This window comes from Typha angustifolia, chromosome 5, assembly GCF_048772165.1.
Source record: "Typha angustifolia cultivar Huaian chromosome 5, ASM4877216v1, whole genome shotgun sequence".
Lineage (NCBI taxonomy): Eukaryota > Viridiplantae > Streptophyta > Magnoliopsida > Poales > Typhaceae > Typha > Typha angustifolia.
Genome location: NC_133243.1, coordinates 3,842,305 through 3,911,651, shown reverse-complemented (window position 1 = coordinate 3,911,651; position 69,347 = coordinate 3,842,305). Strand labels below are relative to the sequence as shown.

At 35.1% G+C, this 69,347-nt stretch overlaps 2 protein-coding genes across 2 annotated transcripts; both read right to left on the bottom strand.

Annotated features, from left to right (window-relative positions):
* Positions 1–9,234: 9,234 nt before the first annotated feature.
* LOC140760198 (uncharacterized) lies at positions 9,235–49,654 on the bottom strand. The gene is made up of 15 exons (XM_073097049.1): positions 49,449–49,654; positions 49,004–49,174; positions 48,589–48,667; positions 48,393–48,500; positions 45,760–45,844; positions 44,610–44,664; positions 42,148–42,552; positions 39,799–39,858; positions 28,892–28,990; positions 28,712–28,822; positions 26,993–27,064; positions 26,773–26,889; positions 24,875–25,024; positions 11,628–11,728; positions 9,235–9,885 (listed from the first exon to the last, which is right to left on the bottom strand). Exons 1-15 carry the CDS (start codon positions 49,509–49,511, stop codon positions 9,558–9,560), a joined length of 2,004 nt encoding a protein of 667 aa, XP_072953150.1. The 5' UTR covers positions 49,512–49,654; the 3' UTR covers positions 9,235–9,557.
* Positions 14,835–18,196, bottom strand: LOC140760332 (uncharacterized). The gene has a single exon (XM_073097254.1). The coding sequence runs from the start codon at positions 17,638–17,640 to the stop codon at positions 15,055–15,057; it is 2,586 nt and encodes an 861-aa protein (XP_072953355.1). The 5' UTR covers positions 17,641–18,196; the 3' UTR covers positions 14,835–15,054.
* Positions 49,655–69,347: the final 19,693 nt, after the last annotated feature.

Genomic DNA, 69,347 nt, shown 5'->3' with positions numbered 1-69,347 from the left:
GAGCATGATCGGTAGTTTTTTGTACTTAACGGCTAGTAGACCTGACATAGCATTTAGTGTCAATGTGTGTGCTAGGTTTCAGTCTGAACCCAAGGAGTCACATTTGTTTGCTGTGAAACGTATCATAAAATATGTTAGTGGGACAGTTGATTTAGGTATCTGGTTTACTTATGACTCAGGTGCTATCATATCGGCATACACGGATTCTGATTAGGCAGGTTCATGTGATGATAGAAAAAGTACTTCAGGTGGATGTTTTTATGTTGGAAACAATCTGGTTGCTTGGCACAGTAAGAAACAAAACTCGATATCTTTATCTACTACGGAGGCTGAGTACATTGCAGTAGGAAGTTGTTGTTCTCAGTTACTATGGATGAAACAGATGGTCAAGGATTATGGCATTGAACAAGATACTATGGTGCTTTATTGTGACAACATGAGTGCTATTAATATATCAAAAAATTCTGTTCAACACTCGCATACAAAACATATTGATATCCGACATTATTTTATACGCGAGTTAGTTGAAGACAAAACAATAGCACTAGAACATGTTGAGACGGAGAAACAGTTGGGTGACTTGTTTACAAAACCTTTGGATTTACAGAGATTTGAGTATCTTTGTACTTCTTTAGGGATTTGTGCTTTGGACTGATTTTATTGGGATTTGTGTTCTTTTTAGTTTGTGAGTTTCTTTTGTTTCGTTTTTTTTTTAAGGTTTTCATTTACTCTGAAATTTTCTTTGGTTTTAGTTTCAGATTTATCGAGAGTTTTTGTCATAAAAAAAATTTGATGCACTCCTAGATTCAATAATATACTCTTGACATAAAAATATGATTTTTCTCTTGATTATGAGTTATTATAGTCAATTTTGTCATCTTGTAGTATATTGTTTCAATTTTGATTTTGTCACTCCCTCGACTTCTATAATAATAAATTTTTAATGCCTCATAACGTATGTGTATTCTTGTGTGAGCATGATATCATGAATATTTTTTTTAAATAGCTCTCTATTAACTTTGATTTGCACAGTTTGACCTCATGCTTAGTTATCAAATATATTTTTATAAAAGATCAATGAAAAGGGCTACAATGAGTTAGTGTGAAAGCCGTCTTGTTTCGAGTCCAGTTTGACTCAGTACATTAGTTGCAAATTTAAAAAAAAAAAGATATATATGAATTTCTTCTTGCACATCGTTTGATTTGTACTACAAGAAAAGGGTTACCTACTCATGTGTGAACGCCATCATTGCACATATATGTTTCAATAAAAAAAAAATACAGGAAAAATTCCTGCTGTGTTATGGAGAATAAGTCGAAAAGTGCAAAATTTCTATACTAAGTCGGTTTGACTACTGTGTTGCATCATTGTTTATATAGGAAAGTTTGTTTAAGAAGATTGGTTCATGTTATCTATACTCATCTTGCATATGCATATCGTTATGATCAATCAAGATTAATGTAATTTTGAGTGATGCATTCGAATTGATTATAATATGCTTTTGATGATTTGATTGATCTTGTATGACTTATTTCATTTGATTGTCATATTCTATGTCTTGAATATATTTTGGAATTCTAGAAGTGCATCTCCAAAAAGATTTTTAACTTGTTTTTAGTTTAAAAAAAAAGGGCGTTCGAACACGCGGACTGGTGCGTTCGAACGCACGCGTGGGTTCTTTAAATATTGCGTCCGAACCCAAGGGTTTCATCTTCCATTCTCCAAACCCTAAAAACCCTTCTTTTTCCCCTTCTCAAATCTTCAAGATCTTGGTGTTTTTCATCGAATTTTTCACTTCAAATCCTTTTTGGCGGTAGATCTCCTCCGGATCTAGTGTCTTTCAACCAAAATTTTGAGTTTCTCCCCACATTTGCAAGGTATGATCATCCATTATTTTCTTAGTTTTTTTTTTTTCAATAAACATGCTTGATCTTGAGTGATTTGTGCGTTCTCAACTTTTGATCACGTTAATGTTAAACTCTTGATGGTTCTTGTGAGATTGAATGTGATATCTTAGCGTTTTTCAAGTGTAAGATGTTTTTCCTTTTGGGGCTTCATGGTTTCTACCATTTTTTTTTGGATTTCTTGCTATTTTTTGGTTGCTTTCGGCAATGTATTGAATATTGAAACGTGTTTTCTTTTCAAGAATGCCTAAGAAAACAACGGTGACCAAGAAACCAAGGCCGCCTTCCTCGCCATCCTCGGCTCCCAAGTTTTCTTCAACAACGGCTGCGGGTCGTTACAAGCATAATTTTGGCACCCGTCTTGTTATCTGTGAAAGACCCGTGGTTATATCTGATTTTTCTGAGTTGGGGATTGAACAGATCTTTACTGAACGAGGATGGTTATCAGTGTGTCGGATGAGCGGGACTGCTTATGTGGAAGTTGTTCGAGAATTCTTTAGTAATGCCACGATTTTCGATCACTGTATACGTTCTACTGTTCGTGGTGTATCTATATACCTGGATTCCAATATTATTCGTGCTGAACTGAGTCTGCCTGATGGTGAGTTTCAGTATCCGATGTCTGCTCCACTCCCTGATATAAATGACTATGCCGGTACAGTCCTAATCAAAGGGGAACGTTGGAAAGGTAACATGATGCCGCATGCAAGGCTGACATCCGTGGCTCGCATGCTTCACCTCTTTTGTTTGTACAATGTCACCCCCAAGACTCGACATTCCAGCATTAGTCTGGATCGTGCGTTCCTTCTTCATGCCATGTTATCGGGAGTCTCTATTGACTTAGCTACAGTGATCTATGATTCGATTCTCTCAGCTGCACAGAAAGAAGCACCTCGTGAGGGATTACCTTTTGGCATTTTTCTTACCAATTTGTGCACTCAGAGTGGGGTGCGAGTAGATTCTTCGGAACCTTCTCTTACTTCGCAGAAACCATTGGATCGGATTACTCTGAAGCGGAGTCAAGCTCACGACCAGACGTCTCCTCTCAAACCATCCTCTTCCGCCGCTGGTCGGTTATCGCATCTCGACAGTTCTGATGATAGCTCTACCGATGACTCATCTCCCACTGAGGGGGAGTTACCACAGTACTCGGACCGGTTCGATCAACTTAGTACTCAAGTGCAGGATCTCCATTCCGCGGTGAATGATCTACGTACTGAGCAAGTCCGTCTGGGAACTGTACTTGATTCCGTGTTGACGATTCTTCATCGTCAGTTTCCTCCGAGTTCCTAGTCTTTGGCATTTGTGCCAAAAAGGGGGAGAGTGTCTCAGTGTTTAGGTGTCTAGGTGTGTAGGGGGAGTATGGGCATAGGGGGAGTTTAGTGGAGTTTACTTGATGGTTGAACTTTGCTTTGTCTTAGTGTCGTTGGCATTTGAACTTACCTTGAAGTAATTGTGATAACGTGTGTTTAATCTTTGTCTGTTAAATTTTTGCTCTTGTGATAACTTGTGTTTTGATTTTTTTTATTTCAAGTTATTTTCACTTGATCTTGGATTGGTATATGTTTCCTTGCAGGGATTAATGTGCAAAATATTCTAGACTTGTTGATTGCTCAGTCTAAAGTCATTGTAATATCTTGTAACCTAGGTGTTTTGTCACAAATTGCCAAAGGGGGAGATTGTTAGGTTTTTTATTTGTTGGCAATTTTGTACAAAATATTCTAAGTGTATTTTTTCATATATATGAGCTTTACACAAGTCTAGAATATCACTGGTGTGAAAAATTGCAAGATCATTGGAGAAAAGCCGTCGCGTTCTCATCGCGTTCACAAACGCGTTCGAACGCGAAATCTGCGTTCACACAGACAGAGAGCCGCGTTCACAAGCGCGTTCGAACGCGGGCACTGTGTTCACACAGACAGAGAGCCGCGTTCACAAGCGCGTTCGAACGCGGGCACTGCGTTCACACAGACAGAGAGCCGCGTTCACAAACGCGTTCGAACGCGGGTACTACGTTCACACAGACCGAGAGCAGCGTTCACAAACGCGTTCGAACGCAACCTGAAGAATTCAAGCTGTCGCGTTCGAATGCACTTGGGCCCGTTCGAACGCACCTGAGATTAAGTTAGGCCGTTCGAACGCACTCGGGCCGCGTTCGAACGCACCTATGAAGTTTGCAATTTATTGGATTTTCGTGAGTACGATTATGACTTGGATTTGGCTCTATCTTGGAGATCATATATAAGGATAGTGTTGCCCTAACCTAGGGTGTTGAAGAAGATTATTCAAGGAGACTTTTTGGAGGCTACATCGGTTCTTCAACAAACAAGGCCCTTCGTATCTACAAATCTTAATCTTTCGTCTTAAGGGCTATCTAGACGAAAGATCAATCTCGAGGGCTACTGAGATTGGACTTGAATCACAAGAAGTAGTGAATCGTGGGTTCTAACGATCAAGACTGAGAGGAACAAAGTCGTTTGGATCGACGGGTTGTTTTGTGAGTCAGTCTTGTAACTGCTACTATCATAGTGATTGGTTTTGATCCGAGTTTGGATCCGTGGTTTTTTTCCCGTTTGGGTTTTCCACGTTAAAATCTTGGCGTTCATCTCTACTTTCGTTTTTAATATTTTTCCGACTTTTACTTAAGCGAACGAGAAATATCATTGCCTAGAGGTTAGATACATACGTGTGTCTAGGGGTTTTTCAAAAATATTAAAAAGACCAGTCTCTTTAAGTTGAGGTTCTAATAAGATGACAAAACTAATAAGTAAAGGAAAATGTTCAAAATATTTAGCATATTTAGTTTCCATTTTTTGTAAAACATTATGTAAAGACCAATCATTTTTAAAAGCAATAAAAAGTTGAATAATATTAACAAGTTGCATACCAGCGATCATTTTTAAAAAAATCTTATTTTTTATGCATTTTCTCATTCTAAATCAGTAGGATTTTCTGGTTCATTATTAATATATAAAGAAACATAAGAAGTTATAGCTTTTGGATATTCAGATACTAATTCTCACATTTCATAAGTAGAGTTTTATCTATGTTGTACATCTAATTGAAATTTTTTAGCTTTCGATCCACACTTTTTACACATATTTGTAAATATTCTAGCTTTTTTATCATTAAAAATAATATGATGTATAATTTTTCTAATTTTATGAATTATCTCAGCAATTTCTTTTAGATTACTTTGTACAATTAAATTTATAATACGACATATGCATTTATTATGTAATAATTCACCATTACAAAGTAAAAGAAGAAAACATCGAAGATTAGAAATTGTGAAATTATTATTAGAAGCATTATCAAGAGTGAGAGAGAAAATCTTATTTTGGATATTATAACTTGTTAACTATTGAATAATAGTACGAGAAAGATATTCACCAGTATGACTCTCGTCAAGCTTTCAAAAAAAAAATATTCCTTTATATATTTTTCAATTATCATCAATAAAATGTGCGGTTATACACATAACAGACCAACGTTGGCATGAAGTCCAAATATCAGTAGTAAAAGAAATTCTAAATTTCAATTTTTCAAAATTTGAAATTGTTTTTTCTATTTCTTTAGCAAAATATTTTAAAATATTTTTTCTAATTGTGTGATGAGATATTATTTTAAAAGCCAGATTAAACCCTCTTTGTAAACAACTTCTAAGTTTCAGATCATCAGTAAAAGGTTTATTTCTACGAATAATATATTTAACTATTTCTTTATTAGCATTTTCATAATTCCATTGAAAATTACGAAGATTTTCAAAAGCACTTTGATTAAGCAATATTTGATCGATATTAAGTTGACTTTTTTTATTCTTTTCTTCAATATGCCTCATTAGGTGAGTAGTGCCATTCTTAATTTATGCAAAAAAATTATGATTACATTCGAAGACATTTAGCTCTACAATCTATAATATTACCTCGGCCATTTTTTGTTTCAATCCATTTGAAATACTTCCAAACCTCGGACTTTAATCTCTTAGAACTGCCTGATGACGAAGCTGAAGCGAGAGTTTCTAAATCAGGTTGAAGTTGAGATACGGGTGTAAGATTAATTGAATCTTTGCCCTCTGGTTGTGATTTAATATGATCATCAAAGGAATTCATATTGGAAAGAATTTACTTGTTGAAAAACTAAAAACCCTTGAAACCTTTAATTTAAAAAGAACTTAAGAGATTAGAGAATTTGAGAATGTGTGATGAACTTAAAAGATTTATCATCTATTTATAAACATGAGAAAAGTTCAAATTACCAAAATACTTATATAAACTAGTCGTTTATTTTTGTTAAAAGTGAAACGCTAAAAAAAATGGAGGTCCTATTTTGCTAATTTTCAAAAAAAATGTTAGCTATTTTTAAAAATTTTTTACCGTTAGCTTATTTTTAAAAAAATATTTCTGTTCCTCCCTTTGCTAGAATTTTTTTAAACAATATAGAGAGTATTGTACAAGCTGTGCTGATCATCGATGTGATAGGTATACTAAAAAAATGTAAAACGGCATAGAGTACAAAATTCTCGTTAATTTTCACTATAGTAGAACGGGCAGACTGAACAGGTAGGCCAAATAGAAGGGCTAAATGGGCTAGCCAAACGAGCGGGTTGAATGGGCGGGACAAATAGGCGGGCTTTCAAGCCAGGCCGGGCGGGCAAAGGGCTGGGCTGTGCCGTTCATTTGTAGTTCGGGCTCGGGTTGAGCTGGTCATAGGCGAGCTAGGCCGTTTAATCAAGTCTACTCTTAGAGCTAAAGTTAGTAGATCTAGATTTTTGTGAAGACTGTCAGCAAAATGAGCTTCATAAGGAAGTGGCAAGCACCACAATCATGAAAGTTAGAGTTGGTCTATACAGATGCTTTTGGACCAACTAGGGTATGCTCACTTGTTATTTCTTCCTTTTTGTTACTTTCATTAGTGATGCTACTAGAAAATTATGGGTTTATTTTTTGAAAAATAAATCTGACATATTTGATGTCTCTAAGAAGTAGAAAAACTTTGGTTGAGAATAAAATAGGTATAAAGCTAAAGTATTTGAGATTGAACAATGGCAGAGAGTACTGCAGTAATGAATTGAAGAATACTGTGCTACCAAAAGAATCAAATGAGAGAGGACTATTCTAGGGACACCATACTAAAATGATGTAGCTGAGCATATAAGTACACCGTAATAGAGCGTGCCAGGAGCATAAGGCTGCATGCTAGTTTGCCGAAGCAGTTTTCAGTAGATACAATGACTATCGATGTGTGCATAATCAACAGAGGACTCTCAATCCTAGTGGATGGAGCATTATTGGAAGAGATATGGACTGGTAATGAGGTAAATCCATTATACCTTAGAACTTTGGGTTGTATATCATATATTCATATTAATTTTGAGAATAGGAATAAGCTGGATATCAAGTTTAAAAATACTTCTTCATTGGGTATCGGCAACATGACTTTGTGTATCGCTTTTGGGATAAAGAAAAAAGAAAACCATGAGAAGAAAAAAGTATAATATTTAATGAAAGTGTGATGTACAAAGATAAATCTAAAAAAGAATAAGACAACAAAGAATATGTAGAGTTTGAGGAGATAACTGAATAAGGTAGAATAATAACCAAAACTTGAAAAACTCATTGCTCCTAGGAGAGCTACCAGAACTGTCAAACCTCCTAGTCAGTATTCTCCTTCTCTATATTATTTATTATTAACTAGCATTGGTGAGCCAAACTATTCTGAAGAAGCTTTGCAGGTTGATTGTAACACATATTAGAATGTAGTTATAATGGAGGGAAGGACTCATTGATGGCAAATCAGATGTGATTTGGTACATCTACTTGTAGGACAGAAGGCTCTTCACAACAAACGGGTTTATAGGTTGAACAACGAATATGATGGCACTAAGAGGTATAAGCCAAATTGGTGATAAAAAGATTACGAACAAACGATCTAGTTTAGGACAATAATGTGTGGAATTGACACATGCGCTTGGACGAGTGAGTTTGTAGTGACTTATAAAAAAGAGTTAGACTTTTGAAACTGATGGATAATTGAAAAAGAAATTGAGCAGAAGAATCAATTAAGAGTAGTAGATTAGACTCGGAGTAATTGATATTAGGTTCATTGTTAAGGAGGAAATTGTTGAGTATCACATATGAGAGTTTAGTACTATATTAGAAAGAGAAGAAAAAGTGAAAGATTTTCATATATACTCTTAGGCCTTCATCTAATAACTTAAGTTTTTAGACTGAGTTGAGTTCTAAGATTTGCATCAAACCCTATTTCAGGACTCCCCTATCTCCCAACCTGGTCCGCATAAAAGCGAGGAGAGTTGACAGTCAGTGTATATGAAACAGCTTGAGGGCACACGTCTATTAATAATGATCTTGATATCACAAGAGCTTCCTTGACTGAGGAGGTGTCAAGGATGGGCACATCGGGGTAGGTACAAATGTAGATACCAAGACCACCCACATGACTTTCATGCCAAGAGGCATCAACCTAGCAGAGGGGGGAGATAGAGCTTGAGGTGTCTCTGTGGGGGAAGAGGGTGGCAAGTTAGCAAGGATTGCAAGCCCTCACTCAAAAGTGATATTAGAGGTGTCCGGTGGGAAAAGTTTTGCAAGGATTCGAAGCTCTCGCTCAAAGTGATATTTGTAGCATCTCTAACATTCTCTCCATGGGTTCGGCAGCAATTTGTATTCCCCCCAGATGATAGGAAAAGCTTGGTCGAGTTGGTCAGAGGAGAGAGAGAGAGAGAGAGAGAGAGAGAGAGAGAGAGAGAGAGAGCTGAAGGAGCTAATTCAATCTCACCGGGCTGGGAGGAAGCTGGCAACATTTGATTCGCAGGAGGACTAGCAAACTAAACTGCACGAGCAAGGGGGCAGTTTAGAAGCAATGTCACAAAGTAAAAAGTTCAAAATATCACTTTGAATTTTAGCCAAACCACAGAGAGTGCAACCAAGTAAACTCTGTTCATGCTTGGCTTGAAATTAGTTTCGAACTTAACTCAAAGCAACAAGTTTGAATTAATAACATTCAATTGGAGAAAGTACTTTAAGATTTTAACCAAACCATCGTAAAGTTCCCACTTCTCTAATAATAATAATAAGGAAAAAGAAAGAAGATAACATCAATGTGATAGTTCTCAAATAGTTAAAAACTCATCAATAAGTTTTCACTCGTCTCAAATAATAATAATAATAATAATAATAATAATAAGATAACACAATATAATGCGACGGAAGACTTGAGACAGCCTTTATAAACTTGCAAGATCCATCGGAAACAGGTTTAATGAGATAGGATTGGCCTTTTAAACTGACAAAATCACATTAAAAAGACATCTAGCTAAAGGTTCTGCTTAAAAGGTAAACCTGTATGCAGATCACAAGATACAACCGTACACAAATCATTCTTATACATATGACGGGACTAATCAACAGAACAAGGGAGTGTGCTATGCACAGATCATTCTGAGAGCTATTAATGAACAATTGCAGGCATCTCTCTCTGGGTTCAACATGGGAGTAAGCACACGTCTATATACATTGAAGAAGGTCGATATCACTGCACTGAAAATCTGAGTAACAGGAAAACCATTTTTATTTACATATATCATTAAGGAAATTTAAATGATTCCATCAAAAGTGAATATGCAGGTGATTGCATCACAACACTTCGTCTTCTTGTTGATAGAGCCCTGAGTCGGTCTCGATGGGAAGGGATGGTGGTGTCCCAGGTGGAATTAAAGCAGCACCGTTCTCTCCTGCACAGATGCACAAAGCCTCGGCGTCTCTTATGGAGCGATCAAGATCTATGTGGCCGCTAAGTTCATTGATGAACTTCAGGAGGGTGTCAAAGTCCATCTGCTCACCCATGATTCGCTTGCGGTATCTTTTCAAGATTGCAACACACATGTACAAGTGGAAGTGCTCTGATAGATAATGTGTCCATAATACTTCCCACAACCGCATTATCTGCTCATATTCAAACTCCCTGAATAACACAGGAGACAGCAAATTCAATCAGGTGTGATATACACACGCAAGAAACAAAGTATAGGCACAGTTAAGACTATAATTTAAGACAAAGACCCTATAGAAAAATTTAGGGATGAGATTAACAACTAGTACCAGAAATGTGTCACATACTTACTATAAACTTAGATAGACCGGAATCCTTGGACAATCGGGCTTTTACTTTGCAACATTAGTGGTAAATACAACATATTCCTCTAACCGAGACTGCTGAACATCATTACATCTGATTGCCCTGACCATCTACCACTGGAGAACAATTCAACTTCTCCTTTTCTTTTTCTTTTTTCTATACATGTCTTAGAGTTCATATAAGTGTATAACAACATAAAACAACACTGAATTAGCAGAACCTATTTAAAAATTTTGGTGTACATAGATTTCTTTATCTACCAATCATACAACAACAATGACTTCAGCAGTACCTAACTTCACATTAATTAGGCTTTGACAAACTACTGTCCAAAATTGAAACCTAGAGAGTTCACAGTGGATGTGAATTCCTTGCATAAAGCAAGGTGCCTTCATTAAAGTGGAGCGATGGAAGAGCTTATGTAATTTGGAGCCACTTCTTTTCCCTAATTTAGAAACATATAGGTAATTTACAGTGTAGACCACTTTCCTACAAAATTCAAACCGTCCTCTATTCTTCAAGAACTAGCATATTAGCATGTTAGCTCAAAGAGCAGAACTGATATCAGCACCTGTCATCTCATTTACACATTGGACAAACCTTATATTAATTGGACAAGCACATAAATCACAACCCTAATTTAGGAAAGAGGTAAAGCATAGATTTTCAATGAAATGTTAAACTTCATGACTATACTCAGGACTTTCTTTTTACCATTATTCTGACAGAGCACATACATCCACGATATCTATTTATTCACTTATTGTGTTATGGATACTTCACCAAGTCCTTCAATAACAAGTCAGCATACTATAAAGGTCTACATTATTTCTGGTTAAGCAAATTCTGGTATCATTAAGAAAACTATTGTCAACTTCTTCTCTGTGGTTTAAAACATAACAAATCTGATGGACGCTGACAATGGTAGATTTATTTAATGAATGCATTTGATGGGTGTCAAAATAGTCAATTATTTAAAGAAATGAGGTGAGATTGAAATATCAGAGTTAAGATCACAGGATAACCAGACAGATTTAATTACAGCAGTTTTTAGTTATTAGCATAAAAGCGTCAATTTTAGAAAATTGTTCCAAAAAACGACTCCATTTTCTATTTGCATCACAAGTTGCCTTGTTGGTAACTTCTGTGACCTTATCAGGTACAGCTTAATATTTAATTATGTCCACTAAATTATTAGTTCTAAAATTCCCATCTGTAAGCCGAATGTAGAGAAGGTCAATGAAGAGAGTTGAAAGAGATGATAAACAGAAGAAAAAAGAACTATTGTAGTTGCAGTCTAGTCCAATAGATAATTCGAACAGAAAAATGACAACCAAAATAGAAGAATGGAAACTTACTTTTGCAAGAGAATTCAAAGAAAAAATATCAATAAAACAGAATGCCCCAGATACATTATCCATCTGGTAAGTATTAGACGGGGCTAAACACGAACTGGAGATAATACAAATAGTTTATCACAAACTACTCTTCAATGAAACAGAAAGGAACGCAAAAGAGATTAGTATATACTATGTCGCATGGCACTTTTTGAGCTGTATCAGGATTACCTTTTGAACTGTATCAGGATCCAGCGAAAACAAAAGAAGTAATTTAAACAATCAGCCTGCTTAAAGTAGTTATGCAGCGGACCATCAAGAAGCTCCACCAGCTGAAGAAATTAGAAAACAATAAAATAGTTGCTCAAAAAACAGACTGTGCTAGAATAAATCTTAAGAGAACTTCATGCATTGAGTTGTCGTATGAGAAAATTTTTGAATGAGGACAATTAGTTCATTCCAAATTGAGGGACTGAATTTACTAATGGACAAGTCAAAGGAAAATACAGCATAAATTACCCATCATGGATACAATATCCCACGGAATGAATTAAGAATTAGCTTAGTATAAGAGTATATACAAAAGAGGAACATTTCTTAAGGGCATAATGGAAAATGTTCCCTTGTAAAAGTTATCAACAATAATATTCAAATCCACCAAAACAATAAAAAAAAGTTAAAATTGTCAACAATGAGTCATATGCCAAGTAAGCAGGGTCATTTGCATTTTGTTTTTCAATTGACAATAATGGGCTTTTGGTGTGCACCACATATATAAATTATGTATACTCTATTATAGCAAAATATACATCGACTATAGAAAATATATGCACCTAGTTTTTAAAAGTCAAATTTTGCCAAATAATTGCAATTAAATTGCAAAAGCCCCAAAGTGAGCATGACAAACAGTTACCCTTTTCAGAAAACTAGCCTGCAAAAGTTTAACAGCCCTCTGGTCAGATAATGTCATGCAGTTGGAATAGTTACAATGCAATAATTTTTGATATGTAAGGGTCAGTTGGCATCAAGGATTCCATCTAAAGATACTATATTGACTGCCTCTATTGCAAGTCCATAACATCCCTTCTTGTTCATTATTTAGAACAAACCATATCTGAAGATGTCATACCCAACAATTTATCAATAGTCTAAAAGTCCATAAAACTAGTTGACACTGTGGACATCCTTCTATGGCATCCTTATTTAAAGCTATTAAAATGATGAATTGGTTAACAAGCATAATAGCAACTTATTCATAGACAAAAAAGAATGTATCAGAATCATGGACCATAGATGGCACAAATTTGACATATTTTCAATAAAAATTTAAGATATTTAGAAATGTTTGAGTCTTTAGCATGTCAATCTTTAGTTTTTGGTTTAAATATATATATATTAAAACCTACATTATAGTGTTTTAACTTTAGATTATTTATTATAAATAACTTATTCTATTAAAGAAAAAGTAATAGTCAAATATAAATATTATTCAACACATAATATGATTGAATATATTCACAATTCGAACGACAGTCGTGTCCGTTATCTTGACTGCTTGCTGACTCTATCCTTGCCACTACCACCTCAAATTTTCCACCACCTCTATGTTCCCAGCTAATAAATAAGAAAAATAAAAAAGAATACATGGAAGAGTTTGAGTGCATCCATAGTCGATGCGACCCACAATGGTCTGAATTTCAAAAATGTAGCGCCTTCCTCTCGGGTCCTCGTGGCGATATCCAAGCCAATGTCAATGCCTTAAGGCCAAGTATCATGGAGAAGATAGTGGAGGACACACTACTTATGGAAGAGAAGCACCGCAAGTTAAGGTTGCACTAGTGAGCACCGTGGATTGAAAGGAACACGCGCCAAGCCGACTGCCCGAGGGCAACCGACGAGAATATCACAACTGATTGGAGGACACTGATGATTGTAGTGTGACCGAGAGCTCCCCTAAAGCTCTCTAATGACATGAAGCATCTACTTAGACCCCTTGGACGGACTCTCACACTTGTTTTAGTGGAGGAGCGATGCTCCAAGGAGCAATACTTTCGTTGTGATGAGAAGTACAAGTCCAAATATCACCGCTCGTAACCAAGAGGCACCGTCTTGCTTTTCGATGGTCTCATGGATGAAGGAGATGATTTAGCTATTGTGGAATGTTTGAGGAAGAGTCAGGACAATTATTGGTAGGAGAGGTGAAGAAGGAGAAGAAAGAAGAGATGACAACCATAGCTTTGCTGATACGTTTCCATCAAGAATGTATCGAGAGTTCAATCAATATAGAGTTCAATTCTGGAAATTATGTATTGTTAGGCTAGGGCAAGCCGCAGAATATGAAATCAGTGGCTGCAAGAACAACAGATACAACCAGGATTCCTAACAGCACCATACTTAGGTTTACGGTCACAATTATCAGGTGCGGATAATTTCATAAATTTGTTTCAAAAGCGTCGTTCTCATAATGGAGACATTATCTCTACTATTGATTGGTGCAGCCCAAGCAGAAAGATCACAGCTTGACTAGTGAGAGCTCACCAAAAAGTGACGCATGTACATTTTGACCCTCTTTTCCTTTATCGCAGCCAGAATACAAGGCCAAAGTAGTCTCTTCAGTTATCTCTCTCCCTCTCTCCCTTCCGCCTCAATCCACCATATTTGTCGTGAAACCTGTTTTGAGTAATGATGTGCCAATGTTACACTTCGACCCTCTGTCTTTTATTCCTACACCACTTTTGACCTATTTCTTCCATCATCATCGAAGAATGAATGGCTTCATGTTACGATCCTTCCTCGGCTATAGGCTCTGATACCAGATTGTTACGATCCTTCCTCGGCTATAGGCTCTGATACCAGATTGATACGAACCCTCTTTTGGTGCTATGGCTCTGATTCAAGATTTATACGATCTTGCACGGAACTTTGAGATCAGATCCCGAAATATCCTGCCGTTGGATCGCTGTGAAATTTTGATATGTTGTAGGCCCGGAAAAGAGCTTTCCAACGGATCTAGTTTCAGGCGAATCGGAGATGGGGATCTCGAAATATCGTTCGTTTAGTGGACGAACGTCAGGATACTCTGTTTTGGATTCCGTGGATGAAGGCACGAAATCCTAGGTAATGGTGGATTGTGGAGGGCCGGTGTTGATGGGGTGGCACCGGTGTAAAAGTGATGGTGGAAGGGTTATGGATGATGGAAAGGTTAGGGATAGCGATGGATAAATTGGAAGAAGGGGGAGAAGAGGGCCACTCCTAAGGGACTAGGGTGATTGGCCTGTCGAGGGAGATTAGAAGCGGCGTCGCCGGGGAGATTGAGGGAACGGGAGCGAAGAAGATGAAGGAGGCAAGGCAAACTCAATTCTCAATAATCAATAATAATTTTGGTTGCCCTACACATACTTTTATAGGCTAACCAACAACTCAATCTTATCCTAAAACACAATCTTATCCTAAAACACAATCTTATCCTAAAACTCAATCTTATCCTAAAACTCAATCCAAACTCGAGACGACGTCGGTGAAGTCCGAATCGTATCAATCCACCACGCTTCCGCAACCTTGTCCTCAAGGTTTGAAATTTGGGAAGCGATCCATGATGTCTGCCTCTAGCTCCCATGTAGACTCGTCAGTAGGTTTGCCCAACCACTCAATCAGCACTTCAGTCCCCAATCAGCACTTCAGTCCCTAATCTGGATCCTTGGCGTCTTCTCCTACGACTTAGGACTCGAACCGGCTCATTGGAGCCATCTTCCTCCATTGGTTCGGGTAAGGTCGAACCCACTACATGGTTAGGCCCGATCTGGGCCTTCAATGCCGAGACATGGAAGACGGGATGTATCCTGGTTCCTTCAGGTAGGTCCAATCGGTAAGCTATTGGACCGATTCGTTGTAGCACTCGGTACGGACCATAGTACTTATATCCCAACTTTTGGTTCAAAATTGGCCTCAATGTGGATTGTCGATACGGTTGAGCTCGAACGAACACCAATTGATCCACCTCAAATTCTCGCTCACGTCTGCCTTTGTCATGCGTTTGCTTCATGCGGTTTTGTGCTGTGGCTAGGTGAGTCTTGAGCCGTCTCAATGTTTCATCTCGATCAGCAAGCTCCAAGTCAAGCTCAGTCCTATCCGTCGCCGCGAGTCTATCGTAGGCACGCAAGACAGGGGGAGTGCGCCCATAAACCGCCTCAAATGGGGTCATGCCAATGCTTGAGTGATGAGCGGTATTGTATGACCACTCAGCCCAGGGAAGAAATTTGACCCAATCCTTTGGTCGATCCGCCACAAAGCATCGCAAGTATTGCTCTAGTCCACGATTCACCACCTCGGTTTGGCCATCCGTCTCGGGGTGATAAGCTGAACTAAGATTGATTTGAGTCCCTTGCAATCTGAAGAACTCGGACCAAAACTCACTTATGAAGATGCGATCCCGGTCTGACACGATCGTCCTAGGCATCCCATGCAAGCGTGCCACTTCCCGAACAAAAATTTCAGCAACCCTTTTTGCTGAAAACGGGTGAGACAATGTTATGAAATGTGCGTACTTGCTCAGTCTATCCACCACAACAAACACCACCGATTGTCCTCGAACCTCCGGCAGCCCCTCAATGAAGTCCATGGAGATATCCTCCCAAATACGCTCTGGTATAGGTAGTGGTTGCAGCAGCCCGCTAGGCTTGAGTGCCTCCGATTTGACTCGTTGGCAGATTTGACATTCACGCACATACTTCTTCACGTCCGTCTTCATCCCAGTCCAAGTACAGTTTTGGGCCAGCCGCTTGTAAGTACGTAATACCCCTTCATGACCTGCTATAGGAGTATCATGGAAGTGTGCCATCAATAGCCTCCGTAGCTCTTCGTTTCGGGGTACCTTGATTCGCCCGTGCTCTAGTACTAACCCATTGCGCTCCTCGTGCTCGGGGTTGCTTGAGGGGTTCGCTCTCAACTCCTCCATGAGTCGGACCAGATCACTATCCTCTGCACTGGCTCTTCGTAGATCTGAAAAGAAAGGAAAAGTGGGTGCCGAGAAAGAAGCGAGCCCCCTTTCTTTTGGAAGTTCAAGCAGCGGTTTACTTCCATCCAACAACACTCTCTGATCATCTCTCCAAAAAGTCAATGTGAGGCTTGTAAAATCAAAGGTCACGGGCCCCAAGCTCCGAAGCCATTGGGTCCCTAAAACAATATCGGCACCTTGCAAGGCCAATGGATAAAGATCCAATGTGAAAGTTTGGCCTTGCACCTTCAATTCTGCACCTCCACAAATAGAATCTGCTCGCAAGGTGGTGCCATCTCCAATCGTCACATCGAACCCTTCCGTGGGTTCCGACTCGAGCCCAATCTTCCTAAGGAGCCTCATGTCAATGAAGTTGTGGGTGGACCCGGTGTCAATCAAGATTCTCACTGTGGTTTTCTTGATTACACCGTTCACCCGCAAGGTCTTTGGCGCGGCTGTCCCCGAATAGGCGTCGAGGGAGATTTCGGCCTTCGTGTCCTCCATGTGTTGTTGCTCCTCAACTTCTTCTCCTCGATGTCCAGCCACATCTGCACCTTCAGCTGCCATGGGTGGAAGATCGTGGCCTTCTCCTTTGAGTGGTAGCTTGGCAGGGAGCTGCAACGTCATCGCTGGTGATGAAGCTGTCGTGGTCGACTGTCGATTGACCGAGGAGAATGGTAGAAGATCGCTGGAGGCCATATGCGATTTCTTCTTAGTTGCCGACTCACTATGGTTGCAAAGGGAGCTAGTGAAAGGCGGCCCAAGTGTCGAAATTCGCGATTTCGGATCATCTCCTTCACCACTGATGAGGATTCCTGATGAGGGATATCCAGCGACCAGGTGTGGGGTAGCCAGCACTTCGCGGTTTGTCGACGAGGTCTCCGGTGCATGGGAAGATGTGGAGGTTCCGAGGGCTGCTACAATGGTTGCAGATCTCATTGTAGTTGGTGGCAGTTCGTTGCGGCTGACCATAGGTCGAGGTGTAGAATCTCGCTCTTGCTGGATAGCCGAACTTTCCCCTATTTTTGTGATGAACGGGGAGGCCGTGGAGGATGTTGGGTATGTTGTGGAGGGTTCCCCATGCTGTCTTGTGATTGCCTTTCTTGTTGAAAAAGGTTTCGTCCATGCCCGTATTTCCTGCATCATCTCCATCATTATTTGCTTGTTGATGGCAATCTGTTTGGAAATAGACCCCAACATGGATAGAACGCTAGGTTCTTCCGTATTCCTATTAGATCGAGTGATCGTCATTGGAAGCGCTTGTCCGAGGAACGGTGGCTCTGATACCAGCTTGTTACGATCCTTCCTCGGCTATAGGCTCTGATACCAGATTGTTACGATCCTTCCTCGGCTATAGGCTCTGATACCAGATTGATACGAACCCTCTTTTGGTGCTATGGCTCTGATTCAAGATTTATACGATCTTGCACGGAACTTTGAGATCAGATCCCGAAATATCCTGCCGTTGGATCGCTGTGAAATTTTGATATGTTGTAGGCCCGGAAAAGAGCTTTCCAACGGATCTAGTTTCAGGCGAATCGGAGATGGGGATCTCGAAATATCGTTCGTTTAGTGGACGAACGTCAGGATACTCTGTTTTGGATTCCGTGGATGAAGGCACGAAATCCTAGGTAATGGTGGATTGTGGAGGGCCGGTGTTGATGGGGTGGCACCGGTGTAAAAGTGATGGTGGAAGGGTTATGGATGATGGAAAGGTTAGGGATAGCGATGGATAAATTGGAAGAAGGGGGAGAAGAGGGCCACTCCTAAGGGACTAGGGTGATTGGCCTGTCGAGGGAGATTAGAAGCGGCGTCGCCGGGGAGATTGAGGGAACGGGAGCGAAGAAGATGAAGGAGGCAAGGCAAACTCAATTCTCAATAATCAATAATAATTTTGGTTGCCCTACACATACTTTTATAGGCTAACCAACAACTCAATCTTATCCTAAAACACAATCTTATCCTAAAACACAATCTTATCCTAAAACTCAATCTTATCCTAAAACTCAATCTTATCCTAAAACTCAATCCAAACTCGAGACGACGTCGGTGAAGTCCGAATCGTATCACTTCATGTCTTCAATGGTTGATTATAATATTTTATCTCGTAGATCCTCAAAGATCAAACAAATGAGATATCCTATATTCCTCTACTTGAGCAGTCTTTGAGTAAAAAAGAAGTCCAATTATTATTTAGTCAACTTTATTCATTTGCATTAATTGATTAATTTCCAATTGAATTATGTATTCATTATTGTATATATTTTGAATTCAATAAATTTATTAAAATTCATTGTAATCCGTGATGCACCCACATATGTGGCATGCAGTACCTCTAAGTCTGCTACTGCAAACACACTGACGTATTGGATGAACTAAGTGAAGCTTTAACATTATAGTAGGCGGATTGGTAAGGAAACCTAAGAAAATGTCTCAATCTTTCAGGTTTTAAAGTCATCATAGATCTCACATGCCAGCTCCTACACACTCTTGTCCCAGGGCCCTACTTTGCTGTTCTCTACGTTGCATGCAGAACATGAATTTGTCTCTATCTATTGAGTGGAAACATTAGACATGGGCTCAATCAGTGGGTGGGCTGCAGATGTACTTTGATTTTGGGGCTTGGGCCCAATCATTTGATTAATTTTGTGGGCAGTGGGCCAGCCTACGTATTGGGCTTTATTTTAGCCCAATTAGAGGATTACAAGGTTATTGTTAAATTCTAGAAATACTATTAAAGTGTGAAATTATTTATAGAAAAACGTGAAGATTATATATACTTGTATCTGGATTAGGGATTTGAGCTATCCCACATGGACCTTAGGTGAGTGAATTCACTCACGTATTTATCGTCTCATATTTTGTACTACGATTCCATTATATTATTTTCGTACAAAATTATAATTTATAAAATGTTAATCTTCGTACATTGCTATTCTTCATGCAAAATAGAAAATATATTGATCATGAATAGCTAGCAAAAAATTGGTTGAGTAGGTACGGACTTTGAGAACAATCTCTTAGGCTAGGATATTTTTTATGTATCTTCCTATGGTGACTTAAGTCTACCTTGAATTTTAGGAAATAAACCTATTTCTGATCAACCTATGATCTATTTAGGCAACTTTAGCAGGGTTAGAGAACAGTCTCAGGCTAGATTAAAAATATTCTTGAGGTGATCCTAGTCTTTGTTACTGAAAAAAAATAAGGTACGTTTATTATATAGTGACACCTCATAGGGACCTTAATCGGATCAAATATAAGGAAAAGACTCGAGCGCTATCTCGGTGTGAACTTTAGTTGATATGGATATATGGGCATAGTCCCAAAATAAAATACATGCTATTTAGTGAGATTGAGAAATTTCATATAATGAAATTGAGCATGCTATCAGCTTGTTAATTGCCTTATTATTAGTTGTGCTTTATTATTCTCATTATGAGCATGCTAGTTTTTGCTATTAATTGTTGAGTTTTAGTTTTTATATCATGTTGTATAAATTTTGAATTTACTAGCTTTTGGGTGGATTCATCCACTAAACTAATGTTGTTAGCTCATTAAACTTTTCGAATGCTGATCAACGCAACGAATGAACGTGGTGCACCGGGACTCATTTGCCTTAACTTAGAATTTTAGCCTTTCTACTTTCAATTATAGTAGTGGTTTTCATTTTAAATTTTATAAAACTATTTGTTGCCTTAGTTTTATTTAGAAAACTTTAGTTGTATAACTTGAATATCTTTGTTTCTTTAGGAGTTCTTGAATTGGAGTTATTAAATTAATTTTGAGTTCTTCATATTGTGCATGTTTTTATACCAATTTTGAACCAATTTGAAATGAATTTGATATATTAATTTTGAATTTTTAAAATTTAGGGGAATAATTGGGGAAAATCTAGTTTTCCCTTTGATTCTTATATTTAAAAAGTATTTTCCATAGATCTAGTATCAATATGCTAGATCTACGTCGAAAGACCTTTATAAATGATTGATCTAGCCAAATTGTGCTAGATCTATTATTTATACACCTCAAATAGTTTTTGAAGTGTAAAAAACTTAGAGAATGAAAGAAAAAGATACCTTTAAATAGGATTTGAAGAAGAAATCTTGAATTCTTCCTTAGTTCCTCCCTTTCTCCTCTCTTTTACCGTCTCTTACTTTCTCTCACTTCCACTTCTTTTCTTAGTAAAATGGCTGCCAAACAAAGAGCCTAAAGGTCTCTTTGACTAACCCTTAACAGATTATTCAATTCCGGGCATCATCTAACCCATGTCGACGAGCACAGATCGACACAAGGCCATAATGATTTGGCATGCACCTGTGCCGAATGTTGATACCTCATCAACAAAGGGGGTGCCGACAAGCATAGCCATCCCTGGTAAAAGTGTCATTGTTATTTACCATATTGGATATGATACGTGTCAGACTCCAAGGATATCATTGATTTTTCTTTTAAAGTATCCAATTTTTATAATGAAAGTAATATTATGAATATGGCTTGGATATGCTTAGGCTACTTTGTGAATCTGATTAGTGATTAGTTCCAAATACAACTGCCGTCTCTTTCTGGTTAGGTTTAGAAGGCTCTACTTTTTAAAAATAGACATATTTGCTATTTTAGGAGGCACAATTCATGAACTTGAATGAGGTCCAAACCAGTGATGGCCGTGCCAGTGGCACGTGCCGTGCCGTGCCATTATCGGCACGGCACGCCCCTTATAATATTTTTAATAAATTTTTTAGGATATTTAGAGATATTTTTGGGTCTTTGGTATGCCAATCTTTGATTTTTTTGTCTAAATATATGTATTAAAATTTAAAATCTACAATACAATGTTTTATCTTTAGACTATTTTTGTAAATAACCTATTTTATTAAAGATAAAACAACAGTTGAATATAAATATTATTCAACACATAATATGATTGAATACATTAATTAAAATTAATATTAGTGATTAAACACTCCATAATATAATTAAACACATAATAACATTTAATACATAATTGATAATAGTTCAATAATTAAAACTAATATCTAATTGAATGTAGAATGACGAGGAGGATCAAAGACTTCATTTGCTAGCATAAGAATAACATGGGAATGTTGCATTAAATACTGTCAATATTCTTCAAAACTTATCCACTGATAATATTGCTCGTTATAACGTCTCACAGTCTTCATAGAAATAAGACTTTTGTAATTCTTCGATGATATGATATGGATATTGAATATACACGGGAACGATTGGCACAAGCACACCATAAGCATATACAGATTGTGGATATGGAGTATAATAAGGATGTTGTGGCTCTGGTGGGTGTGATTGATATGATGGTAATGATAATAAACTCATATCATCCTGTGGGTGCACATCTCCTGATGTCCTGCTACCTATAGACTCAAATCCTTCCCTCATTTGACTATAATCATATTGAGCTTGAGATAGTCCCTTTTATTTCTTGTCTCTGATAAATTTAGCTTTGTGGTTGTCTAGGTTTAGTAAATGAATTGTCATTCTAATTTTAAAAAATGATAAATAAGTTGTCATTTCAAAAATGACAAATAATAAAAGTTAATTAATGGAAATAAGAAAAAGTTAAAAAAATGGGTTCTTCTATATGTCATATCATGTCTGTTAAGAAAATAAGTAAAGTTGATTTAATAAAAATTGATGAAAATAGAAAAATCTTAAAAAAAAAGTCTCTACATTGGCACATGATCGACACGAGGCTGTGTCGGACGGCATGTGGCTGTGCCAGACCAGCACGGATCGACACGGCACGGCTCGGCACGGGGGTGTGCTAGTGGCACACCCCGTGCCAAGTGCCGTGCCTCTACTGGCACAGCAGGTGCCGATTGGCACGCATGCCATGTCGATCCGTGCCGATCTAGCACGAGGGCATGCCGTGCTGATCCGTGCCGGTCTGGCACGGCCACGTGCCGGTAATGTGTCAATGTAGAGACTTTTGTTTTAAAATTTTTCTATTTCCATCAATCTTTATCAAATCAACTTTACTTATTTTCTTAACATGATATGACATGTAGAATTCATTTTTTAAACTTTTTCTTATTTTCATCAATTAACTTTTGTCATTTGTCATTTTTGAAATGACAACTTATTTGTCATTTTTAAAAATTGGAATGACAATTCATATGCTAGACCTAGACAACCACAAAGCTGAATTTATCAAAGACAAGAAAGGAAAGGGACCATCTCAAGCTCAATATGATTATAGTCAGATGAGAGAATGACTTGAGTCTATAGGTAGCAGGATATCAGAAGAGGTGCACCCACGTGATGATATAAGTTCATCATCATAACCATCATATCAATCACACCCACGAGAGCCACAACACCCTTATTATACTCTATATTCACAATCTGCATATGATTATGGCATGCCTGTACCTGTGCCGGTCGTTCCCGTGTATATTCAATATCCATATCATATCATCGAAGAATTACAAAATTCTTATTTCTATGAAGACTATGTGAGATGTTATAACGAGCAATATTATCAGTAGATAAGTTTTGAAGAATATCGACAGTATTTAACGCAACATTTCCATGTTATTCTTGTGCTAGCAAATGAACTTTTTGATCCTCGTCATTCTACGTTCAAGTAGATATTAGTTTTAATTATTGAACTATTATCAATTATTTATTGAATATTATTATGTGTTTAATTATATTATGGAGTATTCAATCATATTATGGAGTGTTTAATTATTAATATTAATGAATGTATTCAATCATATTATGCGTTGAATAATATTTATATTCAACTGTTGTTTTATCTTTAATAAAATAGGTTATTTACAAAAAATCAAAGATTGACATACCAAAGACCCAAAAACATTATAGGGGGCGTGCCGCTGGCACCGGGGGGGGGATGCTCGATGGTGGCACGGGCCATCACTGGTCCAAACCAAGGATTGTCATGTTGATACTCTATTGGCACACCCACTAACACGCCTCTAATATATTTTCATGATTTTTATATAAGTTTTTAGTTTGAATGTATGTATTAAAGCCTACATTAGTCATTTATCCTTAAATGACCTATTTTGTTAAAGATATAGCAATACTTAAGTGGAAACATGATTCAACACATAATATGATTGAATACATTCATTAATTGATAATAATTAAGTAATTACGAACCAAAACTAGAGTAAATAAGTAGTTGAGGTAATTTTCCTAATTTTTTTGAATTAAATGAATTTCCTATTTTATGAGTGAATTTTTGGGGATTTCTTTATTTTACTATGTTCAACTCCATGTTTTTTCTAATTGTAGAGTACATTCAATGTACATAAATGGCTATAGGATTTATCATTTGTACAACGTAAATTAGTTTTTAAAGTGTAAAGCAAAGGAAATACTTAAGAGAATAAAAGAAAATTTTACCTTTTGATGAGATTTGAAGAAGAAATCTTAAATCCCTCCTAGATCTCCTCTATTTCTCCTCTCTTTCTTTCTCTTACTTCTACTTTCTTATTGGGAAAGTGGTTGCCACAGAGTCCTCTTAGACTTGCTTTAATGGGTCTTGACTCTTGAGGAGCACCCACTGTGTGAAGCACAGTACTCTACTCTAGCTGGTCGGCACAGAATGGCATGGCCCGGCACACCTTAATCCAAACTCCAAATTAAGATTTCAAGCCACAATAGCTACTTCCATGATTTAGAGATCAAATTATTTTGTTTATCTTACATCTCAATATCTAATCGTATAGATAATATATTGAACCATTCTCTCATTAACAATTGGTATTTTAATGAATAAATTAGACCCATGTGATAAGTTCACATATATATACTATTGTATGTTACACCACAATATTTTCTTAATAAGATTCATGCTTAAGGGTACTATTTTATATATGTGGAAATGTGTATATTACATTAACATATACAAATATCAAATACACATATCCACTACATATATTCAGTGTATACTATCTTATTTTCCAAATCTACCATATAGCACATCTGTGCTCTGTGTGTGGCGATGCTTCACAGAAACAAACAGACTGAAGCATTCCATTATTAAATAGTAACCTAATTATCAGAATAACCTTTATTTGATATATGCACCCTGTTGAACTGCATCTTAATTAGTTGCCCTCAAAATATGTGCACTCTTACATCAGAAGGTTACATAAATATATTCCCCAGAATCTGCAGTAGTGGGAACCTTGTGCAATAAAACACCCTTTTTCTAATTAATGAACTAGGCAAACCAACTTGTTATTTGGATCCGAAAGAACTGATGCAATAAAAAGCCAGGCCATGTACACGTCGTGCCTACTTATCTGGATATGCATGAGCAAATTCTCTTTTGACAATTCATTGAGATAGATAAAAGAATGAGGGATAATCAACTAAAAGAAATAGGAAATGACTGGTGGTAGTATTACTATTTTTATACCCTGAATATCAGAAGAATAAGTGCCAGCATTGAAGAGCACAAAGAAGGTACCTTAGTTAATGCTAAAAGTTGAGAATGCATGCCACTTTGATCACGATTAAAGTTGGGTCCTAGACGTTCCATCAATTCAACAAAGCACCAGAATGACTCAGATTCATCTTCCATAACAAATAATATCGGTGATAAAAGATCACTCATACCCTGAAAAATTACATGTCCAAATGTTAGTACTATATCAATTACAATCAACATAACAAATAATATCAGTGATAAAAGATCACTCATACCGTGAAAACTACACGTGCTAGAATGTTAGCACTATATCAATTACAATCAAATATATTATTATTGAAAAATTATCAAGAATCTTAGATAAAAAAATATATCATGATTAACCATCTAACTACCACCACTTTCAATTTATCAAAATTCATAGAATAGGTGATGCAGGTTAGTTCCATAAAAGTGAAAGAAATAGGAATTTAACAAAAGAGAAATAAAATATGAAACAGATAATGAAAAAAGCACAAAAGACTAGTCAAAGAACTTCAAAGATGTAGGAACATCTCGATTCAGAAGAACATGCCATACAAATATGCATCACGAAGTTAGAGAATAACACACACACACACAGACATATACAGGTGTCTGTTAAATTCCAAAAGGAAGAAGGAACTCTGAGGTTAGGCCTAAAATCAAGGTCTCCCTACCTCTTCTATTGCATTTCCTCTACCAAAATATGTATAAAAATATAGTTGCAGTACAAACTTTACATGAATACATTGGGAAAAATTATTCTTTTCTAGTCACTTGCTGCATCTCAGGATCATAAAAAGCTTATTCCAAGGTGCATAGAGAAACTGATCTTAATTTTTCTTCACCTCAAGTGAGCTTTTATGAATCTGAAGGCTAATTAATGTAATGGCTACAGAAGTGTTTAGACTTTTCCAACGTTCTAACTTAAAGATTGTAGTCTAGCCACATATATGCATAACACACCATTAAGAAGCAAGAGAAAATGTATGTTTTGATATCCAAACTCCAAATTTTCAGATATGGATTCCTTAATTGACATCAAGACTTGCACCATGCAACATGGTGGCACATATTTAGGGTCGTAAAACAACCAATCCAATATCCGCTGTTAATTCCAACAACCAAGAAATGGTTTTGAGACCTTTTGGAATTCTTATATGTGACAAACCTATAGTATTGATACCTCTGCTACAATACAACTTAGAAGATCCCTAAAGCACCAACAACTATGACATTAGAATCGCTAGTTTGTATTAATATTTTTTTACCAATTTTAACTCCTAAATACTAGGAACAAGAGAACACTCACACAAAACCACATAAACCCTTATGTGAAACTAAAACCCTGATTTTAGCTTGTTCTTCATCACTCCTACTCAAATATTCTTATACAGTAATGTCAAAAAGGAAAATATAATAAGATGATTAATCTTTAAAAGGAAATAGATGATAGAAGTCTCGTCAGAAAAATCAAAGAAACAAGAGCTTCACCATTCTAGGGCCATGAAGTTATGCATCACATGCAAGATTGAAATAGCATACATAACTCCACAACCAGAAGAAAAGCAATACAAACCAAAAAACTATGCAGGTCCAGTTACCATCATATTGAATGGAGTGATCTAGCTAAATGAGAATGTAAAAAAAAAGGTATTCTAACGACACGCCTAGAATAGAGAAAGAAATTATGCTACTACGACAAATCGCATAATTAGAAAGCTTATATACAACTAATCACTAGATTTGTAAAGGTTGTTAGTCATTACTCAGCATTCAGCAAGGACCACAAAAGAAAAATTAAAAAGGAGACTTAGGAGGGAGAATATAAAATTTGAAGATTGTGCATATGATTCAGGAAACAGAACAGATCTCTTTTAGCTTATGCAGAATTACTCCAAGAAGTTTCCATATACCTGACAGTAACCAAGGTCAAAATTGTAGAATGAATAAGTCAAGAGTATGTCACGTAGAACTGCAACATTTGGATTATCATCTCCTTCATAATAGGAAAATGATCTGTCTGTTCTCACCTTGAAAAATGATCAACATAAACTAATAGGTCAATTATAAACTGGTGAAGCAAAATGCTTTAGAGTTCAAATTTCAAACAGAAATAAGCAACTACCTACTCACCACATCTTTGTCAATGAGACCTTTCCTCTCTCTAAACTTTGTAAATTTTTTAGCCTGTGTTACCGAGATACTCTGCACATGTACCAAAAGTACAAAGAAAATGAACAAGAAAAGTAAATAAATGTATTATTTGTAAAGAAACAAAAAAAATTAGCATCATTATTAATTTTGAAGCTTGCTTCAGAACCCAAGTAATATATCTTCTTATTGGTAAAATCTAATAAATATAAGATATAAGTGCCAAGCAAGAAACTATGCTGATGCAACAAAGTGAACACCCAAAAATGAACCATGAGATAAGCTCAGTAGTTTTAGTACTTATAGGCAACCTAATATATAAAGCAAGAAGAATCATGACACCTAATGCGAGGAATTAAATATGTTAAGCATATATTTGTTCCTGTAGGTTCCAGCACAAAAAATTGCATGATGTGCTACAGTAAATTATAGGAGATAGCTCAATTGTACATAATGGGAGATAGTTCTTAACTGTCAACAAACACAGGTGAAGAGAGCATACTCTTTGTTGCTGGCACAATTGAAGAAAGAGGAGCATCAAGATTTTTCAAAGCTTAAATGCCCAAACCATATTAAAAAGAAGAGGATGATACAATTTATGGCTGGTTTAGGTCAGCCCAGTTATATCAAAGACGAATCCAACCCAAAAATTAAGATTTACAACCTTAATAGTTAATACCAAGTCAGGCCACCCATATGGAGTTCTATCCAAGCCCAAAGGCCCTGTGAAATTCTATCCAAGCCCAAATAGGATCAAGTAATGTTGCTCTTCTTCCTAGAGTTCAAGGAGGAAAATGACTTACCAGTTACCATCTCTCTCTTCATACCTGTCTCTCCTCTTTGATCTCCCTATTTGTTATGTGCAGCTGAGACAACCTATGCTGGGCAGCATAACCCATGCCACTTGGCATGCACTATACTGGAATCTTGCATATATCCAGCAGATTATAAATCCTTGTTTGTTCCTTTGACCTTTTGTGAATTAACATGTTACAGAATTACAAACTTCTACAAAAATCTTTCATTCTTTTTTGCATTTTAAGGGACTGGGGTCTGGAGTTGCCATGGGTTATTTATTCTTCCATTGTATAATATTAGTACCAAGAATGTGAGTCACAAACCAATAAACTGATGATATTGCATAGTATTGATAGTCTGCAGTATCAAAAAATCAACCAGTATTTAATAATATCGTAGCATGACAAATAGGTAGTGATAATGTTTGCATTGAGAAGCCAAGTCAATTTGCAATAACTGGTTAGGAAACCACTTAGGCACTTACTATGCCAATAGAATAGGAAAGATCATTCTTTAGTAGATAAACCAATGTAAATCAATCACTGCAAATAAAATGTAATCCAACATGATCCATGCTTCATAATGACTAGGAATAATACTTTGCTAGAATTCATCTTTTTGACCCACCATGACAATGGGCAAGGGTCATAAAATGACACTCAAAAAATACAAGACAAGGTATAGCAGTTTCAGAAATATTAAGGTATAGCAATGTAAAGTGCAGCAACAAATCACCATCATATATATTGAAGAAAAAGAAGGCACGGATATTAATATTAGCTTAAAGACTTGAACCCATACAGATGCAAAAATGATTGGAAAGAAATTAATCAATTATAATGAGACAATTTTAATCTGACAAATTTTTCAGAAAGAAATATATAACGATATATGCCTTCAAACCTGCCACTGGGATTTGATGACTTCATACTCGGATTTTTTTGCTGCAGCAAGATACTCCCTCTCAGCATATGTTGAATCATACTCATGGAATCCCAACAGAAACTTCCATACCTTTAAGGGTACAATTGTAAATGGAAATTCAAGACAGCAACTTTCCAAAATTTATTATATGTCACAAACCTCTTTTCTCAGATTGTGATCAACTCCTCCATAGAATACTCTTTTTCTTAGTGCCTTTGAATCCGTGACTCGTCCTTCAGAATCTAGAAGAGCAGCCCACTGCCACAGGAGTTAAGACATACGTATGAGGGGCTTCTAAAGAGAGAAAAGATGAAACAAAAAATCAAGTGGAAAACTGGAGTTTACGTTATGAATGGAATTTAGCACAAGCTGAAATTTGAAATGAGAAAAAAAATAATAGATCAGAAGGCAACACACTATAATCAAATCAACATGACTTATCCATACATTGCAGTCAATTGCAATTTTCACCAATGTATTGAAAGGCGGCCAACGGGTGGGGGGCGGTCACTCCACCACTTAGCGCCAAGGCAGACACCAAGGCGGTTTAGTATTTCTAATATATAAAAAATAATTATATATAATATAAGATATATTAATATAGTATATATAAATTTTTTAATAGTGTAATATACAATCATAATAACAAAATATAATAATTTATATTTACATTACATATTTTATTAATACATTTCACATTAATAAAAATGGGTCCGGTGCATGCCAGCTAGTGGCCATTTAGTCAAAGTGGTGCGTGCTAGGCTGCCATGTAGCAAGGGAGAGAGAGAAGAGTGACATTTGTCTTCTTTTCTTCTTTCAATCTATCACTAATAACTTCAAGTATCAGACAGAAAGGAAGAGAGAAGGAAGACAATCACTTGCCATTAGGGGTGAAAACGGGTCGGATTAACTCCGACCTGACTCGCTATCCGACCCGACTCGGATCGGATTCGGATAAAAAATTTCTATTCGACTCGGATTCGGATTCGGATACGGATAGAATTTTTGAAAAAAATTCGGAGACGGATTCGGATACGGGTCGGATAAATTTTTCGGATTCGGATACGGATATCGGATATCCGTTTACCCGCATATTTTTTTAAATGATTTACAGTTTTTAGTTTGCTTATTTAAATAGTAAGTATTAATATTATTACTAATAATACATTATATATTATTTATAGAGATTAATTTCTCTAATTTTATATATTTGACATACAAAAAAATTATTTGTTGTAAAACTCTTAATAATTTTGTGTTAATTATATTTAAATAAAATATTATAATTATTTTAAATTTAATCAATATCCGTTTAAGATCCGATCTTTTATCTGAAAATTATCCGTATTCGTTTAGTTAGGATATGGTTTTAAATTTTGCTATCCGTCCAATATCCATATCCGAATCCATATCCGAACTAAAAATACGGATCCGGATATGGATTGAGCACTATCCGATCCGTATCCGATCCGTTTTCACCCCTACTTGCCATCGCTGGCCTCGAGGGTGAAAAGGAAAATATAAAGAAGAAAAAGAAGAGGAAAAGAGAAGAAAGCCTATTGCCGTTGCCGTTGCCGTTGCCACTACTGTTTTCTCTCACTGCCGTCGCTCAAGAAGGGAGACAGAGGAAGATGAGAGAAAAGGAAAAGGCAGGCCGCTATGACAACTAAGCGGGTTGCGTGAGCCATGAAAAGGAAAAGACGGGGCTGCCAAAAAACAAATGGCGGCCTGCGCACCACTAGCAGGCTACCTAGTTGCATGGCAAGGCGGTTGGGTCGCTGCCCCACCATGGCGGCCGCCTTGACCGCCTTTAAAAACATTGATTTTCATGACTCTTTCTTGTCTACATGACTTATCCATACATTGCAAGAAGTAACAAAGAGAAAGGAAGGAAGATAGAGAGAAGGTTTTATCTATAAATGTTGAATTATTTTATCTTTTATTTTAATCTTTGTTTACTTGTTTAGGTTTATATACACTGAAAATTAAAATAGCTTCAAAAGAGAAGTCACACGACAGATATCAAGTGGTAATATTGCGGCACTCTTAGGTTAAAAATGCGTCAAATGCAATTGGTGTGAAAAAGAAATGAGTGGTAGTGTCAGCCGTTTAAAATAACATTTGGCTGGAAAGCAAAAAAATAGCAGCTTGCACTCAAGTGGCGTAAAAATTAGAAAAAAGATATTAGCTAATCTAATAGATAAATGGAAGGATAAACAATATGTACAACAAAAAGAGTCAATTATTCGTGAAGAATTGATGCATAACCCTATAGATATTAACAATGATCACAATGAGCAGAGTGGGAAAGATGATGATGACAGACAAATGAGGTGGGCAATGAAATATGGCATAAATATGCATACAAAAGAAGAGATTAGTTTATATACAAGGAGAAAAAGAATATGGGGGTAACAGTTCAACTCTTAGGACTCCTAGTGTTACAGCAGAGTCCATAAATATTGAATTAATGGATATATATCTTCAACAAAGAATTGGTCGTATATAGACTATTATCAAGATAGCTCTTAAAGATTTATTCACTCGCCCCGACCCGCTCGAGATCTTCTCCCTCCTTGAGCTAGGGCATCCACATCATATTGGATGGGAGCGGCTCGACAACAAGGTCAACGGTGAGCGAATCGCTGCTAAGAGGGGTGTTGTGCAGCACCTCTCATTCCACTTGCTTGTACACTGTCAGCACACCCCATGGTGGTCGGCACGGGCATCGTTGGCTAATAGTCATTATTATCACATGATGGATGCTATACAATTAGTAAAACCTGATGTGAAATTCTCCTAGTTTAAATGATATTGCTACTAAATATCCTGAGTAAGAGGTAGATGAACTTCACACTTATATTAAAACATTTAAAAGGTATTATGATGAATTTGATCATACACTAATATGTGATTGATGGACTACACAAAATAAAAAAATATAATTAATTTCTTAGTGTACTTGAGCAGGGGAACAAAATTTTTGAAGTTTATAGATGCTACTGTAAAAGTGCAAATTACATTTGTTAGTTGATAAATGAGATAGTAGAAGAAATAGGCGAAAAAAGAGTAGTCCAAATAGTTATTGATATTAGGGCTAATTATAAGGCCACTAGACAACTTGCGCATTGTGTTGATATCATGTTGGAAGATAATCCAAAGATCCTAAATTTGACATATATGCATAAGGTTGACAAATTTTATATACAACCATAGTTAGTTTCTTAACTTACTTAGGCAAATGACTGGTGATAGGGAGATCATCAAACTCGGCCTTAATAGATTTGTCACCCATCTTTTAACATTGGAGAGTATCATGTGCTATAATGATAATATTATACAATATTTACTTCATAAAAGTGGCCTATAAAAATTAAAAATTAGGTAAAACTTTGAAGATCATGGCTCTGAAAAATATATTTTGGGATAGTATTATAATTGCAACGATAGTATTTGAGTTTTTTGTCAAGGTATTATGACTTGTAGATAGTGATGACAAGTCTGAAATTGTGACATAGCAAAGAAACTAATAAAAGAAAATATGGGCAAAAGTTATACGAACTGATGGAAAATGATTGTTCTAGGTGAAACAGATAATTACATAAAGATATACACGCTACTGGTAGATATACTTTTAATTTACTAATTTACTTTTATTTATATATATTTTAAATTTGAATGCTTACAAATTTTAAATTATAAATTTCTACAAAATATTTTCTTAATCCAAAACTTCAGTTCTCTATAAATGTCAATAATAATATTGAAGTCTTACTGGGAGTTAGGAAGATAATCAGTAGACTATAGGCCAACATTCACAAACAAATCATTTATGATAAAGAAATGAGTTATGATTCAATTAAATAATTTTGTTATTATTTGTTTTAAGTTTCAAGTTTCAACATAATTATTTCACATGGAGGATATAGATTGAGAGCTAAGCAATCCAGTACCATTAAAGTTATTGTAGCTAATATTTCATAACAGTCCAGCTAAATGGTGGTCTATTTATGGATAGGAAGAGGCACCAAATTTGACACTAATAGCAAAAAGAATTTTACGTGAATTGTATTTTCATTACAATGTAAAATAAATTAGACTATTTCTCCTTGATTCAAATCAAGATACGCAATCGATTAACAATGAAAAGATTAGACAAGTGAGTTTTTTGTCATTATAATATGAGATTGAGGAAGAGAAATCTAAGAAGGCAGAAAATGATCAATTAATTGATTTATATCATATTTTTTATGAAGACCCCTAACTCCATAAATCAAAGATATGGAGGAGAGATTATTAAATGATATAAATAATCCATGGTTAAATAAGGTATTATGGGAGAACGCGAGAGCAGAGGCTCGTACAAATCGTTCAACAACGAGAGATAATACACCTATTAGTATTAGTGATAACCTTGATAATCCTGATAATATATCTGATAGTGAGATCGTCCCTTCCATATTTACTAAGGGAAGTCAAACAAGCATAGAGATTGAAGACAGAAAAATTGATGATATACATATTAGCGACATCGTTATAAGGATATTGTTCCTTATGATTATGGTAAATAGAATTTATCAAGGATTCGAGTTTCGGCCGATCCCGATCCAGGCCGAAACCTTTCGGCCTGCTGCAGGTGGCTGCTGTCAGCAGCAGCTAGAGAGAGAGGGAGAGAGAGAGAGTGAGGGAGAGAGAGGAAGGGAGAGTGAGGGAGAGAAAAGGAGAGAGAGAGAGGGAAAAAGCGAGAGAGAGTGAGAGAGAGGAAAGATTAAAAAAAAGAGGGTATGAGAGAGAGAGAGAAAATGGAGGAGAGAGTGAGGGAGAGGGAAAGATTAAAAAAAAAGGTGAGAAAGAGAGAAAAAGATAAAAAAAAAGAATGTGGGAGAGAATGAATACTTTAGACTAACAATTAGAGGGATAGAAAAGAATAGAGGGAGAAAAAGAGATTTTTACTTTTTAGGCTTTATATGTGAGTAATTATTATTTCTTATTTTCTTATAATTTTTTCTAAATTTTTAGAAATTTCTCTAACATTTTTAATAATATTTAGAATTTTATTTAATTAAAATAGTCCGATCCGATATAGGCGACCGATACAGCCGATACGTATCGTTTTTTCAGACGGCCGATCCCGATCACGATACCGATTTTTGGAACATTGGAATTTATTGTTTAAAGTTATTACAAGATCTTTATGCTACTGGTTGTTATTCTCAGTATCCTTAGATACAAGATTTATATGATATCACTAATATAATGCAATAACTTTCTGAAGCATTAGACCTTAGGCATTATTATATAAAAATTTATGATGATTTTGATAATAAAAAAACAGGAATTTACTAAGCCAGTTTGGCATTCATCAAAATTTTTGAGTAAATTAATATATTTTTTAAGTTTTTACGCTTCATCTTTGAGTAATTATTATTTTCTTTTTATTTTTTCTAAATTTTTAGGAACTTTTCTATATTTTTAAATAATATTTAGAATTTTTGTAATTAAAATAGTCCAATCCGATAAAAGCAGACAATATGGCCGATATGTATTGTTTTTCCAAGTTTCAAAACCTTGGTTTTAATTGAAATTACATCTTACTTCGGCCTACCAAAATCTAATTGAAATGCAAGCTTGTAACAAGCTGATTTCGTATCCTATTCTAATATAAATATCTCCACTGGATCAGCTTTTGTGACTCTAGGAATAATTCTATTCTTTTTTATTTGATTAACTAGTACCTGAGAGTCCACAAATTTCCATGTCAGCTGGCTTGGTCAATAAGTATCATGGTAGTGAATAACTAATGCAGCTTAAGGGCAAGAAAACATGCCGATATGGAAAAGATCTGGAGGTATAAATCTACCCCTAAGAAGAAAAGATATGACCTCTTTGAATCTCTTTATCTGCCTCCATGTACTCTTTTCATACTAACATGACTATATAGATAGAAAAGATAAAAGATAACCTATCAAGATAACCTATCAAGCCATGAGGGAGAGAAGATCAAATCCACCTAGATTGTGGGGGACAAAGAAAACATGATATTCATCACAAAATAAAGAAGATAGAAGAAGAGGAGGAGGAGGAGAAGGGAAAAGAGGTAAATGCGGAATCCTCCACAAAATATTGTGTCTCAAATTTTCATATTTTTCTTCCTTTTTTTTCGAAAACCCCATCATCTCTATAGTCTATATATAAGGAGATTATATCAAATCACAAATTGATCTTATCCGGATCTTTCCTATTCTAGTATATAATTAAACTTACTCTTTTAACTTAAAAATAAAAAATATCCTAATAAAACTTATCTCAAAATAAACTAACAAACTAACAATCAAATCTCCTAGATTTTTAGAAGCATTAACTAAATTGGACACTATAAAATCAAACCTAATTTTTAGATAAAAGTACATCCAAAAATAAAAAAGAATAAAAAAAAGGACCATCATTCGCTTCCACTGTGCAAATCTCGTCTCGAGAATATCTTCAAAATCCGTATCTTTGAAATTTTCTTCATAAGATATCTCGATTATCATGAACTCAGTTTTTATATTTGCGAACTAAATTTCCTTCATGATTGATTCCATCGGATTTAAACTTGCTCTGATACCAAATTAAAGTAGCCTAGGAATTAAAAAAATTATGCCAACACAGAAAAACATAACGAGGTACCTAGATCCACCCACAAGAGAAAAAATAGAGCCTCTGTGAATGTTTTTATCTCCCTCCAAGTACCCTTTTTCATTCTAGCATGTCTAAATAAATGAGAAGGTTAGAATATAACCCACCAAACCATGAGAGATAGAAGATCAAACCCACTAAGATTGTAGGGGAAAAAGAAAGCATGATATTCATCACAAAAGAAAGGAGAGAGAGGAGAAGCAGCAGAAAAGGGATAAATATGGAATCCTCCACAAAAATATTATTTCTCAAATTTTCACACTTTTTTTCTTTTTTTATCAGAATTCTCATCACCTCTATATATAGAGATAGAGGAAATTACATCAAATCACATATTGATTTTATTCGGATCTGTCCTAATTTAATATATAACTAAAATAAGATTCTTTTAACTTCAAATTTAACCATATCCTAATAAACTTTACCTCAAAACAAACTAACGATTAAATCTCCTATAGTTTTACCAAATTGTACACTCTAGAATCAAATCTAGTTGTTACATAAAAAAATACATCTGAAAATAAAAAAATAAATGGAAATCTACTTCCCACGAATTATTGGCACCTATACAAAGAATATCTTGATACTCGCTCATTCCACCCATGCTGACTCATCCTACTAGGTATTGCTGAGTGTATGTTACATTAAACAAACCCATTTTTGAGTTTCTTTCTTCCCTTTTAATACATCTTTTCTTTTTAATCCTTGATCTACATAAATCACCATGACTTGAAAAATCGTCTGGACCCGAACTGAAATAGATGGGATACTAGAAAAATCAACAATATCTTGTATGAACATTGCATTTCAGCTAAACTGGGTCTATTTCTATCCAAAACTCACCCAATTAATTTATCATGTGACAAACATGATTTAATATGTGGAGCCTATTTTTGGTCTTTCCCCTTTATCCATCAATCTTCTTCAGTCCTTTTTTTTAATACTCCTACTCCAATCAAATCAATTAAACAACTCTCTTTCACTCCCTTTCGCATGAGCTGATGCCTCTAAAGTCTAAAGCTCTCACTTATTTTTTACCTTTTTCTTGTTTTCTCAATCTCAAATCAACTCTCTTTCACTATATTCACATGAGCTGATGCCTCAAGTCTAAAGCAGAGATTTAAAAGACCATCGGCAATGGACAGGCCAGCACTTAGTATTCAAGATGGTTAAAAAATAAAGAAATAAAATAAATGATAGAAAGAGAAGAATTTAAAATTAATACCTACAATCTAAACAATATATTAATGCATTCTTGTTAAGAACTATAGTAAGCAAGGTTCCAAAAATCGGTATCGAGATCGAGATCGGCTGTCCGAAAAAACGATACGTATCGACCGCCTGTATCGGATCGGACTATTTTAATTAAATAAAATTCTAAATATTATTAAAAATGTTGAGAAATTTCTAAAAATTTAAAAAAATTATAAGAAAATAAGAAATAATAATTACTCACATATAAAGCCTAAAAAGTAAAAATCTCTCTTCCTCCCTCTCTTCTTTTCTATCCCTCTAATTGTTAGTCTAAAGTATCCATTCTCTCTCGCACTCTCTTTCTTTCTATCTTTCTCTCTCTCTTTCTCACCCTCTTTTTTTATCTTTCCCTCTCCCTTCCTTTTTCCCTCTCTCACCCTTTTTTTTTTATCTTTCCCTCTCCCTCACTCTCTTCCTTTTTCCCCCCCTCTCTCTCTCTCCCTCTCCCTCCCTTTCTCTCCCTCACTCTCTCTTCCTCTTTCCCTCTCTCTCCCTCTCTCTCTCTAGCTGCTGCTGCAGGTGGCTGTTGTACAGGCCGAAACTAGCCAAACTGGCTTCGGCCTGGATCGGGATCGGCTATACAATTGGCCGAAACTGGAAACTATGATAGTAAGCTATTAGAATCCACTAATTCATTAACATGTACAATAGTTTTGATTTTCAAAGTCAACTTACATACTAAAATATGATATGAGATGATAAGGTAGTCAGGTAGGCAAGAATTAGTTGTATTCTATCTAAAGTAGGAGTCTAGGCATTAAGGCGATTTTTTTTAACAATGGTCAAAAGCTCTCATTTCTTTTATTACTTTTATTTATTTTTGTTTTTTCTTATTTCCATCAATCTCAAATCAATTCTCTTTCACTCTCTTTCCCGTGAGTTGAGAGCTTTACAGGTATTATGTGAAATTGAGAGCTTTGGAGGCATAACATGAAATTGAAAGTAAGACATGAAGTCACGAACAAGCTGCTCTCTCTTTCTTTCTCCCCATCTTCCCCAGCCAACCATAGCACTCCTTCCTCTTTTATTTTTATATTTTCTTGCTTCTTCTCTGATGATCTTCGTACTAGGACAAATCACTAAAAGAAACTCAAAGTTTCAGAATATGAATTAACCTTTGTTGTCAAGGGCATGTTGTCGGGAGGCCGTTAAGTTTCAATAAGTGTGTTGTTCCAGCCGTCCGAATGCCTTTGACCCCATACAAATGACGTGTTAAAAATTGTTGCTAAATTTGTTTTTCTTCAAACTCTATTAATTTTTTCACATGATCTGATCACCCATAAGTTGTGACTTGATCATACATAATTCATAGATTGTACATCATAAATATTTAGTATTTTATGTCCACAAATTTGCCATTACAAAATTTGCATTAATAGTTTTTAAAGTGTTAAAAAAAACATTGTGATGATCAACACTTGCCATGCAGATGATGGCACAACACCTGGCATGGGGTGTGCTTGCCGGTCTGGCACGCATGTGCACCGACCCGTGCCAATGTGGAGCCTATTTTTTTAAACCTTTTTTTACTTCCATCAATAATCAACAATCAACTTTCATCATTTTCTTATTATATATATTCCTATTAGAATGACAATTTTATTAATCAATCAACCACAAAGCAAACTTCATCAGAGACAAACGAAAGAAAAATAATTATCTCAAGCTCAACATGATTACAATTAGATGAGGAAAGGAGTCAAGTATTTAGATATCAACACATTAAGAGAGGTGCACTCACAGGATGATATAAGTTCATCATCATATCAATCACACCCGTTAGAGCCACTACATACTTATTATACTCCATATCCATAATCCACATATGCTTATTATATGCCTATGCCGGTGTCGTTCTCGTGCATGTTCAATATCTATATCATATCATAGGAGAATTATAAAATTCATATTTTTGTGAAGACTGTATGAGACGTTTTAATGAGCAATACTATTAATAGATGAGTTTTGAAAATTATCGACAATATTTAACGCAACATTCTTGTGTTATTCTTGTGCCAGCAAATAAAGTCTTTGATCTTTTTCGTCATTCTACGTTCAACTAGATATAAATTTTAATTATTAAACTATTATTAATTAAAATTATGTATTGAATGTTATTATGTGTTTAATTATATTATGAAGTATTCAATCATATTATAAAATATTCAATCATTAATATTAGTTCTAATAAATATATTCAATCACATTATGTGTTGAATAATATTTATATTTGACTATTGTTATACCTATAATAAAATAAGTCATTTACAAAAATAATCTAAAGATAAAAAACTATAACATAGGTTCTAATACATATATTTAAACTAAAAACCAAAAATTAATGTGCTGAAAACTCAAAAATATCTCTAAATATCCTAAAATTTTTCTTAAAATTATGTTAAAGGTGTATCACTAGCACATAAGAGCGTGCCATTGACACACCAGAGAGTGTCGAGGGCGTGCTAGTCGGCACAACATATGCCTTCGGCACAGCCATTGTTGATGCCAACAACACATTAACTCGACATGACACGTGCCCCAATATGTACCATGCCAAGCCATAGTTGGCACACCCTTTACCTCTATCATGACAATCTTTGCCTAAGACTAATCGTGGATCCTTGGAGTAGGAAAAATACATCTCCTTTGCCCCTTAATCATGAATACTAAAAAGAAAATGCTAATCCATAAAAATGAGGGCATTTCATCTAGCTGAGTAGTGCAAAGGAAAGATTAAAAAGGCTACTTCATGGGCTACTTTACGACCAGCATCTCATGAAGACTCCTCAAAGTTGCAACATTTAAGATGGATGTATAGCTAGTGAAGTACAATAAGGCAGCACAATAATTGCCGCTCAAAACAATGCTATATTGCTAACCTTTTGTAAAAGTTAACTTAAGCTAATTTAAAGTCATTCATAAGCTTCCACCTAAACTAAAGAATTAGAAATAAAACTGTCAATGAACTTCAAGGTCAAGACAACTATATGAAATAAGCGAGAGGAGTGACATGATCATCATTCTCAATTTTACATGTAAAACTGTTCTGAAGCAATATCAACAGATTTAGGTAGATAAAAACATAGTTACTGAAAGAAACATCAATTATGTTTCAAATCACTGAAATAACATACCTCTTGAAGGCATAAGGAACGTTCTCTTTGTTTTCCCCATACAAGTGGTAATTTGTCAAACTGCAAAAAGATAAATATGACTTACCACAATAAATAGAAGAGTTTTTCTACTAGCTTATCACACCACAAATAACAAGAAGAATAACAGGTTTTCTTGTTTGATGAATCTTAACTGAAATTACCATTATCAGAGGTCTGGCCTACTAGTATGCATCAAATTGTTAAATAGATTTAATATTTTTTAATCAAGGAATCTATGTCTGGGGCAGTGGCATCGATATTCAGCAATATAACAAACCTAATAGGCTAATAATACTAAAAGCTGTATCAAGTCAAGATTGTCTTTCTTAGTGATAAGGATAGCGAATCAATACTGAGAAGTGAAACAATGACAATTTTTAAAAGAGGCATATGCAAGTGGGAGAGTAAGCAAAGCATTACTAAATCACTACTGGTAAGCATTTAACTCCTATTTGTTTTGAGTTTAGAGGACCCCTTACCTAGTTCAGTAACCAAAATAATATAGGACCCACTCTCAAAATAAATATTAATATATAAATTTTAATATCATTTTAAATTGATTCTAATTTTATCCATGACTATTATAGATACTATATAAGTCAACAAATATGCATTTAAGCCCACAATTGACTATTATAAAAATTATATAAACCAGCAAATAAACATTTAAGCTCGCAAATGACTATTATAGATACTATATAAACCAGCAAATAAACATTTAAGCTCACAAATGCATATTATAATATTATAAAATTCATATATTATAATATTAAATATTCGTATATTATAATATTCATATGTTATGTTATAATATTGTAATGTACAAATATACAAATATACAAATATTATAATATACCAATATCATAATATTATAATATTATAATATACGAATGTTATAATATTTATATAATATTTGTATAGTATAATATTACAATATTCGTATATTATAAGATTATAATATTATATCATTACAATATTATAATATATTAATATTGTATTTTAATATAATATATTATAATATACAAATATTTATAAATTATAATACACTATATAATATTTGTATATTATAATTATAACCACCATAATGACAAAAGGGTATTTTCGTCCATTAAATTTATATATTATTTATTTCCTTCTAAAACCAACATTTTTCTACTTTTTCATATCACATCACAAATAATAAATATACTCTTAGCCTAGTTCAAAACCAAATACTAAATTACCTTAGTCTAGTTCAAGGTATTTAAATCAAGACTAAAAAAAGACCAACTAATCTAGTTCAAAGTCAAACCAAACAAGACCTTAAGTAATTAAAAGTCAAAACAAACTTGGAAAGTTCGAATATGGATTCAAGATAACCAATTTACTTACCATCTGAAAGCTACATAATTATGAACTAATCATGAACCATACATCTTAGGTAGTTTTGTTGAGTAGTCTACAATGGCGACAGTTCTAGATCTACAATTAATGAGCTTAATGAGCTTTAACAAAATTTTACCTTTTTACTATCTAATGGTAACTGAAGTATTGCATGAATAGAAAGAAGCAGATCAAAGATAACAAAATGATAGGGCAGAAATATACAGGAATTTTATGACTTACGAGTATGAGAACTTAAGTATGATATTATGTAAACTTTAGACAAGGTAAATACTTGGAACTACATAACATAAAATCCTGAACCTTTATTCCTTGGATCCACATAGCATGTGGTTTTATAAGACAATATGAATAGGATCTTGAAAAATCTGGGATGTGCAAAAACATTTAGTAAAATGTCAATTCTTGAAATTAAGTTTGCAAACTGAGATTTTTAGAGTTTTAGACGATGCAGGTTGACATTCTAAAAGAAATCGTTTCAGGCCTAAGACTGACAAAATAAGTTCAAGCGAGTTTAACACTTTCTAAGTTCCAGAAAAGAACATCAAATTCACTTGAATTATGACAATAAGAAAAGTGAAATAAAAATAATATACTCTCAAACTCTAAGATAAATGAAACACATTACAATAACTCCAAAATAATGCTCTCTAAGAGCATACAAAAGGCAAAATGAATTGGAAGGTATATGCATAAGAATCTCACACATAACTACTACAAAACATTAGACTTTAGATAATCAAAACCAACATGAAGTAGCATTGAATCAAGCGTATCACTTATATCTTAAAACACTATATAAAAGTTGATTTCAAGAGATATCAGCCCCTTCCAAAGGCTGAAATATAAATAGAAATAAAGAATTAATTATAATGAAATCACATAAGTTCCACTAGAGGCACACAAACCATTTATTACTGAAACCAGGGGGGAACATGCCATTACCTCTAATGGATCTGAGGCTACTGAAACTGTGTCTGAAGTTGTTTCAACATCACTTGGGCTACTACTAGTTCTTTGAATTGGAACATAATTCTGTTGTTTCTTCCTTTCATAAGCATTGACATCATTATTGTTGTTATCACGAAAGATATGTGAGGTTGTTTCACGAGCAAACTTGGTAACCAATGAAAACTTCTCCAGGACTTGAATTGAAATGTCCCGAGCAGGGTCGTGAGGCCTGTGTTTCTGCCTTCTGTTATATTCAGAAGTACTAGAAGACCCATCATACGAGACTCCATTTACTCGCCCAGAATTATCAACTGAACCAACAGAACTAAGTGAATTGTGTAGAGATGCTCCATTTGCAACAGAAACAACCCTGGGTAGCTCCAGGGATGACAAACTTTTCTGCAATAAAGTAAACCACAAGATATAGCCCAAAAACAGACAGCCCAGGCTCATTCACTTAGCCAATTGGTTGAACCCAGCTCAACAAGGTAAAGTAAGGATATTACAAAACTAGAAAATGACAATTCATAAGCTTAGTTCATAAGGATTATACAATTTCCCTTGTACATATATAAGGAGTTTTTCAGATAAGATGCTACTAGAAAGAAAGTTAATGCATGATAATATAACAGTGGTTATATGAGCATATGTATAATATTGGTTAAAAAAAAAAAAACAATTCGTGGTCTTACAATGTGTAAGAGCAAGAGTTTCTGACTTCATAATAACTTAACAATTTCATTATACAAATAAAAGAAGTTTCAACCTAGTAACTTTCAACTTACAAAAAATAGATTTCCTTTTCATGCAAAAAGATATACTATGGGAAAAGAAGAAAAGAAAGAACAGTGAAAATCTACGATGGTAAAATTAGGAAACAATTTCCATATTATTCACAAGTATTATAAATTATCTCTGAACTTTGAGAGAACAATTTCACATCCTTGAACTCCTTAATTATTCCCTTTCATCAGATAGAAGGCTTCGTATTTCGTCTTACGCAATAAAGTTACCCACAACGATCAACTATTCCAACAAAAGAAAAGAAAAAGCATCAATACTAAGATTTAGCTGATTTAAAGACCATATTATGAGCCCCAACATAAGCTTTTGTATGATAACCTTTTTATACTATGTTAATAATGTTTTCAGCATCGCATCCAGCAAACTAGAATGTAGATGTTTATGTTGTCAAATGCTTGTATGTTATTGTTGTCATATCCATTAAGAGAAAAAGGGAAAAGAAACAGACAGCATGCGATTGAAAGGTATAAGAGTGACAGAGTTAGATAACACAAACACAGAGTCAATTTTGATAAGCAAGATGACAAATCTTCGAAAGGTAACATCAAGTACTTCAACAAAGAATTTACTAAATGGAACTTATTAACCAGGACATTGATATCCAAGTCCTTGCAGCACTAATGTGATACAAACCGGCTTGACCCGATTTGAATCAGTTTCTAGACAGATTTGAATACAGAATTTTAAAGATCAATGCCGACCGATATAACCGTCCAAAAGACTTGAAATTCTGATAGGTTGTTTCTCTGGAAGTCAGAGATCTAACGCAACTAGAATTAAGTTGATCGGATAAGTAGATCAAGAGATATGATCGAAATACCGACCAAAGGTCAGAGGGTGGCGAGAGACGTGGAAGGTGAATAATGGAGTTGTGGCTAGGGTTAGAGTTATGGAAGGTGGAAGGTGGAAGATGGCAGCAGTAATGGGATAAATCATAAAGCTAGATGAAGGGCAAGAAATGGACCGTACTCTCGGGGACGAGAGAGATCGGCAGACAAGGGAGATTAGAAACAAGACAATACCGTTCCAATAGAAAAGGGGGCAACTTTGACAAAGAGGGAGGAGTTGTAGCCATCGTCTAAGATGAGAGGGGAGATAGACAAAGGCAAAAGCGATTAATCCTTCATTACCTAAGATATAAGTCATAAAGTCCTATTTATAGAAAATAAAACATAACATAAGTTCTAACCAAACTAATAAACTTAGCTAAACTAATCTTTCTTATCTTTCTCGAATTTGTTCTTCGTTTTGTCGCAATTAGAGTATAAATTTAAGGAAACTCTGAATATAAAAGTTCTAGATCAGGACATTGCCGATCTTATCTAAGTGATTTCATAATATTTAGATATCTGAAGAATATCTACTGAATATTTTCCTGAAACTGTGCAAAATTAGATTTTTCTAATTAAATAAAATTTCAACCTACTAAGATTCTGACTAAACTATATAGGCATAATAAATAAAATAACTAGACTCGATACATCAAATCCAATGTCTTCTTAATATGATCCAATATAACCCAATACATATCATCATGATATGTACTCTGTTTGATGGATGCTCCACATGTAAACTAACTAGTGAAACTCATCACATCAAAGAAAGTTATCAAGTCAAGTATAAATCAAGATAATAAGTGCCAATGCACATACCTGAAGGGGATCTTGAAAATCATTCACAAGAAAGACATTTGCATCATCACCAGACCTAAAAACAAGTATAGAGTTGTTATTTCTTAAGGTATCACAAGTTACATATAAACAGCAAATGGAATATAAGCATGACTTGCAAGCACTGAAAACCAATGTTTCTTCACTATGGCAGTGACATAAATAGAGGACTATCACATGTTAACTGAGATGGAGTTAAAGAAAAAATCAACCTGTAGTGGGCGAGTTAGGTGTATTTCATGGACCTGGTGGAAAACTTAAAAGGAAATGAATGCAAAGAAAATGTCGAGCTTGATGTGCCAGAAGTGGAATGGGATAAGAAGACATAATGAACATAGATGAAGCATAAAGTTGCAGGGATGGTAGATAATAGATAGAAATCTCAAAAGCAAAGTAAGTTATCATGAATTATAAATGTCGAATACCTACCCAAAGCTATTCCTAGGAAAAAAAGAAAGCCAAAGTACAAGGAAAAAGCAGGAGATGAAAGAATGCTTATCATCAACAAATAGAGAAACTTAAGTAAATGGAATTTAAGTTTCTTGCATATAGTAGGGCGGTTAATCTAGTACAGAGACCCAAACCATTTCATTAGCAGAATAATTCATAAGTGTTCAATTCATATCTTTGGCTAGTCTATGCCCCAAACACCTTCCTATATCAAGTTCGACGTTTCTCCTTCATCTAGGATTTCAAGTAAAGAGCAACTTTTGGATGTTGCTTCCAGTTAGGACTAGGGAAAAGCAACCATCAAAAGTAAATAGCAGTACTAACAACTGGCCTAAAGGTTTCATAAGTATCACCTGTGAAAGAAAATTGAATCAGTTTAAAAGGATCAGATGACATGTCAAGAAATGGTCGCAAAGTGTTAAGTAGGTTAATTATTCCACGTAGCATCTTCAGGCTGTGTTCACCTGACTGCTAGCTCCATATTGATAGGAAAGGTCTAAATGATGTAAGAGCAAAAAATTGTAGCTCATCATTGTTCTTTTGCTGTATTGCTATAGTTGAAGAAAAAATTGGTAATCTTATTTAAGAAATAATGCAACTTTAATAATTGTTAGGTCCTCCCAACCTGACAATGAAAACATGTATATGATAGAGATAATCCAGCAAGATAAGAAAGACCAACCTGACAATGAAAACATGCTGCTTTAATGTAGCAAGGAATTCACGGACACCTCCACTGTAGAAGTAAAGAGGAGGAAATGCAAGACCTGCATATATCTCTAAAATATTAGATATCAAAAGAAACAATATATATAGAAGATGGTACCAGTTATTAAGAACTGTAGTCTTCTAGATACTAGAATGCCAAATGCCATTAAAAAAATCTATACTGCATGAATAATACTAACCAAGATTCGAAGTATCGGTTTTGAGATTGAGATTAGCCGCTCAAAAAAACAAAACATATCACTAGTATCAGCCATTATATTGGTCATTTCGGTATTACACTATTTTTTTAAGGGTTAATTACACTTAGACCTCTTGAACTATCATCGTTTTTCACATATTTCTTTAAACCTTTTTTGTGACATATGGACCCCCTATATTATTAAAAGTATCTAAAATCTATTGGTTTCTGGAATGAATCGAGCTGATCCCAATCTGTGTCGATCCTAGGGTCGACTAAAACTTCATTCCATGGCACTAACAAGATGTCCGTAAATATACAAAGTTAGGCATAAGATAATATATAAATGTCAAGATGGAAATGGAAGGCAACCTAAATGGCATAAAATGATAGGATTTTGATAGTTGATAGGTCGACAGAAATAAATATAAGTCCATAAAAGTTCCATTTTGGAGAAAATGTTGTTTTAGTCTTTTAGGTTTTGTCCTGTCAATACTGTGATATAAGAAACTTATCCATGTCAGTCCTCTACTAGGAAAAGCAATAGTGCGGACCACTAGTGAACTCCGTATATTTCTATGTTAGTCCTCTACTAGGAAAACATATGATCCTCTATATCAATATTTGTGCTCTCAACTGTGATATATATGGATCAGGGCACAAATGAGCCGAACTGAGCGAGCTAAGCTTGCCACAAGCCCAGTTGGAGAACCTCCAAAAACCAAGCTCAAGCTCGACTCAAGCTCAGCTCAAACCCAGCTTGGCTTAAAGCTTGCTACAAGTTGCTTTTCATCGCTGGCACAATGATTAATACCAATAACTTTTGGTACATAAAAGAACTCCCATTAGTAGCTGCCATTTGATAAAAAAAATCTATACAAGAGCAAATTCGAGCAGAGCACGAGTGCAGATTCAAGATCAACTCATTTATCAAATGAGCTCAAAAGTTGAATTCATGCTTAACTACCTTTGATATCAAGCAAGGTCAAAGGGAGCTAAAAATGGGCCAAGATTGAGTGATTCACGACCTGACAAGCTTACGTGGCAAGCCTATATAGGGCTGAGTTGCACACTGCGAAAATTTTGGTACAATAAATTTATACAAGCAATCTACCTATAGTTTAGCAATTTTAGTTGTACAAAGAAAAGGCATGGACTAGCTACCTAAGCACTTTGCCATCCATATTGTTTTTGCATGTTTTGTTTCAATTATTTACTATCCATATGTTGGCTACTCATTTCTTGCAATATCTCACTTGATACTTCAGCATGACTTTATCAAGTAATGTTGCCATCTTATACAATAATAGGTCCTCAATAAGTTTTATATATTTTTTTCTTGTTCTTTTTAATTCTATTGCTTTTGTCTTTATCCAAGAAAGATTCATAATATCTACTAGTTTTTAGTACTTCCTTGCAAGATTTAGATGGACTCCATATTGGCCTCCATAAAACAAATTTGCATGTTTCATTCATATACTATGCCCTCCTTATACAATATTGATAGAGATTCTTCTCAAAGACATACCAGCTAAACTTTTGCCGCATAAATAGAACCATCCTTAAGAAAGTTGAAGGAGAATATGGAACGCGAGCCTACCACTTACTCTACTTGACCACTAGTAAGTAGAGGAACCTACCTCTCAGTATTTTAGCCACCATATGCTCTAGAGTTTCAAGTATTTATATATTTGTAAGTCCATCGGTGATCACTCACTCATGAAATGTGCCTCTATGCAATTTTTAACAAATTATGGAGTAGCATTCATTGAAAACCTGAAAAAGTAACTTGTGATAACTATTCAGTAAATCATCAAAATTAACCTGATAAATGTAGATAGATTAAAGTGAGGCTCTCATTGTGAACACCACCATGAAACTCTTTTGTACCTTTACTATAAGGAGCATTTCAGATGGATTGATCTACTTGTGCTAAGTTTGAAGTTCAATATATAATTTTGTGGACCAACATGGCAACATCCACAATGAGGGGTTAAAGATTTTTCAAGAGTGTGAGGAAGCAAGAGAAGCATTTAATAATCCAGGAGGATGAATGATGTGCAAATTTAGAAATGAACAAATGAAGAAAGGAAAGAAAAGGAAGAGAGTAGGTCCAACTTTCAAGAACAATATATCATTTTCAGGCCAAATCTTAATATTCTGATTTAGATAAACCAAGCCAATTATCCAAATAAACTAGTTAAAATCTCAACATCCAAACACTTACAAGAGAAAATTAGCATCAATACCTAGCATGATGAAACAAACAAAGCAAAATAACCAGCAAAAACACCAGCGCCAATGGAAAAAGTAACACCAACAAGGCATGCATATACTTCTGATATATGAGAAACACAGCAAACTTAGAAAAGCAAAAGCATGCTAAAGATATTAGATCACTATTTCACCTGATGATAAAACAACAATTATATATTGCCAACCAAGTGTCGGGGTATGCCTACGAACAGAGCGCACATCGCTTAAAGGCAGGGCCTTGATCGTGTACAAGTTTCTGTCTGCATAATACAACACAAGTCAGAATATCTTATGCATATTCTAGTGATACTAGCATTTCCAATATTATAAGGTCTGATCTACAGTTACCTTTTTCTAGTGACACCGAAGTTGAGCTGCGTCCGACAAACTCAGCTCCATCAGAACTGGGCTTGTATGGTATCCAAGACTGTCACACATGTGTTGACAACATCAGAAAACAAGTGGAAATCCAAATATCTTAGTGAACTAGAACATAAATAACGTACAGCTAAAAGAAAGCAAGACAAAGCATACAATGAATAGCCCAAAGTTTTAAAATTCATATAGAGATCTAGAATTGGCCCATATTACATTCAAAATCATCACAAGACTCAGGAACTCTTATTCAATTCACAGTAAGGGCATTCACTTTATACAACTCATATGTACATAATAATTACCAATTAAAGGAACTAAGCATTCGAGAAGAAAAAAAGGATATGGATCGAGAGATAGAGAGAGAGTGTGTGTGAAGATGATTCACCATGAACAAGGAAGAGCCTTGCTTTATGAGGCGCAACCGGCCGCTGATCCTCTCCGATCCATACTGCGTCGGGTGGATCGTGACATTGTCTTTCGAGAACACGATTTCTGCTCCACTGGATTCGCTGGTGGTGCTCTTAACGGAATCGCACCGCAACATGCTCGCCGATGCCTTCAGATAACAAACAACCCATGACATGAAACCAGTCAACCACTACAAATTTATTTTCGATCTATTAAGATCGCCCAACTACCCCACCAACTCAAAGAACCAAAAACGAATCAATTCAAAGATCAACTACCCCATAAATTGTTACACAAAAAGACGAATCCTTAACGGGTTTGGTACAGGAACCAATCTCACGCTAAAAATCAAAACCGTATTTCATCAAATTCGATCAAGAACAGGAGATTTGAAGAAATTGGAGGGATCGATCTATCCTCACCTGTTGCTGGGAAGCGGCGTAATCGGAATCGTCGGAGAGGTCGTGGACGTCGGTCTCGTGCATCCTGGGGAGGGTGGGGATCAAGAGGAGAGCAAGAACGAAGTGATTCCAATCGAATGGAAGGCAGGCGATGGCTTATTGCCTTCGACCCTGCGTCGGATCAGGAATAGTGTTTGTTACGGTGATATGCCAGTATTGAGCAGTGCTACGCGCTGTTGAAAATGTACTTGATATTATTATCATTGATTAGGATATTCGATGCGGCAAGGCGAGTGTTTGATAGTTTTTGACCAAACTAGCCCTTATTTTATATATTATTTAACTAAATAGATTATTCCTCAAATTTAATTCTAAAATAGATCTTTTAACACTCAGACCCTCCGTAAAATACCGATAAGTTCAGCATTTTACTTTTAAATAAAAATACTAAAAAATTTATTTTTATAAAACACTCAACTATTTAGGATTTTATAATTAAAAAATACATGAGAAATGAGCATTTTATCTAAAAAAATAGGAAAAAAAATTCAAATCAAATTTGGAGGAGCTGGTTTTTTTTTTTTACGATTCTGAGCGTAATTGGCTTCGAAAAATGACTGTCATTTCAATTTATAGAATTTCTTATATATCTTGATAATGACATATTTTATAACTAAAATGGATAATTGCCCATAAAATTATGATGTTATAAACTTTTTCTTTATATTTTTATTTATATCATTATGTATTATTTTTAATAATAAAACGTTTAACTTTTTAACGTTTTATATGTATCCTTTATTTACAGCAAATTACTGAAATATTTAATATCTTTTTAAAATAAAAAACTTAATCAGATTATTATTTTATTTAATAAAACGCTGATCTGATCAGCTCGTTACTTCCAACCTGAGTAACATGCTTAATAGTATAGCATTTTGTTAAGGACTACATTGAAATAGAACTTTTTTTTTATTAAGTTTGGGGTGTATGCAATTTTAGTAAAAGAAAATATTAAAAACGGATCTAATTTGGTCAAAACACTCTAGTTTAATGCATGCGAACATGATAAATTATTATGAGTTTTGACCAAACCAGTCAACCACTAACTTCGTAGTTAAGTTTCGAAATAAGTTGAACGCGTACAAAAAATTAGCAGACAATTAAAATAGTCAAAAACATAATTATTGCTTCACTTATCCGAGAATGTATTTGGATAATATTGTGAGAGTTTTTTAAATGTCAAGGTTAAAAGGGTTATTGTAACTGGTTTAACATAAAACAGTCTAGAATTTTCTATGTTCTTTAGAGAAAAGTTTTTTAAGAAATATTTTATATTTTTCTTTTATTAGAATTCACGCTCTACTCCTATGAGAGGTGAAATCGGATTAGATACAGATGAGATAATGTTCAACTCATATCTGGATCCATATTTCTAGTCTGGATACGAATATTAGACAGCTAGCAAAGTTTAAAATCATATCAACCTTGTTTAATATTGGTAGCCACCCATGTGGTTTAATATTTGTAGCTAGCTATGGATTATCTTTTTCTAGTGGTAGTAGATTTTAATGAGTTTTAAGAGAGAGAGCTCAAAGGAATTTGTGGGGGTCTTCTAGCCTTAATGTAACACCCCTAAATACAAAAAAACTTAGTGCACGTACTAGACATGTGCACTGCTTCCTCATCTTCATCGCACTTGTCAAACGCGTGCGCTTTCTCCCCTCTTCTCACCCCGACTCATAGGCAGTTATGAGAGGGGAGAAAATCTAGCCTCACCAGAATAGAGTTCGGGCTCCACTCCATCCACGTCATCTCCTCTATAAAACCCTAACCCTCCCTCATCTAGGAATTTTCAATTCTAGCCACCTCCTCCCCATTTCCTCTTTTTCTCTCTCTTCTCTATTTTGTGCTGCTGAAGAGCCCGACAAAAACCACGAACCACCGAAGCACCGCCAGGCCAATCCAACTTTCAATCTAACTATAGGTTAGTTCCTTACACCCCTTAGTGTAATTAATATTATTCTTAGCTAGTAATTGTAGTTAATTCATAAGTTTTCTTTCGTCAACTTCACAAGAATTCCTCTGTAACATCCTGAAAAAATAAAAAAATAAAAAAAATATCATGGAACGTTTCCTCCTTTACCTCCTTGCCACGTCAAAGCATCGCCGAAGCATGCTGCTACCATGGAACGGCTCGCTAGTGAGTCCTTCATAACCAGTATAAATTAATTTAATTATAATTGTGTTTTTAGCCTTCCCCCTATTTCTTTCTCGTTTGGTCTCGTCGATCAACTAGCTGACCGACAACCTCAAGTCGTAGCCGTGCCGGCCTAGGGAGCTTTACCTCGTGATGCTCTCATGGTTAGGGCCCTTTGTGAGCTCTCCTCGCTTTTGGGAGAGGCCACACCTCCGCCGGTTTTCGAGGGTGAATTCAACCACTATCAATGCCATCTCCTCCCCTCGTCTACTCAAAAGTTTTCCTCTTCATGAGACAAAGCTTTCGGCGTCGTCCTTTGGTGCTCTCATGGTCGGGTTCGTTGGGCAACTCATCCCCCTAGTCACCAGCCTAAGTGTGGGGCTTGATTATCGTCGACTACCTTAACTAGCTGTGCACCACCTAATGTGGACTGCGTGTGTCGCGTGTGTGCATTTGGTGTGGTTGGCTAGGTTTTGTTGGAGGCGGTGATAGCCGGTGACCCTCCATCCCCCATTGTGAAGCCAATCCTTACTGAGACAACCCCTTGCTCGACCTCCAATCGAGTCGCTCTTTGGGTATTGTCCCTACTGTGGGTGTCTGCTAGTGCACCGACCTCGACTGCTGGCGGCAGCCAACTTGGTCCTCTTGGTTAGTCTTCTGTTGGGTGAGAGGAAGGAGATGGCGAGGTGAGGTGTGTGAAGTTAGGCTACGAGCAGCCTAACCTAAGTGGTGGGCTTGGGCCGTGGGTAGCCTAACCCGAGTGGTGGGTTTGGGCTGCAGACAACCTAGCTCAAGTTTGTGGGGCTAGCCTAGCCCAAGTGGCTTTATTGGATAATTGGATTTTAGATACAAGTTTAGTGGCTCAAATTGATGGTCTTTAGGTTGGTTGCAGCCCAGCCCATTCCTTTGGGTCTTAGGCTGATTCAAATTGATTAATTACTTTTCATGTATTTTAATGTATTTTTATGTAATTATCTATGTCAACAGGAAATGTAATTAATTATTTTAGAGTGTCGCTTAGTAGTCATAGTAATTATTGTAAATCAAATAGACTATAGCCTGAGAGTGTCGTTATAAGTAACTCATAACAGGAAATTAATTCTAATTTGGATTTTGCATGGTTGATTACAATTTGTTTAAATTAATTTTAGCAAATGAGTTTTGATCTAGAGATATATGTATTGATTGCTTATGTCGGATAATTAATACAGATTACCATAGGAAAATTATATTAAGTAGTTTGTCTTATTTAATGAAGCAAATTAATTGAATCTTGCCTATGTGATTTACCTTAAATTGATAATAATTAGTGGAATAATAATTCGAGGTAGATTATTCCAAATTACTTTTGATAATATGTTTGGTGTCGATACAGCTATGCCAGCTCTACCTAGTTAATAAATATAGGAATTCGTAGATAGACCTATCTAAGCCTATAGTAAATATCAATAGGAGTATTTAGTTCATTATTATTATAAGGTATATGGTGCTTATAATTTTATTAATCTTTATTATTGAGGTGAACTCTCTACCAAACGAGGATGATCCCATGGCCAGTGGCGATGGTATTAGGAAAAATATATCAAATAAGTGAAACTTCTATAATTTAGAAGTAGTGTAGAGAATACGATAACTTACCTTATGGCATCATTATATTCATATCATATGCGTGCGTACATTTCTTTACTATTATTATTGCACATTGTGCATGTTAATTTTATTTTGCCGTTCGACAAGATTTCACGTATCATGATTTCTACGCATATCTATTGGTCATGATTATGTGCGTTAGCACATAATACATGATAAAGATATGTGTTTTATTATAATTATTGTGTTGTATAATATCGTGTCACTTACATACGTGCACAACCATAAAATAAGTGACTTCTATATCTCAATAGTATCCGACACCTCTCCAACTAGAGTTAGGAGTGGAAGATATTATTATATTTATATATTAGAACCCACGCTTGATGTCTCAGTCTATTGATCACAAGCAATCAAGCAGTCGTTTCGCCGAAAGTCATACCTTTTAGGAAATACAAGATAAAGAGAGAATGGTAGAATAATGTAGACCTAGTGATACCTGATGACGTAAGGTGAGGGCATTCATGAGCGATAGTTTATGAGTTTCCGCACGGTGGTGTGATGATGTGGAGTCGAGGGCTTTGAGGGTAGTATCAAGTGTGATACTTACTCATGTGATGGACTTATGACTAAGATCATTTATCGACGATGGCGAAAATTGATCATGATATTCATTAGGTGATTAGCTTAGCCCAAACCACCCAATCTTTATGGGATATGGGGTGGACTGTATCCCACGCCCATAGCTAGTGATGGATTGGGCTCAGCCTAGTCCACCTGATCTCTATGGGCGAGTGGGCTATAGCCCACACCCATAGGCAACCTAGTCCATATCTTTTGTTTAGTGGGCTGTGGGTAGACCCCTCAACTCACTTCCTTAGCTAAGTAATGCAAGTCTAGGCCTTGAGCCCAGCCCAACTCGTGGATCATAGGCTAGCCTAATATCAGTCTTTTATCTTTTTTTATTAGCTATCTTTTGAGAGTTTTTCCCAATCATTTTTATTAATATAAATTTAAGATAATTCGGAACTAAAGTTAGGTTGTTTAAATTCATTAGTCCTTGCATTTTTATTATTAATGCCTTTGACATTTATAACTAGGGATAAATTCTAGTTTTATAAATGGCCAATTTAATTAATACAAGTAAAAGGCATTGCACTCTCATCACGAATATAAGATGGTGACCCTCACCATGATTTAGATAATTAATTTATTAATTTATTTGTGAAAAAAATTAAGAAGTTATCAACTAATTACGTTAATATAATTTTTAAATCATCATTTTCCAATGAATGTTTAGCCCAGATGAAATAATCGAATTTGAAAAATACTCATGAAAGATTAAGTTGTAGAAGATTGCAAAATTTTTCTAACATACAAATTAAGTATCGATCAAAGTTTATAGATATCAGCAAAATAGTGAATAAAAATTGATTCTCTTATTTAGTAACGGATTATATTAGTTATCAAAGAATTACATTTTTTTTTCAACGGATTATGTTATTTTTTATTCTGTCATCTTTCAATGTATTTTTAGCCCCAAAAAGGTTGAATTTGAATATACTCTAAGATATGAAGCTATAGAAGATTGAAAAAGCTTTCCATAATGCATACAAAATAATACAAATCGGAGTTCATACAAAAAAAAATGAACAAAACAATGAACCAACATTAATTTAGTTACTAGTAACTGAATACGTCAATTATCAATGGATATATTATTTTTTAATGGATTGCATTATGATTTTATTCTGTCTATCTTCTATATATATATATATAGAGAGAGAGAGAGAGAGAGAGAGAAAGAGAGAGAGAGAGAATATTGAAGATGATTGAAAAAGTTCTATAACATAATTAAAATAATACCTATTGAAATTTTATATGAGAAAGATATGATCAAATTACTGAACAAAAATTGATTCCTCTATTTAGTAATGGATTATGTCAATTATCAACGGATTATGTTATTTTTTTAAACTATCATCTTCAATAAATTTTTAGCCCTCAAAAGAATTTAAAGATACTTGCAAGAGATAAAGTTGTAGATGATTACATTTTTTTTCCTAACACATCAAAAGTAATATCTAGTAGAGTTCATATACGAGTGCTCAATTAGCCTAACCCACCCAAGCCTTCGATTTGAACCCATCTCCTCCCCTGCATTCTTCTCCCTCATCGCCTATGGCTAGGCGGTGATCTCCCACCTCCTCGCCGCTAGAGTGGCTATCATTACCGGCCTCTCGGGCTTCGATCTTGTCATCATCGAGGAGATATATTCCTTCCAACCTTTGAGCAATCCTCTGAGAAGGCCTCCCGATAGCCGCTAGCTTCCTCAACTAGCAATGCTCCTCATTGTCGCACCTCTAACTCCTCCTCTCCCTCCCCTCGTCCAGCCTCACTATAGCTACTTCTGACGATCAATTATTGCTCCCCTTTTGGGGACTAATGCTGCAAATTGCAGGTGGTTCTTGGAGTATGCATCACCACTCGTCCCCTTCTACTACAACTTCTACATCCCCGTCGTCCCTAGTCTCGCTTGAAGCAACCTCGGGCGTCATCGACCCAGCCGTCGACAAATTGGGAACCAGGGAAGATGAAGACAAAGATAGGAGAGGAGTGTGAGCGAATGGAGGAAGAAAAATGAGGAGCTCCCAACCCGTTTCACTTTTTGATCCTAGTGGGCAGCAAGCTCAATGATGGAGGGAAAAGATAGTTCAGTATCTTGCCCAACCCACTTGTTAAACTCAAACCAACCTGCCCAGCCCATCCAGCCCAAGCTTGCACAGCCCATCCAGCCCAAGCTTGCACAGCCCGAGCCCGCTCTCTCACTGGCTAGTGGGCAATAATAGTCTAGACTATTCTAGCTTGGCCCGACCCAATGGCAAGCAGGCTAGTGAATATAGTGCCCAACCTAGTTGGTCCAATGGGCCGACCTACCTAATGATCAAATCTAAGTTCATATGAGAAAGATACGACGAACATATGTTACGAACCAGAACTAGAATGATCCGTTCGTAGAAAAATTATGAAATTTTTATGGTTCTATCCTTGGAAGTCACAAGTCTACCAGCTTTGCAATGAAATGATTTTGAGGTCAAGGTGAAAAGATATGACTGAAATAGTGTTCATCTATGGGCACTCCTTCCTCATTAGTCTTCCTTGATCTCATGTAAACCATCGGTCAATGAATAGTGGCTATGATTCCAATATTACAAATTAGATTTAGAATATAATGTTCGTAGGTAAATTATAAAATTTTTAAGGATGGTAACCTCAAAAGTCGTGAATCTAATGGATTTTGAATGAAGTGATTATGAGGTTAGGGTGAAAAAAATATGGTTGAAATAGTGGAGGAAGGTCAAAATTGGATAGAAACAAGAATACCAATATTGTGGCGGTCATCAAAGGGTAGTGGAAGGCTGTAGGATGGTGGAGGTCAACCGTAGAGTAAGGTGACTCATGGAGGAAGGTGTGGATTAGAGTTTGGTAGCTAGGTAGGGTTTTTATATTTAAGATTCACTCGGAGGAAAGTGAAAGCAATCTAACAGCTACGATTAATAGGTAAAGGCAAGATAGCAAAATTAACTTAACTCGATATTCATTTTATGATGATAAATAACCTATAGTCACTCTTATTTATAGGAGTAGGTCATAGAGGGTCGGATCCTACTCGCTCTATTGGACTTACATTCATAGATTATCCACTTTAATTTAAACTTAAAAGCAATAAGCAACAACAACCAACTAAACTTAACTCGTATATGGTTAGGTAAATATTTGAGTACCAAATTAAATTAATAAAATGAAAAGGTTGACTAGGAGGTCTATGAACTTGTATATGGTTTGTGAAGACAATAATGATAAGTTTATCTACATAAAATGCTTGTAAAAGAATGAAGAAGAAAAATATTTAATTCCTTGAGTTTGAAAACATATTGTTTTCTCTAAAAGAAGTACTATTTCCTTTTGGAAAAAGATAAATTTGCATTAAATGAAAAGCATAATTTTCTCTCTTCGCTTAAAAATAAAGGACAATTTGGTAATAAAACAATAAAATTATTTAATTTTGCAATGGAAACATGAAACGGAAAAGCTGACTATATCGGAACTATCAAAGCTGAAGAATACTTTCTAGATCTTTGGCAATATTAACTCAAGTCGTAATTAGGATGACCCTTACTGCTAGGGCTGAGCTTTGGCAGAGGTCAATCTGCTTACTCATTTGCAATCTTTGGAAAAATATTATCTGAAACAGCATTTTGGATGGACCAAGTGTCTTTGCGTCTTTGATGAGCTTCTCCTTCACTACAACCCTCTTAGCTATATTAAGCTCAACCTCTTCTTTTTCATTTTCGAATATTTCAAAACCCTCTTCTACAAAGCACTATAGATCATGGGACTTAAATATAGTCCTCATTTTGATTTGCTAGAAATCATAGCTATATCAATTAAATATCGAAGCCCTAAAATATGAACTACTACTAGAACTGGCCATCGATTTGTTGAAATCGATTTACAAGGGTTTCACTCTATGAAATCTCCCATATTGGCCTCACAACATGCCCAAATCAAAACCAATATTATCATGTTAGAAAAACATAATTGTAATATATATTTGCGATGAGTGTGTAATGAACATACATAATATTGTAGTTCAAGGAAGAAGGAAAGTAAAGAAATAAATAATGTTCTATCTTCTAGATTGATCTCACACGTTCAGATGAGTCTAATATTAGACAACGAGTAAAATTAGGATATTTACATACCCATACAATTCTACCAACTCTTGTACTATTTTCCAATTCTCCTAAAATCTAATTATACATTTGTACTGGTCTTTAGCCTTTAAGATCATCTAGGAACTTCAGCCATATGGGGCTTTGCTTGGTCAGCAATAAATTCAATTTTCGTTGTCTTATTTAAGTCAACTATAGTTTCTAGCTTAACTATCAACACTTTCTTTGAAGCTACTAGCAAGAGTGATCCTTAGATGAAAAAACCTTTCTTTAGGCAAAGCCTTAGTGAAAATGTTAGTAATTTGCTCCTCTAAAATCTAAATGATGTTGTTATGTAATATATCCCTTTTGAAATGATACTTCTTCTTAATGTGTCTAATCCTGTGATACTTTACTAAATTTCTTGTCGTTGCAATGGCAGAAGTATTGTCACACATTAAGAGGATTGCATCCAACTAAATCTCACCAAAATAATTTAGGACAAATCTCAACCAGATAGCTTGAGAAGTAGCTTCTGCTACATAACATATTCTACTATTGCAATTGACAGAGAAATACTTTGTTGCTTTACAGACGCCCAAGAAAATACTTCTGAGTCAAATGTAAAAGCATACTATGAAGTGATCTTCATGTCATCCTCACATCCACCCCAATCACTATCACAATAACCGATCAATATTGTTGAATTTCCTCTTTCATATTTGATGTCATATTCTAGAGTTCCTTGTATGTATCAGATGACCCTTTTAGCAGCTTCCATATGAAATTTTTTTAGACAATGCATGGATTTGACAGTAGACTAGCTACAAACACAATATTTGGTCTAGTTGCACTAAGATATAATAGACTTTCCACAATTCTTTTATATAGATTAAGATCTACTGCTCTACTTCCATCTTCTTTCTTTAACTTCTCATTAATTATTAGTGGTGTGGTCACTGATTTTCAACCTTTGAGCCTAAATTTCTCAAGAAGTGTCCCACATACTTCTTTTGGTGAATGAAGATAATGTTAGTACTTTAAACTACTCCAATTCCCAAAAATTGATGTAGCAATCCTAGATCAGTCATCTCATACTTCTTCATCATGTCCTTGAACTCTAATATCATTTCTTCGTTACTGTCGGTGAACACCACATTATCCACATATATTGACATTATAAGTATGTTTGTATTGTTCACTGTCTTAGTGTACATTGTAGCTTCACTTGGTCTCCTATGAGATCCATTTTTAGTAAAATAGGAGTATATTTCTCCATACCAAGCTCTAGGAGCTTGCTTTAAACCATATAAAACTTTCTTCAATTTATAAACTTTATCTTTTGCATCTTTGATATTACAAACCATATATTACGAACTAAATATGGATTGATTCAGACGAAAGAAAATTATGAACATTTAGGTGATGGTAATTTCTTGAGTTAGGGTTCTACTAGCTCTAATTTCATCTAAATTGGAGGTCGAACTGAAAATATATAAATAAAAGAGTGGAGCAAAATCACAATATGGTAGAACAGTAATATATGACGTTGTGGCAGTCGTCGGAGGGTGGCAAATGGCCGTAAGGTAGGGTGGCTCGTGGAGATGATAGTGGCTACAGGTTGGAGGTAAAATTAGAGTTCTAAATTAGATTTACTCCTACAAAAATAAATGACTATGATTAATTTACTTCTACTCCTACATTATCTTACTCTTACTTCTAAGATAGTCTAAGGCTAAAACATAATTTTAAGAAACAAAGAAGCCCAGCCTCTCTATATATAAAGGTCGGGTATATTGAGTCGTACTCGACTTTAGCCCTAAAGGCTTATACAACTCGAACTATGACTTGTTTTAGAAGTTTATATGACTTAATTAAACTTGACTTAGTGGCTTATGTGACTTAATTGAATTTGCCTTAGTGGCTTACATGGCTTAACTAGAATTACCTTAAGGACTTACATAACATATCTAGACTTGTCTTAAGGCTTAAGTAAGAGATAAACATGAATCAATTAAAAGATAAATATACTCAATGTATTGAGCCCAATATCCTTATGACGCGATCTAACCTGACCTGGTTCACATCAATTGACCAAAAAACCATCAGGCTGATCTACATAGACCTCTTCTTCCAACACATAATTTAAAAATACAAATTTGACATCAAGCTAGTATAACTTCCAACATTTCTGATCTAATAGGGCAATCAATATTTTGATAGTGTCTAGCTTTACAACTGGTGCAAAGGTTTCATTGAAATACACATTGAGTTGTTAAGCATATGAGCATATCCTTTTGCTGCTAGCCTTGATTTATTTTTTTGCACCAAACCATCCAAATTAAGTTGTCTTGTAGATCCATTTGACACTAATGACTAGTTTGTCAATTAGTCTATCAACCAATTCCCACGTTTGATTTTCCTTAAACATTGACACGTCATTCTTCATTGCTTTCTACCAAGCGACATCCTTCACTACCTCTTCAAAGTTTTCTGATTTTGCAACACAAAAATTGAATAATGCATATATTTCATTCAAACTTCTAAGCCTCAATATGTTAAGCTTGAGAGTTGAATATTGTGATCTTGATGCTTCATGATTTGTATTTATAGCTTGAGGAGATTGAACTGGAGTCATTGGTTGGAACACTAATAAATTGCTCATAATTTGTTTCCCAATTCCACTGTAATTTCTCATTAAAAAATCACATCTCTAGACAAGATAATTTTACTGGTTTTTAGATTAAACAACCTATAACCCCTTCACGGCTATCATAACAAATAAATAAATATTTTATTGTTGATTCATCCTATTTCTGCCTTAATTATGTAGGCACATAAGCATAGCAAATAGAACAAAATACTCTTAGATGTTTGATTGATGGTTTTCTTCCACTTAAAGCTTCAAATGGAGTTTTCTGCTTCAACGCTTTTGGTTGGATACCTAGTCAACAAATATACAGTAAGCATTGACTTTGCCATTTCAACTATTATTCTATTTTTTTCTCTCAGCAACTCTATTTTCTTGATAAGTGTAGGTAGTAGTCAATTGCTTTCCTAACCCCATCTCTTCACAAAATTTATCAAACTCATTTGAGTTGAATTCACCTCCCCTATCACCTCTTAATCTTTTATTCTGGTAACCATTTTGCTTCTCAACCATGAGCTTAAACTTTTTGAACATAAGAAACACTTTCAATTTTTATCTCAATAAATACATCCAACACATTCTTGTGTAATCATCTATACAAGTGAGAAAATATCTATTTCCCGCTAAAGTTGCAGCTCGCATAGGTCTGCAAACATCATAGTGGATGAGTTCCAAGGGTTTGGAAGTTCTTCGAGTTTGATTTTTCTTGGAAATGATTCCCTATGTTGCTTCCCAAGTGTACAACCTCCACAAATTTTGCTTTATGAATATCTGACAGACCATACACCATCTCATTTTTCTATTAACTTCTCAAACTCTAAAAGTTCAGGTGCCCCATTTTTTTATGCCAAAGCCAAATAGTCTCTATAATAAATGGCTCTCATAGCTATTGGATTCAAATACTTCAAGGAGAGAGGAAAACTTCTATTGCCCTTCTTTCTCACCTTTGGAACCAGATTTCAAATTTTTTGTCTTCATAAATTAATACCGCAAAATCTCCAAACACAATGAAGTAACCATGCTCCATCATCTGCCCTACACTTGGTAAATTTTCATCTAGACCAGGCACTAACATCATTTTTTTGATGTGCCTCTTACCCTTCTTAGTCTAGACTACAAGAGTTTTTTTGCTAGTTGCATTCACCAACGCACCAGTACCCATTTTCACCTTTGATGTGATATTAGTATTTACGTTGATCACCACTGCCTCATTCCCATCCACACACTGTCTTCCTTTACTATAATTGTAGATTGACAGAAAAAGAACACACTACCTTCTTCATTTGTCTAATGTGCATAGTTAGCTTGTTGATTTCCATTTGTAGTGCACTCTTTTTGCATATGCCCAAATCTATTACACCTTCTATACTTTGGTTTATCTTTAAACCAACAGATACCAAAATGTATTTTGTCAGAAATTGTGTAAATTGTTTTAGGTGCACTAGTGGATTGTTTTGATGTAGTACCAACTTTTCCTTCCATTTCATATTTTTCTATTTTTTAGGCTTCTTACTTTTGTGCTGGAACCTCCACTAAATTGCTCTTCTCTAAGGTTGACACTCAAACCCGAAAATGCTTTCTTTGTAATTGAATCAAAGTGCATCTCAAATCTTTGATCAAAAACCTTTATAGAGCTCATAACCTCTTGTACAGTTAGCTTATCTAGGTCTTTTGTTTCTTCAATAATAAAAATAATAGACTCATATGACCTAGTTAAGATAAATAGAATCTTCTGCACAATCCTTTTATCAGGTATTTGTTTATTAAAACTCCTCATTCACAATATCAAGCAATCTAGTGAAATATCATTAAGCAACTAATTTTCTTTCATTCTAGTGTATTCAAAATCACTTGACGTTTCAGGCCGCCTTAGTCGATTCTTCATTTGCAATCCTTGAAAAAATATCATCTAAAACAACATTCTAGATGAGACCAAGTGCCTTTGCATCTTTTGTGAGCTTCTTCTTCAAGGCAACCCTTTTAGCTATATTAAACTTAGCCTCTTCTTCTTTACTTTTAGATATTTCGAAACCCTCTTCTACAAAGCTCCACAGATCATCGGACTTATATAGTCGTCATTTTGATTCTCTAGAAATCATAGTATCTCCATTGGATATTGGAGCCCTGAAATCTGAACCCCTACTAGAATCGGCCATCTATTTTATGAAATCAATTTGCAGAGTTTCACTCTATCAAATCTCCCATAGGGTTTCACTCTATGAAATCTCCCATACTGGTCTCACAACATACCCAAATGCACACCAAATTAAAACCAATGCTTTGATATCATGTTAGAAAAAATAGATTTATAATATGTATTTGCAGTGAGCGTGTAGTATATTATAGCTCAAGGAAGAAGGAAAGCAAAAGGATGAAGAATGTTCTATCTTTTGGATTGATCGCACATGTGCAATTTCAGATGAGTTTGTTATTTATACAACGGGTAAAATTAGGGATATTCACACCCCCATACAATTCTACCAACTATTGTATTGTATTCCAACTATTGTAACATCTGATTATATACTTGTACTACTACTTAGCCATTATGATCATCTAACTTTAGCCATATGAGGCTTTGCTTGGTCAGCAAGAAATTCAATTTCTGTTGTTTTATTTAAGTCAACTACAACTTGTAACTTAACTATGAACAAAATTACATATGCTAGACTGCATTCTGGTGGGAAATCTATTCATCACAAAGAGAAATTATACCTAGCTATGTACTTCGTAATACTAATGGTCAGCTTGGATAGTGTAAATTTCTATAGGAATCTATAGGAATTTGACTTTTTATTAAAATAATTCTAAATAGGTGTTTGGATGAAATTTTTGAAAGAAATATTTTTATTAGGAAACACCTTTCCTAAGAGAAAAAAGAAGAAATTTACTCTAATCTTATCTTTTTTTCCCGGCGCCGTCTCCCTCACTCTCCTCTGACACTCTCTTCCCTATCCTTCCCTTTCACTTTGTTAGGTTTTTATTTGTTGGCAATTGTGTACAAAATATTCTAAGTGTATTTTTTACATGTATATGAGCTTTACACAAGTCTAGAATATCTCTGGTCTAAAGAATTGCAAGGTTATTGGAGAAAAGCTGTTGAGTTCACACCGCGTTCACAAACGCGTTCGAACGCGGTGCGTTCACAAACGAGTTCGAATGCGGTGCGTTCACAAACGAGTTCGAACGTGAAATCTGCGTTCACACAGACAGAGAGCCGCGTTCACAAACGCGTTCGAACGCGGGCACTGCGTTCACACAGACAGAGAGCCGCGTTCACAAACGGTTTCGAACGCAACCTGAAGAATTCAAGCTGTCGCGTTCAAATGCACTCGAGCCCGTTCAAACGCACCAACAAAGTTTAAAAATATTGGACTTTCATGAGTACGGATAAGATTCAGATTTGGCTCTATCTTGAAGATCATGAGTACGGATAAGATTCGGATTTGGCTCTATCTTGAAGAACATGAGTACGGATAAGACTCGGAGTTGGCTCTATCTTGAAGATCATGAGTACGGATAAGACTCGGATTTGGCTGTATCTTGAATATCATATATAAAGATTATGAAACCCTAACTCTAGGGTGGTGGAAGAAACATTATTGAGGGTGACTTCTTGAAGCTACATCGGTTTTTCTACCAACAAGGTTCCACTCATCTACAAGAATTTAATCTTTCGTCTTAAGGGTGATCTAGACGAAAGATCAATCTCGAGGGCTACTGAGATTGGACTTCAATCACAGGAAGCAGTGAATCATGGGTTCTAGCGATCAAGACTAAGAGAAACAAAGTCGTTTGAATCGACGGGGTGTTTTGTGAGTCAGTCTTATAACTGCTACTATTATAGTGATTGGTTTTAATCCGAGTTTGGATCCGTGGTTTTTTCCCGTTTTGGGTTTTTCCACGTTAAAATCTTGGCGTTCATCTCTGCTTTCGTTCTTAATATTTCTTCGGACTTTTACTTAAGCGAACGAGTGATATCATTGCCTAGTGTTTAGATACATACGTGTGTCTAGGGATTTATTTTTTTCACACTTCCCTATCCTTCCCTCTCACTTCCCTATAACCACTCAGCTTCTCCTTTGAGCCTAACTGAAGTCGGCTCGCTCAGGCTCGACACGGAATAGGCTCATTTACACCCATTTGAAGACAAAAAATTATCCCTATCTACATAAGACAAAAGACTTAAACCTCTCTCACATCTCCTACTTACGAGTCTACATCAGTATCTCATCCACCTCCAATCCCACCCTCACAAAGCACACATGCCATCACGCATCCTCATCTTCCTCCTTGCTGGCTGTGGTGCAACCGGCCCACGGTCATTTCAATGGATCCAGGGCATGCCATGCGGCGGACTAGTTGGTGGGATCGTCAATGAGGTAGGCCATGACGGGGACACCATGGGTGTTGACAAAAGCTATGATGATGGAGGCAGAGTCGGAGGAGAGCCCACAGCTCTCCTTGTTGGAATCACTAACAAAGGAGAGCCCGCAACTCTCTTCGTTGCCATTGATGGTCACTAACTGCGTCTCTTAACGGTAGTTGGAAGTTGGCGACGAGACCAAGGAGAAAGGTGAGTCAACTTAATATTGGTACGTAGCTTCGTGGTTTAATTTGGGATTGGACAAATCAAAGAGATGTAAGGTAAAAGTGGTAGTCTATCACATCAATACTCTATAGAATGTATATTTAATGCTTAAATCAGAGTGGGATGTCTTCTTCGATTACACACCTCACCAAATAAAGAAATATTTATTAAAAGCAACTTTTTTTCTCCTCTTCTCCTTCGGCCTCCTGCCTCCTTCGACAAGCCGTCGCCTCCTCTAATTTGGCTCAAACTCAGGCAAGGCTCGACTGGGGCTTGGGCTCAGGTGGGCTCAACTCGAGCTCGACTCGATTTAAACTGAGCGGAGAGTCTAAACAAAATAACTAGGCCCAAATTAATTTCGAACTGTATCAGGCTCGCTCAAGCTCGGCTTATTGACACCCCCTAACCACCACAATCACCATCATCACTTCCTCTTCTTCCAACCACCACTTTCTCGTCTTCCTCCTATCTCTCCTTTTATTTTTCCCTCCAAAATTTCCTAAACTATCCGAACAAGATAAATTAAATTAATCCAAAAGAAAACTTTCACATAAGATTCTTTTTAAATATCTCTTTTCAATTTGTACATTTAGAATTTCTGATTCAAAATATTCCTTACTTACCCAAATATGCCCTAATAGGATAATACTTTAATGGTAGATATTATTGTTTATAAGCACAATGAAAAATTGGTTTTCATCTTGACTTGGACTTATTCACAGTAAATAAAATAGATTAAATATATTTTAGCCCCTTGCACTTTAGATGAAAATCATTTTATCCTATTTAGATTTTTCTTTTGTAACACTTAGCGTCTTAAAAGTTTTGACTGCATTGCAACGGTTATCTTGTCCTTCCAAAGCTTAATCCTAGACAATATTACTAGTTTGAACAAAAATTACTTTACTAATCCATGAACTATTTTCATTTGGTATCACTCTATACTCATAAAAACTAGGAAACTAGAATTTTACTTTATCTAATTAAACATAAAAACTAGGAAAACTATTTCTTGACGAAAAAATACACCATACTCTTCCTTTTCTTTTTTATTTTGAGAAAGAAGAAAATAGATTACTCTCAGTAGATTGCGGTAATTAATGTGTAATCAGGTAGAAGAAAGTTCAAGCATGCCATAAGAGATTCAAAACTTGGACTCTTAATTGAGATCTAATTCAAAGTTTAATAGTAGGATCATTCGAATAGAAACTGAAATGAATTCCTTAGTTTAGGAACCAAGTTTATGAGTAAATAAAAATGGCAGTAAATAAGACTAACATAACATACATGCTTTCAGTTATGCAATCTAAAAGTGCTGCTTTCAAATAAAGCCATTATGAAATAAACATCTAATGGCATACTAAATTATATTGCTTGATATATACACATGACAATATTTTAAAGGGATTTCATGTAATTGTGCGATTGAATTTTTTTTTAAAATATCATTATTGTCATTACATTCTTTAAATTATTTTAATTGCTTTTTAAATCTTTTAACTCTTTTAGAACTGCCAATATTATTAGTTTTTGACGAAATATTCTTCGAATATTCCTAATAGATGGTTGTTAAAATTAACATATATATATATATATAACTAATATTAATCTAAGTTTAATCTTAGTTATGATTAATTAGATTTAACTAACGGAATAATATTGTTGAAAGAGTTCAATGATTTCAGTGTCAATTATGATGTTCTAAAAATTATAGCGGCTAAGCTATTATGATATTTTAAAAGTTTTCAAAAGCAATTATGTGAATTCCTATTTGAAAAGAACAAGATTTATTAAGTGTATTATGTGCTAGACAAAAAAACTATAAAATTGTTACAAATTCAAATATATATTTACTAGTACAGATAATATGCAACAAAAAGAGGAAACTTTTTTTGTCTGCCTGAGCAAAAGATTTATGTTTACTATGTCTATGAACAAATGGAAAATTATATATATATATATATATATAGGAGAAAAAGAATTTGTATCCAAAACTATTAATATTTTACCTTATAGTTGCAAATGTTTTAAAGAAAATGATCTGGGTTATCAATAATGTCTTTTTGGGTAATTTCCAATAATATTTCATTGCATGATGAGCATTTTCACTATTCTTTTCTCATGCAAACTACTCTTCTATTGAGATGAGAGAGGAGATAAGTATTGGTTGGAAAGAAGCTATAATAGTGGTGTAAATAAAACAGGTATTACATGCATCTAATGCACCTTATGATAGATTGGACTTGGAGATACTCTATATTAATTAGTTATAAAAAACAAACTGATCATATACAAATTAACGTATTAGGTTAATAATTAATGAATTATGTTATGTTATTTAAACTATGTAATATTTTATATATGTATTTACGATATGAAGTTCTTGGTAACATCTAATAGAGAAATACCTTTTAGCAATATTAGAAGCCATTTAACAAGAATAAAATACCTTCTGTTAACAATGTAATACACTATGATAACTATCAAATACCTTCTAATAAAGTGAAATATCTTCTAAAAATAGTATAATACTTTTTATTTGGGTGGATTAGATTGCATGACCGATAAAAAAATCATAAGTTATTTAACAATTTTGGTTGTTTTTATCCTTTTAAGTTCCAAGTTATAGCTTCGCATTCCGTAGATATATCGCATATGTCATTGTTTTTACTCTTTTAAGTTCTAATTCAGAGCCTCCTATTCCACAGTTATGTAATGTATTCTAATATTTTTATCCTATAAGTTTTAAATTATACCTATGCTCCACAGTTTTGTAAGATATTCCACTATTTTTAACCCTTTAATTCTAAGTTATAGCTTCATAATCCACAATTATCAAACATATTTTGCTATTCTGTTCTGCAGTTATTCAACATATTCCATTTAAGCTTTGAGTTATAGATTCCTATTCTGCAGTTATATAAGGTGTTCCAGTGGTTTCACCCCTTAAGCTTTAAGTTATAGCATCATGTTCCACAATTATGTAGCTATTCCTCTCTGAGTTCAAAGTTAATAGCTTCAGGTTTCACAGTTATGTAGGGTATTCAGCTGTTTCTACCACCTTTTAAGTTTCAAGTTACAGCTTTTGTTCCATTGTTATTTAATATTGAAGGAGAGTTAATATTTATTACATCTTTCCGAGACAAAAATGATAAGATAAAAGTAAAAAAAGTCTTTCAACATGCATTAAATGTATAGCAAATTTCTCTCCTATTGTATCTCAACATAGTATAGTTTGGAAAAAATACAAAAAAACCTTGTGAAAATAGCTTACATTATAAAATACCTAAAAGTGGAGTTAACTTCTAAAATTAAAAAATGCATTGAATGCCGGGGCATAAATGAACTGATCCTAAGTGAGCCGCCTCAAGCTCAACTCATTTAATAAGCGAGCCTTATCTTTTAGTTTATGCTCAGCTTGATTGAAACCGAACCGGGCCGAACTGAGCCGAGTCACACCAAGCGCAACCTAGAAACAAGCCCTAATCAAGCACATTTTCAAAACGAGCACAAAAGCTTTAAACGAGCCCAAGCCTCAAACGAGCCCAAAAGCCTTTAAGAGCTTAATTAAGTTAGAAACAAATAAAGTTTTATTAAAACTTACATAAAATTTAATAATTAACCTGCAAATTATAAAAATAATACACCTACATAAAAGTAATCATCATATTATTAAAATTAAAATAGACATCACACAAATTTGAAATTCGAATATCTAAATCTAAATTTTGACATCCAGAATGTAAGTTAGTGATTGCTAAATATTATAACAAAAGTTATTAATTTATCAACTCCCAAATGTTACAATAAAAGATTGTCACATATTTTAATAGAAGATTGCAAGCAGATTCTCAATAGAGAGTGGCCCTTGACAGCAAATCCTTGATAGAAACCAAAATTAAAAAGATAGTTCATTAGCTATAACAACAACTCACCAAACATATATCAAACTGCATCTAAGATTCAAGAATCTTCATGACCACAATTTCTATCCCAGATACTAGAATAAGATAAGAGTATGATTAGTAGACAATTATTTATAAAAAGTGTTAAGTTGAGAAAAGAAAATTTATGAGAATTAAGCTATTGCTGCTGCAGATATCTTCGCGGCATTGATTTAATCCTCTACTACCGCTAGACTTAAAAGAGCTTCGAAAATTATTAAGAACCCTAC

What these genes read in the sequence shown, in the direction of transcription:
- LOC140760332 (XM_073097254.1), bottom strand. Translation starts at nt 17,640, where the DNA reads ATGACGATCACTCGATCTAATAGGAATACGGAAGAACCTAGCGTTCTA.
- LOC140760198 (XM_073097049.1), bottom strand. Translation starts at nt 49,511, where the DNA reads ATGCACGAGACCGACGTCCACGACCTCTCCGACGATTCCGATTACGCC. An exon ending in AAGGCTCTTCCTTGTTCATG is followed by an intron (nt 48,668 to 49,003) that starts GTGAATCATCTT and finishes CATGTGTGACAG; the next exon opens with TCTTGGATACCATACAAGCC. An exon ending in AACTTTTAGCATTAACTAAG is followed by an intron (nt 11,729 to 24,874) that starts GTACCTTCTTTG and finishes TAATTTCTTCAG; the next exon opens with CTGGTGGAGCTTCTTGATGG.